At 41.3% G+C, this 61528-nt stretch overlaps 3 protein-coding genes and 1 pseudogene across 8 annotated transcripts; 2 read left to right on the forward strand and 2 right to left on the reverse strand.

The window, feature by feature from the left end:
* The first annotated feature begins 15909 nt into the window (after nucleotides 1–15909).
* CD3D (CD3 delta subunit of T-cell receptor complex) lies at nucleotides 15910–20927 on the forward strand. 3 transcript variants are annotated; one of them, XM_024570774.4, is made up of 5 exons: nucleotides 15923–16104; nucleotides 17403–17621; nucleotides 18035–18166; nucleotides 18463–18506; nucleotides 18701–20921. In XM_024570774.4, exons 1-5 carry the CDS (start codon nucleotides 16050–16052, stop codon nucleotides 18776–18778), a joined length of 528 nt encoding a protein of 175 aa, XP_024426542.1. In that variant the 5' UTR covers nucleotides 15923–16049; the 3' UTR covers nucleotides 18779–20921. The 3 variants fall into 3 exon arrangements, with proteins under 3 accessions (XP_045060066.1, XP_024426542.1, XP_045060065.1); XM_045204130.3 differs by having other exon boundaries at nucleotides 15933–16119; nucleotides 18701–20919; XM_045204131.3 differs by lacking the exon at nucleotides 18035–18166 and having other exon boundaries at nucleotides 15910–16104; nucleotides 18701–20927.
* Nucleotides 20928–25718: 4791 nt separating this feature from the next.
* CD3E (CD3 epsilon subunit of T-cell receptor complex) lies at nucleotides 25719–35884 on the reverse strand. Of its 2 annotated transcripts, XM_045204121.3 has the most exons (8): nucleotides 35728–35884; nucleotides 35498–35606; nucleotides 33319–33339; nucleotides 32192–32206; nucleotides 28957–29178; nucleotides 27942–28109; nucleotides 27367–27413; nucleotides 25720–26492 (listed from the first exon to the last, which is right to left on the reverse strand). In XM_045204121.3, the coding sequence occupies exons 2-8, from the start codon at nucleotides 35544–35546 to the stop codon at nucleotides 26436–26438; spliced, it is 579 nt and encodes a 192-aa protein (XP_045060056.1). In that variant the 5' UTR covers nucleotides 35547–35606; nucleotides 35728–35884; the 3' UTR covers nucleotides 25720–26435. The 2 variants fall into 2 exon arrangements, with proteins under 2 accessions (XP_053781233.1, XP_045060056.1); XM_053925258.2 differs by lacking the exons at nucleotides 32192–32206; nucleotides 33319–33339; nucleotides 35498–35606; nucleotides 35728–35884 and adding an exon at nucleotides 32072–32172 and having other exon boundaries at nucleotides 25719–26492.
* A 9859-nt stretch (nucleotides 35885–45743) lies between these two features.
* CD3G (CD3 gamma subunit of T-cell receptor complex) lies at nucleotides 45744–59559 on the forward strand. Of its 3 annotated transcripts, XM_045204124.3 has the most exons (7): nucleotides 45744–45890; nucleotides 52612–52635; nucleotides 53073–53291; nucleotides 53881–54012; nucleotides 54890–54933; nucleotides 55331–55410; nucleotides 56015–59559. In XM_045204124.3, the coding sequence occupies exons 1-6, from the start codon at nucleotides 45836–45838 to the stop codon at nucleotides 55394–55396; spliced, it is 540 nt and encodes a 179-aa protein (XP_045060059.1). In that variant the 5' UTR covers nucleotides 45744–45835; the 3' UTR covers nucleotides 55397–55410; nucleotides 56015–59559. The 3 variants fall into 3 exon arrangements, with proteins under 3 accessions (XP_045060059.1, XP_053781234.1, XP_053781236.1); XM_053925259.2 differs by lacking the exon at nucleotides 56015–59559 and having other exon boundaries at nucleotides 45746–45890; nucleotides 55331–55420; XM_053925261.2 differs by lacking the exons at nucleotides 45744–45890; nucleotides 56015–59559 and adding an exon at nucleotides 50678–51002 and having other exon boundaries at nucleotides 55331–55420.
* LOC128780908 (guanine nucleotide-binding protein G(I)/G(S)/G(O) subunit gamma-5 pseudogene) lies at nucleotides 58865–59088 on the reverse strand (annotated as a pseudogene).
* Nucleotides 59560–61528: the final 1969 nt, after the last annotated feature.

Consider the following 61528-nt stretch of genomic DNA (forward strand, 5'->3'; position numbering starts at 1 on the left):
TGAAATAAGCCAGGCAGCAAAAGACAAATACCATATGATCTCACATTGAAGTGGGACCTAATGAACAAAACAAAGAAATGAGCAAATAGAACCAGAGATGGAAATAAAGAACAAACTGAGAGTGACCAGAGGGGAGGCGGCGGGGTTAATGAGGGGAAGAATGGGAAGGGGCAAGTCAAGGAACATGTATAAAGGAACATGTATAACGGGGTAGGGATTGACTGTGAGAGTGGGGGTGAGACAAGTCATGGGAGAGCAACAGGGGAAAAATTGGGACAACTGTAATTGAACAACAATAAACAAAGGGTTAGATTGCTCATTGTCACCCCCATAAATTTAATAGAATTAAAAAATGGTTCAAAAAATTGTTTAAATAAAAATCAAAGAAAGAAAAAGAAACCCCACTCAAATGAGTATAATTTTACAAGACTTAAGAGCCATAAATTACATGGAACAGAACATTCACCCCACTGTCCCAAATCCTTATACTTTGGTGAACAGTATATCCAGGTATTCAGTATTGGACTTAAAAGATGCCTACTTTTCCATTCCAGTTTAGTGAGACTCTCAACTGTTGTTTCCTTTCGAATGGCAGGACCCAGAATCTCAGGTCATGATTCAGCACTGCTGGACAATCTTACTATAAGGGTTTGAGAACTCCTCCATGATTTATTGGGAGACCCTGAGCCAGGACTTTGAGGATCTAAAACTAGAAGGAGGAACTCATTTACAGAATGTATATGACCTCTTAATTACCAGAATATTATTTCAGCAATATTTAACTAATACTATAGCTACCTCAAACCATTTGGTATTTTGTGACTATAAAGTATCAGCACAGAAGACACAGATTTGCCAACAAGCAGTAAGATTTCTTGGGTTCCTGCTTGAGCCTGGCAAAGGGACACTTATTTGAAACAGAAAAGAAACCTAATAAACAAAACAAACAAGCAAGCAAAATATAACCAGAGACATTGAAGAACAATCTGACAGTAACCAGAGGGGAGGTGCATGGGGATAATGGGGGGAAGGAGGGATGGGTTTTCAGGAATAACTATAAAGGATACATGGACAAAACCAAGGAGGGGGCGTAGAGGGGTGGGAGGTGGGGATGGCTGGGGTGGGGGGAGTGGTGGGTTGTAAATACAGACAAATGTAATTGAACAAAAATAAAATAATTTTTAAAATAAATAAATAAGAAAGGAAACCTAATTCCAATGAGAATTCCCAATACCAGATTCACATAGCAGCACAATTTACAATAGCCAAGTACTGGAAGCAATCTAAGTGCCCATCAGTAAACAAGTGGATCAAAAAACTATGGTACATTTACACAATGGAATTCTACGCAGCAGAGAGAAAGAAGGAGCTCCTACCCTTTGCGGCAGTGTGGATGGAACTGGACAGCATTATGCTAAGTGAAATAAGCCAGGCGGTGAGGGACAAATACCATATGATCTCACCTTTAACTGGAACATAATCAACAGAAGAAAAAAGCAAACAAAATATAACCAGAGACATTGAAGTTAAGAACAATCTAACAATAGCCAGAGGGGAGCGGGGAGGGGACAGTGGGGAAAAGGGTTTTCAGGAACTACTATAAAGGACACATGGACAAAACCAAGGTGGAAGGTGGAAGCAAGGGAGAGTGGTGTGTTTGGCTGGGGTGCAGGGGAGGGGTCGAGAGAAAATGCAGACAACTGTAATTGAACAACAATAAAATATTTTTTTTAAAAAAAAGGATTCTCAAATGAGAGTTCCCAACACAGTTAACAGGATTTCTAGGAATGGCAGGCTACTGCTGCATTTGGATTCCAAACTTTGGGCTTATTGCTAAACACTGTATGAAGCTCTGAAAGGACCAGAATATAGCCCTTTAGAATGGATAAAGAGTGCACTCAGGCTTTTGAGTCCCTGAAGGCACACCTGGCTTCTGCACCAGAGTTGGGGCTTCCAAACCTACTAAAGCCTTTTCAATTATATGTTCATGAAAGCCAGAGCATTGCCCTAGGAGTCCTCACCCAAATGCTTAGTGACATTCCACAACCTATTGCACATTTGTCAAAGAAATTATCAATAGATCACACTGCCTAGGGGTGGCCAGCCTGTTTGAGAGCTGAGGCAGCCACCTGCAAGCTTTTACAGGAAGATGAAAGTTTCCTTGGGACAGCTTATCACCATTTATGCACCCCACCAATTGTTGAACCTGATAGAGCAAAAAGGAAATTTGCTGGAAGAACGGGCAGGTACCAGGCAATTCTCAACAATCCCAACATCTCTCTCAAAGCTCTAAGTAAGTTAAATCCTGCCTCCTCTCTCCTGGAGCCTAAACTTAGCCATGCTAATGCATGACTGTGCTGAAATAATTGATGAAGTTTATTATAGCAGAATTGATTTCCAGGACCATCCTCTAGAGGAGGAAAACTGACTATATGCAGATGGAAGCAGTTATATGGGCAAAGGAAACAGAAAGGCTGGATATGCAGTTGTGACTCCTGAAAGAATAGTAGAGGTCAAGGCCTTACTGCCAGAAACCTCTGCTCAGAAAGCTGAACTGAGTGCACTGACAAGAGCACTAGAATTGTCACCTGAAAAGACAGTGAATGTGTATACCAACTGGAGGTACGTTTTCCTAATTTTGCATGCACATGGTTCTATCTGGAAGGAAGGAGGACTATTAACCTCAAATGAAAAAGAAATTAAGCATGCAGCAGAAATTTTAAGATTATTAGAAGCTCTCTATGTACCTTTACAAGTGGCAGTTATGTCCTGAGTATCAAAAAGAGGTCACTGAAATGGCTAAAGGAAACAATCTAGCTGATTGACTAGCAAAAGAGGCTGCTAAAGGAAGATTTATAATGTGTTTGGTACCTGTTCTAGATGTGTCACAATCCAATCTTGAATATTTGACTGAAGACTTAGAGAAAGTTAGGCTGAGGTTTTGATGAAGAATGTCCCTATAGCAGATGGAGAAAGAATAAGAAAGGAGTTATACTCCTTCCTGAACATTTCATAGAGCCAGTCATGAAGCATTTGCACGAGACCACTCACTATGGAAAGAATTCATTAACCACCTATATTAAACTGTGCCTCACAGGTCACGGCATTTTTTAAGCCATATGAAAAGTAACAGCTATATGTGTTGTGTGCCATAAAAACAAACCCAAGACAGATACCCATCAAAAGAAAGAAGGTAAATAATACCAAGGACAATGCCCACTTGAGGACTGGCAAATAGACTTTACCAGATGCCAAGGGTCTGAGGTGGAAATATTTCAGTCTTTGCTGCTACCTTTTCAGGATGGGTAGAAACCTATCCTACTAGAACTGAGAAATCCTCAGAGGTAGTGAAAGATCTACTGAAGGAAATAATTACTCACTTTGGTCTACCCAGAAGCATCCAGAATGATAATGGACCTGCTTTTGCCTCACAAATTACACAGATTAGTAAATGTTTAGGAATCAAATGGAGACTCCACACAGCATGAAGACCTCAGGCTTCTGGGAAGGTAGAAAAGATGAACCATACCCTGAAGAAAAATATAGCCAAATTGTGTCAAGGAACTCATCTCCATTGGGATCAAATTTTACCTATTAATCTGCTCAGGATAAGGGTGGCACCTTGAAGTGGGATTCAATTGAGTCCTTATGAAATTGTGTATGGATTACCATTTCAGACTATGATGTATGTAGATCAAAAAAGTAAAAGTAAAGAACTATATACAGAGTTCTGGCCAAGATGGGGGCATAGGCAGAAATCCTTCGCTTACTTGCACAACCAAAAGAAGGATAACAACCAATTTAAATACAAAGAACAACCAGAACTGCCAGAAGAACATTTACATGGAACTCCAACAACCAAGAAGTGAAAGAAACATTCATCCAGATGGTAGGAAGGACAGAGTCAGATAGCCGGGCAGAGAGGACATGCAGCAAGGTGGTGGGTGGAGGACCAGGCAGGCAAGGCAGTGGCTGGCAGACTGGACAGGCAAGCCCACATTTGTGCACAGACAAGCCCACTGGAACAATAGGGGAGTGAGACAGACTGTGGAACCCATGGTTTTGGCACAGGAAACTAAAGACTCAAAACCCCAGGCTGTAAAAAAATCTGCAGGAGTTGTGGTGGCAGGAGAAACTCCCACTCTCACAGGAGAGTTCATTGGGGAGACCCACAGGAAATGTCCACAAACCCACTCACCTGTGAATCAGCACCTAAAAGGATATACAATCTGTTTGTGGGAAGCAAGGGAAGTGATACAAAGTGGGACAACAGTGGAGCAAGTGGCATTGTGCCCTCTCTAAACCCATCCCACAGATAGCCCCACAATGCAGCAAAAAGGGTTGCCCCACCCTGGTGAATACCTAAGGCTCCATCCCTCACCACGTAACAGGTGTACTGAGACAAATATGGCCCAAGTGAAAGAACAGATCAAAACCCCAGAAAAAGAACTAAGCAATGAGGAAATAGAAAACCTGTCTGATGCAGAGTCCAAAACACTGGTAATCAGGATGCTCACAGAAATGATTGAGTATAATCACAAAATGAAGGAAGAAATGAAGGCTACACAAAGTGAAATAAAGCAAAAAATATACAGGGAACCAACAGTGAATGGAAGGAAACCCAGGACTCAAATTAACAATTTGGAACAAAAGGAAGAAATAAGCATCCAGCCAGAACAGAATGAATAAACAAGAATGCAAAAAAATGAGGAGAGGGTTAGGAACCTCTGGGACAACTTTAAACGTTCCAACATCTGAATCATAGGGATGCCAGGAGAAAAGGAAGAGTAAGATATTGAAAACTTATTTGAACAAATAGTGAAGGAAAACTTCCCCAACTTGGGGAAAGAGAGTTCCAGGAAGTCAAGGAAGCCCAGAGAGTCCCAAAGAAATTGGACCCAAGGAGGAACACGCCAAGACACATCATAATTAAGTTACCTGAGATTAAAGATAAGGAGAGAATCTTAAAGCAGCAAGAGGAAAGGGGAGTGCTACCTACAAAGAAGTGCCCACAAGACTATCAGCTGATTTCTCAAAAGAAAGCTTACAGGCAAGAAGGGGCTGGAAAGAAGTATTTGAAGTCATGAATGCAAGGACCTGCATCCAAGATTACTCTATCCAGCAAAGTTATCATTTAGAATGGAAGGGCAGATAAAGTGCTTCCCAGATAAGGTCAAGTTAAAGGAGTCCACCATCACCAAGCCCTTATTATATGAAACGTTAAAGGGACTTACCTAAGAAATAGAAGACCAAAAACTATGAACAAGAAAAATATAACCAGAGACATTGAAATTAAGAACAATCTGACAGTAACCAGGGGGGAGGTGGGAGACGGTAATGGGGGGGAAGGGGGGAAGGGTTTTCAGGAACAACTATGAAGGACACATGGACAAAACCAAGGCAGGGTGGAAGCAGGGGAGGGAGGTCAGGATGGCTGGGGTGAGGGGGAGTGGTGGGGGATAAATGCAGGCAACTGTACTTGAACAACAATAAAATATATTTTTTAAACTATCAACAGTAAAATGACAACAAACTCACAACTATCAACATCTGAACCTAAAAAACAAAAACTAAGCAAACACTAGAACAGGAACCAAATCACAAAAATGGAGATCACATGAAGGGTTATCAGTGGGAAGAGGGAGGAGGGAATGGGGGGGGAAAGGTACAGGGAATAAGAAGTATAATAGGTAGCACAAAATAGACAGGGGGAGGTTAAGAATAGTATAGGAAATGGAGAAGCCAAAGAACTTATACAGAAAACCCATGGACATGAAGTGTGGAGGGCAGCAGGGAAAGAATGCTGGAAGATGAGAGGGGCAATCCAGGGAAGAGGGGGATAAAGGAGAGAAAACAACGGGGGAGGGAGGTGGGTTCGGCTGGGGTGGGCTGGAGGGAATGGGAGAAAAGGCAGAGAACTGTAATTGAATAACAATAAAAATTTAAAATAAAATAAAATACTTCAGTGTAAAATTTACAGATACTTTGACTGAGTTACAGAATATCCATACACCCTGAGAATATTGATACTGAAGAAAATTTCTGCTTTCTTTGGAAGTAAACTTTTGCTAACATTTTTTTCTTTTGTAGCTTGTTCAATGTTTGGAAAACTGTATTTGTTATAGACAACCCTGAAAAGTATTTCTCTCCCATTGCCTACTGCAAAGTACCTTCTTTTTAAAAATATAAGTATTTTTAATCAAAAAAATAATAAATTAAATTAAATTAAATTAAATTAAAATTAAAAAATATATTTTTAAAGGAGAGAAAAAATTGGGATAACTGTAATAGCATAATCAACAAAATATACTTTAAAAAAAACTATGTAGCCCAGAAATAAACTCAAGCCTTTACGGTCAATTAATATTTCACAAAGGAGGCAGGAGCATAAAATGGAGCAAAGACAGCCTCTTCAACAGATGGTGTTGGGAGATCTGGACAGCTACGTGCAAAAAAATGAAACTCGATCACCAACTTACGCCATACACAAAAATAAACTCAAGATGGATAAAAGACTTAAATATAAGTCATAACACCATAAAAGTCCTCGAGGAAAACATTGGCAGGAAAATCTCAGACATTCCACGCAGCAACATCCTCACAGACATGTCCCCTAAAGCAAGGGACATAAAGGAAAGAATAAACAAATGCGACCTCATCAAAATAAAAAGCTTCTGCAGGGCTAAAGAAAACAGCACCAAATTACAAAGAGAACCAACGGTATGGGAAAACATATTTGCTAATGATACCTCAGACAAGGGCCTGATCTCCAAAATATACAAAGAACTCACACGACTGCACTCCAGGAAGACAAACAACCCAATTAAAAAATGGGCAAAGGACTTGAACAGACACTTCTCCAAGGAAGACATACACAGAGGGCCCAGAGACATATGAAAAGATGCTCAGCATCAGTAGCCATCAGAGAGATGCAAATTAAAACCACAATGAGGTACCATCTCACACCAGTCAGAGTGGCCAACATAAACAAATCCACAAAGAAATGTTGGAGAGGATGCGGAGAAGAGGGAACCCTCGTGCATTGTTGGTGGGAATGCAGACTGGTGAGGCCACTGTGGAAAACAGTATGGAATTTCCTCAGAAAACTAAAAATGGAACTGCCCTTTGACCCAGCAATTCCACTGCTGGGATTATACCCTAAGAACCCTGAAACACCAATCCAAAAGAACCTGTGTACCCCAATGTTCATAGCAGCACAATTTACAATAGCCGAGTACTGGAAGCAACCGAAGTGCCCATCAGCAAACGAATGGATCCAAAAACTATGGGATATTTACACAATGGAATTCTACGCAGCAGAGAGAAAGGAGGAGCTTATACCCTTTGCAACAGCATGGATGGAACTGGAGAGCATTATGTTAAGTGAAATAAGCAAGGTGGTGAGGGACAAATACCATATGATCTCACCTTTAACTGGAACATAATAAATAGAAAAAAAAAAGGGAAACAAAATATAACCAGAGACATTGAAGTTAAAAACAATCTAACAATGGACAGGGGGGAACGGGGAGGGGACAGTGAGGAGAGGGGATTACAGGAACTACTATAAAGGACACATGGACAAAATCAAGGGGGAGGGTGGAAGTGGGGGAGGGAGGGGGGTTTGGCTGGGGTGGGGTGGAGGGATGGGGAGAAAAGTCACACAACTGTAATTGAATAACAATAAAAAATTAAAATTAAAAAAATAAAAAATAAAAAAAACTATGTACATTTAAGTCAGACCTTAGCTGTAATTAATGACCTAGCTTGTATTAGAGACCTCTGCTACACAGGCTCACTACACTCTTTTGAGTCTTCAGATAAGGTCCTACTCAAGACTTGGAAGATAGGATTCCCAGAAAGCCAACTAGGAGAAAAGTGGACTGGGCTTTGGGATATACTCCTCACCACCCCCAACCATGGTGAAATCTTGGAAAAACAGAAATAAAAACCTTGCATTCATCACACCAGAGTAAAGAAAGCACCACAAGAACAATGGACCACCAAACCACAAGAAGACCTGAAAGTTATCTTTTGAAAACAATGACATAATATTTTCCTTATTTTTTGTTTAATCCCATGTTGCAGATAACGTATTCCTTTCAAATGAGATGAAAATACCTGGGCACATTTAGCAGAAAAAATGTTCTAAATATCTCTTTCTGTATTGAAGGATGAACCTATCTCAAACAAACTTTCATTTCATGTCTTGTAAGTGTTTGTACTGCCCTGGAAAGCCTTCGAAATTATACTTTGTTTCTGCATATCAATAAGACCATCACCTGCTTCAATATTTATAATTGGGGACCTGTGGTAACTCTAAAGAACAGGGAAATATTTTCCTTAAAAGTCACTAATGTAGCCCTACGTCACTGAGGGCTACATTTCCTTAAAAGCCACTAAGCTGGAGAGTGTGCAACTTTTGTTAACTGTACTAAAAATTGTTTTGTGCTTTCAGCAGATGGGGAAATGAATTAATTGCAACACCACCACTAATGTGTCTTATCCTTTAGTCACATCGAATTGCCTGCAAGATGGTTTCTAATATGTAGAGGGACTTTATTTCAATGTTCCAGCAAATAGTTCTAGGGGACCATGCTCTCTGGGAAGACTGGTGGTGTTTATGCCTCAGAAGCCCCCCACCACTTGGGCTCGATGAGAACTCTTTCTTGTACCTGATTATAACATTGGTTTGCACTTTTTTAGCCCGCTGAATATATACCTTTGACTATATTTGTAATGTCAATCATGGTAGCCTCTTTGAATATAAAAGTACGTTAGCTTGTGCTGTGGTAAAATCTTTGAATGCCACCTCTCAAGCCATGAATGCCATTATTGAAGAACTAGAACAAATTAGAGAAGCAGTATTAGAAAATTGTGTGGCTATAGACTACCTCCTTTTAAGACGTAATCATGAATGTGAAGAATTAAAGGACTCTGCTGCTTCAACCTGTCTAATAATCCACGGCTCGTACAGCATAAAGGAAAGCAAGTAAATGAAATAGTGTTCAATATAAAGAGAGGGATTCTTTTGATGTGGATCCTGGCCAGCAGGATCCTGTGTTGTGGCAGCAACAAATACACACAGACTACAGAAATTCTGTGGAGAAAAAGGGACTGAGCGGCAGCTCTCTAAGTCAGAGAGAGGGCCCCCAAAAGACCCCCACTGAATAGGCTTTTATTATTTTTCTAGGCACATTACATCAAGGATGGTCCTCATTTACTATGTACAGGTTTGTTTTGGGTGGTTACCTTTTACAGAAAACAAAGCAGAGGATGTTGCTAATTATATCAAAGAGAAGGATGTTACAGCTCAAGGGGGAAAGTGGTTGAACTGGTTACACTCCATACTTGGAAGGTTTAGCTCAGATTTTAGGAAGTTAAAGATACTCAGTAAACATTTGCTGCCTCAATTGAGTATGGGGGAGTTTTAGGAAGAGCAAGTCTCATAGCAAGTCTAGGTACAATGCAGGCCTGATTCTCCACGGGAGAACCTGTCCGTGGGTGTGGGTCCTACCTGCTGACCTCGAACCCACTGGCTTTTCCAAGTGGGAGCTGGGCTAATTTCCCACAGGTGGAACAGTTTCCTATATCCTTTGTTGCTGATTTATCTAATCTAACCTCCTAGCTGCCTATTATTACTGGTCTTAGAGAGGCATGTGTTGTTTTTATTCTTTTTATCTTTTTCTGTATCATAGCTTCTTTTTGCACACAGTGTGTCCTTTATGTGGATCTGCAATTATGAGACTTTCTAATGCTAAGATACATGCTCAAATGCAAAATGATTACTTCCATATAAAACTAATCTCATAGAAATAAGATAGTTAAAACTAACTGGGAAATGATGGGGGAGCACAAGAGTAAAATTTTTTTAGCTTTAGTTATAGGTAATAGGTTTAGTGATTAATACACATAGAAAGCTCTTGCTCCAGGAACTAGGATGCAACCAATTCAACCTTTGCGTCCCAGGAGGACTGCAAATGATCAAAATAATATCTGAGCAATTGTACTCCAGGGAGAGAACATCAACTGACCAGGATGCAGATAAAGAACCGCTGGTCAGCAGATGAAAGGATGCTATGTTTTCATCACTGGTCTGAAACTTTTATCTGATTAACCTTTCCCCCAGATTCCAAACCCCTTACCTACCCTTTTCTTCTTCTTATAAAAAAGGTCAGCTTGAGATGAGATGTTAAGACCATTTTTAGTGTTTATAACCCACTGTCTTCTCAGCTCACTGGCATCTGAATAAAGCACCCATAAAGATTCAATCTTTGTCTCTACTTATTGGTTCTGGCAGTGACAGGCAGCACAAATGCCAACTTTTCTGGTTTCAGTTGTGCAGCCAATAGGGAGTGAAACTGGAACTTTTCTAACTCTTAAATGTAGTTCTCTTTTTACAAAATGACAGCTAATGTGAACCATCATACAGAGGACCCTCAAGGAAAAGGTTTTCATAATAACTGTTTTGTGCCTCAAAGTTCATGGGCCATTTTTAGGGCAGCCCATCTGTCTGAGAAATCAAAAGGGTAGAGGAATTTAAATGAGAAAAGGTGCCTCTCTCTCCAGAAAAGTGTGGGTAACAGGTTAAAGAAGCAGCGCTGGAACAGCAGTAGGAGGGAGATACAGAAAGATTACACATGCAGTTAAGAGGTAGGCCTAACCAGGAATCTAAACCTGAACAGAATGAATTGCCTTTATCCCTGATTAGCAATCTAGAAACTCTTTAGTGATTCATAAAATTCTTCAAGTTAAACCCTGGAATGGAGAGGTTACCACAAGAGGGAGGAAAGCGCAGCTTGACTAGAAAAAAACATCAAGAAGAAAAGAGAAAATTCTATCAAGAGAGAAGCAGATTACAGACATGAAGGAAAAGAAAAGAAAAAGAGAAAAACAACAGTGGGAGAAAAATATCAAGGTAATGTAGAAAAAAAGTAAACAACATCAAAAATCAGTTGTTACAACTGAGAAATCCAGGGCTATCCCAAATGAAGGATCATCAGTGTCCTAGCATGAATGTATTATTATGAGTGTTTCTGAAAATAGAGTATTTGGCTCTTTTCTCAGCATCTAGGTCGGAGATCAACCTAAAATCAAAATGCTTTGGGAACCTTTATAATAGTGACAGGATAAAAGAGAGCTTTTCTGGCATATAGGTCCAAAAAGTTCAGTTCTAGGACCCTGAAAGAAGGAGTTAAGGAAATGTGATCCTCTTTGTTGGCTTTCAACTTTTGGGGAAATGCAGCTCCAGAGGAAAGAGAGGTACAGTCTGAGATTTGAAATCTGCAGCAAATTGCAAAGTTTGGTGAGAAGTAAAGTTACCAAAAAGTTCACAGACACAGTGAAGCGCAGCAGGAGAAGAATCGGGGCAAGAAATGAACAAGGTGCCTGTTGTCAGAAGCAGAAGAATGTCTCCCTCAGGTAGGGAGCTACCCTGTGAGCAGGCTCCCAACTCTGCTCTGAGAGTCAACAGCTGCCCTGATTCCGTTCCTCAGAGGAGTTCAAGTTCCTTGCTTTGTGCCCAGCAATGCCCAATTCCTTCTAGTTAGCAGCAGTAATTTCAGCCACCCAGTTTCCTTCTCTGGGCTGGGAGGAAGAAGGCCAAGGGCTGGACTAAGTAGAGAAAACACTACATAAAAAGGACATTTGCACATAAGAGCCCCCAGATGCCAGTCAACAGGACTTTGATCAAAGCTGGAGACATCTAGGTAAGGCCTAAGTTATAATTAGTATCTAGGCAAATGAAAGAAAAGGAAGAGGAATTGTAGAGATTAAAAGGAAAAAAAAAGTGATGTTTTCAGAGACATCACTTTCTCTAAAGTTTTCCAGAGGAAAAAATCCTGATTGTCATTAAAATCTGTGGCATACAATGATACCTCGGAAAAGGTTTTGATCTCCAAAATATATAAAGAACTAACACAACTCCACTCCAGGAAGACAAACCACCCAATTAAAAAATGGGCAAAAGACTTGAACAGACACTTCTCCAAGGAGGACATTCAGAGGGCCCAGAGACATGAAAAGATGCTCAGCATCACTAGCCATCAGAGAGATGCAAACTAAAACCACAATGAAACACCACTTCAGACCCATCAGAATGGCCATCATAAACAAATCAAGAAACAAGTGTTGGAGACGACATGAAGAAAAGGGAACCCTAGTGCACTGTTGATGGGAATGGAGACCGGTGCACCCACTGTGGAAAACAATACAGAATTTCCTCAGAAAACTAAAATGGAACTGGCCTTTTGACTCGGCAATTACACTGCTGAGATTATATCCTAAGAACTCTGAAACACCAATCCAAAAGAACCTATGCACCCCAATGTTCATAGCAGCACAATTTACAATTTCCAGCCAAGTACTGGAAGCAACCTAAGTGCCCATCAGTAAACAAGTGGATCAAAAAACTATGATACAGGAGAACCAAGATGGCGGCGTAGGTGGACACACTGCGCCTCCTCGCACAACCAGAAGTGACGGAAAATCGAACAGCAAGGAAGTCCGACACCAAGTAAATAAAAAATAAACATTCATCCAGACCGGTAGGAGGGGTGGAGATGGGCACTGGGGTGGAGAGGACTCGCGTGGCTGTGGCGGAACCTAGAATGGCGGAGTGTGGGATGAACGGGGCAGGCAATCCCAGCACTAGCAGACCCTGCAGCTCCACATTCGCACACAGATAAACCGAGAGGGCTGGACTCTGAGTGGCGGAGAGCGGGGCAGGCAGAGCGCGGATAGCACACCGCAGCCCCACATTCGAACATAGATAAACCGGATGAACCGCAGGGAGCGAAGCAGACCACGCAACCCAGGGCTCCAGCGCGGGGGGGGGGGGGGGGGGGGGGGGGGAATAAAGCCTCAAACCTCTGATTGAAAGCGCCCGTGGGGATTGGGGCGGCAGTGGGAGAGACTCCCAGCCTCGCGGGAGAGGTCGTTGGAGAGACCCACAGGGGCCTGGAGTGTGCACAAGCCCACCCACATGGGAACCAGCACCAGAGGGGCCGAATTTGACTGTGGGTAGCGGAGTGAAAGATTGAAATCCGGAGGAGAGTGAGGCGGGCGCCATTGCTCCCTCTCAGCCCCTCCCCCACGTACAGCGTCACAGCGCAGCAACCAGCGTTACCCCACCCCGGTGAACACCTAAGGCTCCGCCCCTTAAAGTAACAGACTCGCCAAGACAAACAAACAAAAAAAATGGCCCAAATGACAGAACACTTCAAAGCTCCAGAAAAACTACAACTAAGCGACGAAGAGATAGCCAACCTATCGGATGCACAGTTCAAAGCACTGGTTATCAAGATGCTCACAGACTTGGTTGAATCTGTTCTAAAAACAGATGAAAAAATGAAGCCTATGCTAAGAGAAACAAAGGAAAATGTACAGGGAACCAATAGTGATGAGAAGGAAACTGGGACTCAAATCAATGGTGTGGACCAGAAGGAAGAAACAAACATCCAACCAGAAAAGAATGAAGAAACAAGAACTTGGAAAAATGAGGAGAGGCTTAGGAACCTCCAGGACACCTTGAAACGTTCCAACATCCGAATTATAGGGGTGCCAGAAGGAGAAGAGGAAGAAGAAAACATTGAAAACTTATTTGAACAAATAATGAAGGAGAACTTCCCTAATCTGGCAAAGGAAATAGACTTCCGGGAAGTCCAGGAAGCTCAGAGAGTCCCAAAGAAGCTGGACCCAAGGAGGAACACACCAAGGCACATCATCATTGCATTACCCAAGATTAAACGCAAGGACCTACATCCAAGATTACTGTATCCAGCAAAGCTATCATTTAGAATGGAAGGGAAGATAAAGTGCTTCTCAGATAAGGTCAAGTTAAAGAAGCTCATCATCACCAAGCCCTTATTATATGAAATGTTAAAGGGAGTTACCTGAGAAAAAGAAGATAAAAAATATGAACAGTAAAAATGACAGCAAACTCACAGTTATTGACGACCACACATAAAACAAAAATGAGAGCAAACTAGGCAAACAACTAGAACATGAGGGTTGTCAATAAGGGAGTGGGAGGGGGAGAGGGGGGTAAAGGTACAGAGAATAAGTAGCATAGATGATAGGTGGAAAATAGACAGGGGGAGGGTAAAAATAGTGTAGGAAATGTAGAAGCCAAAGAACTTATAAGTATGACCCATGGACATGAACTATGGGGGGGGAATGTGGGAGGGAGGGGGGTGGGTAGGATGGAGTGGAGTGGGGGGTGGAATGGGACAACTGTAATAGCATAATCAATAAATATATTTTTTAAAAAAGAAATGTTAAAGGGACCCCTTTAAGAAGAAGAAGAAAATAAGTAAATATTGCAAATAAAAAAATCTCACTGAAAAGGCAAACACATAATAAAAGCAGCGAATCAACCAACACTAAAGCTAATACAAAGGTTAAAAGGCAAAATTAGGAAGATAATGTGTAATTACAACAGTAAATTAAGAGATACACACAAACACACAAAAGAAACAATAATGGTAAAAACATAAATGTGGAGGAAGTGAGTAAAATGGTAGTGATTTTAGAATGTGTTTGAACTTCAGCAATCATCAACTTAAAATGGACTTCTATAAACAGCTTGGTATATCGGAAGCACGTGGAAACCACAAACCAAACAGAAATACAAGAAATAAAGAGAAAGGAATCCAAACACAATGCTACAGAGAGTCATCGACATACAAGAGAAGAAAGCAAGAGAGTAAGAAGGGAACAGAGAAGGACTATAAAAACAGTCAGAAAACGATTGATAAAAAGGCAGTAACTACAGATCATAAAAAAGAATAAAATCTTACCATTTACAACATGGTTGGTCCTAGAGGGTATTGTGCTGGGTGAAATGAGTCAGACAGAGGACAAATGCTGGATGATTTCACTTATGTAGAATCTTAAAAGCAGAATAAATAAATAAACAAAATAGAAACAAACTGATGGTTGCCAGATAGGAGGGGGGTTGGGGGGCTGGGTGAAAAAGGTGAAGGGATTAAGAAGTACAAATTGGTAGTTACAAAATAGTCATGGGGATGCAAAGTACAGCATAGGGAATATAGTCAATAATATTCTAATAACTATATATGGTGTTAGGTGGATGCAAGACTTACTGGGGAGGGGGGATCATTTTGTAAGTTATACAAATGTCTAACTACTATTTGTACACCTGAAACTATAATGTAAAGTATTACAATTATATTATATTATATAATTATTATAATCATATATTATACTAAATTATAATTATATAACATTATACTAAATATTATAATTACAATATTTTATAAATATATAATATAATGTAAACTTAATTACATTATAATATAATATCAAATGTTAATTGTAATTAAAAAATAAAATTAGGCAAAAGAACCCAAACCTTATCATGATAGTGAGGCAATTAGATTCTGAAAAATTCCATGACTGATCCCAGCCCATTGGGTAGACAGTAGTATTGGAGCTAGGATTCAAATCTCTGGCTGGGGGGGCTCTAAAGCCCAACCTCACACTGGTAAGTACTACTTAGTTTGTTGTCCCAGGCTGCTCAAGAAGGACATTGGCCAGGGTCCCAAGAATGACCAGTAGTGGGAGGAAATTAGCTGGTATGGGATAGGGCTCATAGCTTCTCCGAAGTTTTGAGAGGTGGAAGTTTTTAGGTGGTGAGTAAATGTAGTTTAATTGTTCACAGAAACTCTGAAGTTTCTGTTTTTCATCAGTTACTCAGAAAAGGACCATCCTAAATCTCCTTTTACTTTCCAGAACTCTAAGCAACCTTTTCCATATTCTCTGCTCTTCCTTTCACGCCACCTCTAAGCTTCCTGCTCCTGAAGAGCAGTTTGCACCTGCTTCCTTCCTACCCCACCCACAGCCTACCGTACCCTGACAGTCTTCCATTATCAATGGCAGAGAGCAGAGAAGTAGGAGTCTTCTGGTTCTTCCCCCACCCTTTCCTTTTTCCGGTATGTGAGTCAGTTGGGGGAGGGCAGCTCTCATGCTGGCTGATAGTGCTGTGGCCTGGGTCTATCTGTCTACTACATGACTTCTGTCAGAAGAAGATGGAACACAGCAGATTTCTGGCTAGTCTGATACTGGCTGCCCTTCTCTCCCAAGGCAAGGCTTCTCCAGGTGGGTGGAAGCATCTTGGAGAGGGGACCTGAGAGGGTCTTGCCCCTGGGAGTGAGGTCCACTTGAAAGTTCTTCTCAGTGCTAGCTTCAGTTCACTAGGCAGGGTTGTTAGGGTGGGCAGGGTTGGAATGTAGTGGCAGATAAAGGAAACAGTCTCTTGGCTTTGACAGATTCCAGTTAGGGATGCATTTTGGCTTCAGTATCTCTCTGAATGCCTTAGGCCAGAGATCCATAGGAGATGTTGCTGGTATGTGTGTGCCTGAGATTAGGGCTGACATTGGGACCACTGTTCTTTTAGGGTAGATAGCCTCTGGGATTCAGGACTCTTGGTCATTAGGTCATCATTACATCATTTCATGGAGCCATGCCCCAGGACTCAGGAGAATGCTTTAAGAGAAAAGCTACCTTTAGGTTGAGCATGAGGGAGGGCAGATTTGAGGTAGGAGAATGACCAGCTCATTTCTGTTTGCCTGGTTTTAAAACTGATAGTCCTGTGTCTCAGGAACCCCCTCAATTCCAGGCAAACTGGGATGAATGGTTACCCTAGGAGTCAGCTGCTTTGGGGCATTAAGCATTTGCATTGGGAACAGATTCGCAAGGAAGACATGAGTATCTGACATACTTGTGTCTCTCTGAGTATACACACATATATTCCTGACCTGCTACAGTGGCATTTCGGTTTTCTAGAGGATGCTGTTGTATCCAAACTGGTAACTGAGTATAAAGCTCAGGGAGAATATAGATTCCACAGTGCCTCTGTGGAATGTGGAGATGCTCTCCAACAAAGCAATTCAGTGGATCTTGAAAGATACCCTTAAACTCCTCACAAGACCTGATTTGTGTGGAGCCCCAAGAATAGATTTGATATAATTTTTTTCATAGTATAGGAAATGTAGAAACCAAAGAACTTATATGTACGACCCATGGACATGAACTAAAGTTGGGCAATGAGGGTGGGAGGGGGTGTGCAGGGTGGAGGGGAGCAAAGGGGGGAAATGGGACAACTGTAATAGCATAATCAATAAAATATATTAAAAAATTTTTCTATCCCCATCCCCTTAAGCAAGGGTAGAACAACTAAAAATGTTTACATGCTATTTTCCTTGGGTCTCCTTCTGGACCATTCACTGGGCTGGTAATTCATGCCAACTTCTTTCATACCCCCAACCATCATTGGCCCTTGGCAGTTGTTGGAAAGTGGACCTTCTTACGTATGAGCCTCAGAAGACCCTCTTTGGGGCAGACCAAAGAGGTGGCTACAATCGTGTTTTTCCCCCCCTCAGTGAGCCCTGGGCATAAAGTCGTGGAGGAACTTGAGGACAAAGTGATTTTGAATTGCAATGGCAGCATCACATGGCTAAGGGGAACGAAGGGGAAGTCGTTCTCAGACAATAAAATTCTGGACTTGGGAAAACGCATCCTGGACCCACGGGGATTGTATGAGTGCAATGTGACATCCGAAAAAGGCATCAAAACATCTACTGTGCAAGTATATTATCGAAGTATGTGCTTCCTAAACCTTTGGGTGGGAAAGGATGGGTCCTCTGGATTTGAGAACTTTCTAGCTGGTGGGAGCTATGGTGGACCAATCTATTCTCTAAGCCAACTGGGTTCACTCTTATAATGGTATGAGCAGATTTTGAGGCCCTCAGAGTTGGAGAGAGCTTAACTGATTTAGAAAGAGCAGTAGGAGCCTTGTTGGGAGAGGGTTTTGGCCTTGCCTTGTTGAATTTCCTGCAAAGCTGAGACTACTTCTTAGCTCTCCCTAGGGATTTGTTGGGATAAAGAGTAAGCCTTTCACCAAGGATCTTAAGTTCAGGGCTTGGCTTGAGAGGTCCTGGGGCTGCCCTGAGAGGAAGGGATGGTTTACTGATCTTGAAGATACTCCACCTCACCTCTTGTCTCCCTCCCTCAGTGTGCCAGAACTGTGTGGAGCTGGACTCAGCTACCCTGGCAGGCATTATTGTCACTGATGTCATTGCCACTCTACTCCTTGCTTTGGGAGTCTACTGCTTTGCTGGACATGAGACTGGAAGGCTCTCTAGGAGTAAGTGGAAGGGACAGAGCGTGTGTGTGTGTGTGTGTGTGTGTGTGTTTTGTGGGCTGGGTGTGAGTGCGCACCTACTAATGAACAGGGCTAGAGTGGGTTGTGTCTCATGTGGGACACACTCTTGACATCTCATAAGGGTTTTTACAACTGATTATTGAAAGAACTCATGCACCCATATTGCTCATGCAGACTTCTGAGAGTGTGACCAGCTGCAGTCTCACTGTAGTGTTCATGGGATCTCATTGTCTCATCCTCCTGTGACCTTTATAACTCTGTTTCCCTGGTTCTTCTAGCTGCTGACACTCAAGCTCTATTGAGGAATGACCAACTCTATCAGGTGAGTCCTGAGGAGAAAAAGATGAGAATGAAAGGAAGGAGTGAGTGGGGAAGGAGAACTTGGTACTAGGTGTAATATCCATGTATGGAGGGTCTTAGTGGGGAATTCACTGAGGGTAGGGTCTGGAAAGGCCAGGGACCTGCTGGGGGTCTTCCCTAGGAGAGTCCTGACTCTGCCCCCTTCTTATCTCTTAGCCCCTCAGAGATCGGAATGATGCTCAGTACAGTCGTCTTGGTGAAAACTGGCCTCGGAACAAGCGAACCCAAGACTGATGGCTTATAGGAACATAAGTTACCGACTGTACCATCTCTCCTTCTCAGCCAATAAAGATGTCTTCTCTCACTCAGCAGGTGCCTGGACTTTTCAAGGCTCTGGGGCAAGGTATAGGAGGTATTCTGATTTGGCAGGGCCCTTGCCTCTCTGCCCACTTGTGCTCTTCATCCATCACTTCTCTTCCTCTGCCCCACGTGGACAATGGGATGGGCAGTCTGTCACCACATCCTGGCTCACTGGTGTTTCTAATCTGGTGGATTCCCTGGGTGCAGAATGTGTCCCACCACACTCCCCCAGCTACTTGTTGCCTCCAGTTAGGCCCTATCACAGCCCTTTCTGAGTGTTGGCTTCCTCACCACAGTTGAGGGCGGTTGCGGTGTTCAGGGACCAGTCACACAGAACTTTCCATGACATCATGAGTGCAGGTGGCAGAGACATTAAGAGCCCTAGGACTCACTTCTTATCAATAGATGTGTGTATGAGAAAGTCCCCCTTCTGCTAAGGGGCTGGCTTTGGCTTTTTGACCTCAGTGAGGCCACTAGCTGTGAGGAGGTTTCAGCCTAGGCCCCTTAAGTACCATTTATCTACCTTTCCCCAGAACCTGCCCCATCCCTACTTTCTGCATGAGTGATAAACTAGCATCAGAAACCTTTCATCAATTAAAACACATCATTCCTCTCCCCTCAGGTGGAGAGCTGGAGTTTGAGACTGGGTTGGGGCTTAGGATATTTTCAGTAAATGTCCTCTTTAGCTGGTAGTCTAGTTTTGGTTCTGAAACTTTGGGAGTCCAAGGGACTTATTAAGAATATAGACACTTGGACCCCATTCCAGGTATGTAGTCCCTAGGTGATTCTGAAACAATCCCAATTCAGAGAACCTCTGGTTTAGAGGAAGAACTGAGGCCACTTACTGTCTTGTATCCTTTATGCCTGTTCTGTCTACCATAGGTGGGAACCCCTCCTTTTGTTCTTTGAGTTAGAGTAATTTAATGAACTTCAGGAACATTTAATGAGAGTGGGCATTTTCTAGACCAGGTTTTCCCCCAAAAGAAAAGAATGAACAACAATATAGCCAAAGATCTGAATAATTCTGCCCACTATCTTTTCCAGATATACACAGACGGTAATTTTGGTAGACCAAATTAAGTTTCACATTACAACACATGCTACTTTCATGGTTATGATTAATTCCTACCCTTTATATTCCTACTACTATAGTCCTCCTAACCCTAGATCCTACTTTCACCTTGGGCAACCCTTCCATTCATGTATTACACCAATGCTTGTGTCCTGTACACTTCTTTTTTTACCTTTATTCTTCATATGCTATTATGCCCCTGCATATCGCTCACTAGTTCTCAACATTGGCTGCATGTTGGAATCTCCTGGGGATTTTTAAATGCATTGGTGTCTGCCCTCTGAGAGTCCAATTTTATTGTTCTGGGGCATTAGGACTTAAGGTGATTTTAATGGGAAGCCAAGGTTGAGAAACACTGTCCTCCATCTGAGTACTTCTGGAAACTTGTGTCTCTTTTGACTCGATCTCTCTCTCTCCCATTCTGCCTTGTAAAAGCAAATTCACTGAGGTAAACTGACATGAATAAAACACATATATTCAAAGTGTAAAATTTGGTAAGTTTTGGCATTATGTACACACTTGTGAAACATCACCACAATCAAGATAATGAACATATTTAACATCTGGAACAGTTTCTTTGTGCCCCTTTGCATGAAATCCCTCCCTCCTTTCTCTCTTTACCCCACTACCCTCCAGGCAGCCACTGATCTGCTTTCTGTCATTACAGATTAGTTTTCATTTTTCTACAATTTACTTAAATGAAATAATATAATGTATTCCTGGTCTGGCTTCTTACACTCAGAATAATTATTTTGACATTCATTCACCTTGTTGCATCTATCAATAGTTCATTCCTTTTTGATTTTTCAGTAGTAGTCCATTGTGCAGATATACATGGTTGTTTATTCACATGTTGATAGTCTTTTGGGTTGTTTCTTGGTTTTGGCTATTATAAATAAAGTTGCTATGGACATTTATACATATGTAATTGTGTGAACATATGCTTTTATTTCTGTTGAGTAAACACTCAGAAGGGGAATAAAACTTTTAAAGAAAGTAGTTTCACTATTCTAGTTTCTTTGCACTCCCATATAAATTGGCTTCTCAATTCTTACTACAAAATGCATGCTGAGATTTTGATCAGGAATGCATTGAATGTATAGATCAATTTAGGGAGAATTAACATCTTAATGATATTTTTTAAAAAATTGATTTGAAAGAGAGAGGAATGGGGGGGAGAGAGAGAGAGAGAGAGGGAGAGAGAGGGAGAGAGAGAGAAAGAAACATCAGTTTTTGTTCCACTTATTTATGCATTCATTGGTTGATCCTTGTGTATGCCCTGACCCAGGATTGAACCCACAACCTTGGCCTATTGGGATGATGCTCCAGCCAACTGAGCTACCTGGCCCGGGCCAACATTTTAATGATATGGAGTCTTCTAGTCCATGAATATGTCTTTTTTCAGATTTGTTCTTAAGTATTTTATATTTTTTGATATTATTGTATGTGGTATTTTAAAAATACTTTTTTAAAGATTTTATTTATTTATTTATTTTTAGAGAGAGGGGAAGGAAGGGAGAAGGAGAAGGAGAGAAACAGCATTTTTGAGAACTACACTGATTAGTTGCCTCTCACATGCCCCCAAATGGGGACCTGGCCTGCAACCCAGGCATGTGGCCTGACAGGGAATCGAACTGGCGACCCTTTGGTTTGCAGGCCAGTACTCAATCCACTGAGTCACACAAACCAGGGCTGTATATGGTATTTTTAAAATCTCAACTTCCAATTGCTTATTGATAGTATATAGAAATGCAATTGCTTTTTGTATATTGATCTTGTACCCTGAATACTTCTTAAAGTATTCAGGGTACAAGATCAATATACAATTACTCATTGTAGTAGCTTTTTGTTTTTGTAGATCCCATTAGATATCCTACATAGATGATCATGTTATTTGTGAATAAAGACACCCTAACTTTTCCATTTCCAATCTGGATGTGTTTTACTTCAGTTTCTTGGCTTATTGCACTGACTAGAACCTCCAGTACAATGTCAGAAGTGGAAATAGGACATTCTTGACTTGTTTGTGATCTTAGAGGGAAAGTATTGTTTTTCGTTATTAAGTGTGATGTTGACTGTAGGTTTTTCTTAGGTGCCTTTTAATAAGCTGAGGACATTTCCTTCTCTTTCTAGTTTGTTGAGAATTTTTAGCAAAAATAGTTGGAAAGTATTGTCAAATGCTTCTTTTGCCTCCATTGAGATGTTTATATAGTTTTTCTTTCTTAGTAAAACCATATAAATTACACCAAATGTATTACATGGTAAATTACAATGGTGGCATGATCTGTTAAACCAGTCTTGCATTCCTGAAATAAACTGGTTTTTGTCGTTATAGTATTTCTTTTAATATATTATCAGATTAAATATGCTAAAACTTTGTGAGGAATTTTTGCATCTATTTATAAGGGATATTAGTCTACAGTTTATTTGTAACGTCTTTGGTTTTGATATCAGGGCATATTAGTCAGTGTTCCCCACAGATATAGAACTAATAGTATGCATATGTATATGCATCAGCAACTAGTGAAGGACAACATCATGGAAATTCCTTGTGAACATAAGTGTGTGTGTATGTATATGTGTGTGTGTATATACATATATATACATATATACATACATATACATATATATACATATGTGTGTGTGTGTGTGTATATGTGGGGAGAGAGAGAGAGAGACTGATTGATTTTAAGGAATTCGATCATGCATTTGTGAAGGCTGGCAATTCCAAAATCTGCCAGGTGGCCTGGCAGCTTAGGGACCCAGGGAATAGCTGATGTTTTAGCTTGAGTACAAAGGCATGCTAGAGAGAGAGTTTTCTTTAGAGACCTCCTTCTGTTTTTTCTTGAGGCCTTCAACTGATTGGATGAGACTCACCCACATTATAGAGAGTAGTCTGTTTTAATAAAAGTCTACTGATTTAAATGTTAATCTCAATGAAACAAAACACCTTCAGAACACTATCCAGATGTGTTTGACCAAATGTCTGGTTGCCATGGCTCAGCCAAGTTGACACATAAAATTAACCATTACAGAAGATAAGTTTGGTCTCCATAGTTTGAGTTGGAAATAGTCCCTTTTCAGTTTTCTGGAAGAATTTGTGTAGAATTGGCATTCTTTCTTAAATGCTTGCTAGCTTTCACAAATGCAGCCATCTTGGTCTGGAGTTTTTTTTGTGGAAAGCTTTTAACTATAAATTCAATTTATTTAATAGTTATAAAGCCATTTAGGTTATCTATTTCATATTTAGTGAATAGAGTGTCTTCTGTTTTGTCTTCAAATTCTACCTATCCTTCCCTTTAAGGCCCAGATCAAGAATCTCCTCATCCATGTTGCTTTCCCGACCACTTCAGCTCCCTCAGTTCCTCGTCAGAACACCTATAACACTGTCTGTAGCGCTCATGGGTGCATAATCACAGGTGTTCTTCTGTTGTTGTTTAACTTTCTGCATGCTCCCACACTGTTATATGACTGCCAGTTCCTGGAAGACTGAAACTGTTTATTTGTATCCCCTGAGCACTTAGCACAGTGCTGGTCTGCCACATGAGTGATTAGAAAAGTACTCATTGAAATAATACCTAAACAATTACATACAGAGCTCTTAAGTCAAGAAAATGGAGAACATTATTTATGATCACAGTTGGCCCTGGGGAACTGTTCATTGGAGTTGGATAATCCTGGCTTCTAATTCCAGCTCTGTTCTTCATTAGTCGTACATCTTTACAGGCAAATGACATTACCTCTCTGAGCCCCTGTATCTTCATCTGTAAAAGAAGGACAACAACATGTACCCTGTCAAGTTGTCATGATTAAATGAGGTAGTGCATGTAAAGTGCTCAGCATAATTTCTGGAGCATAGCAAACGCTCACTAAATGTTAACTTTTATTGCTTTTATCATGCTGAGCCACACCTCCCCTTGACCGGACATCATCAAATATACCTGGGACAAAACTACCACCCCTGGGCCAGCCTGATTAGTAGCTAGTGAAGGTCAACATCATGGAGACTCCCTGTGAGCATAAGCATTGAGTGCTTACAGGGAAAGAAGCAGTGTTTCAACAGGGATCATCAAATACAAACTGTAGCCACAAGCCCAAGGCTGAGTGTGTATAGTATGTGGAGGGCTGCTTTTTCAGTCCTGGTCACACACATGAATAGCTCTGTGGTCAGCAGGGAGGTTTCTGAGTGCAGATGGGAGAGAAGAGAGCCTGCTGGTTCCAGCTGGACTAAGACATATCCTCAGTGCTCTGGCTGCCTCTCTGTAAACTGAGCGTGTGTGCCTTAGAAGACTGAGGAAGAAGCCCTCCCACACTGTTGCTGTATCTCTGTTGCCTTGCTCCACCCGCAGCCCACATCCTGGCTACTAAACCGCAGCTGCTTCTGGCTGCAGGCTGCTGCCTCTTATAGCGGAGGGGGTGGTGCCTGCTTGATGGCACCTCCTTCCCCCATTTCCCCTAGCCCCAGCTCTGTAGCTCTTTCTTTCCTTCCTTTTTCTCCTTTTCTTCATATGACAAAGATTCTTCATTTATGAAAACTTCTACCAAAATTCTAATAGAAATTTAAGTGTTCATTTACAATAAAGTTAATCTTATAAAAACCAGTTTTTAGTGCATAATCAATAAAATACACTTAAAAAAGTTTTTATAAATGTTTTCTGGATTGCTTTTTATGATTAAAAATACTTTTTTTGACATCAAACTGATTGTATTAAAGACTTTATTGGTAAAATTCAACATTTTAATTTATTTATTTAAATTATTTTATTGTTGTTCAATTACAGTTGTCTGCATTCCCCCCCCCACTGCTCCCCCCCACCCCAGCCAAACCCCCCTCCCTCCCTTGCTTCCACTCTCCCCCTTGGTTTTGCTCATGTGTCCTTTATAGTAGTTCCTGAAAACCCTTTCCCTCATTATCTCCTCCTACCTCCCCTCCGGTTACTGTCAGATTGTTCTTACTTTCAGTGTCTCTGGTTATACGATCTCACCTTTAACGAGAACATAATCAACAAAAGAAAAAAGCAAGCAAAGTATTAAAGACTTTTTTCCTTCACATTTTGAAGTTGAAATAGAAGTGTGCCTAGTTCTCTTCATCAACTATGAAACCCATTTCTGAGACAGAAGGTGTGAATCACATCCTGATCAGTCCTGTCAAAGAAGGTGGTTATAGTAGCGTACATCACCCCAAATCATGATCATGCATGTTGCCGTCTAGTTGGTATTAAACTGTATATAGCTGTTTCTTCACATTCATTCAACATTGAGCCCCTACCGTGTGCCAGGCTCTGTTCTAGGCAGTAGGAATGCAGTTATGAAAATAAGACAGACACGATCTTTGACCTCAGAGATTTTTTTTTTTTAGATCTTACCAGGAACCAGCCCCTGGTAACCACTTTACCTGGATTAATTTATTTAACTTTTCCAGCATATCTGATTTTCAAATGAGGGAAGAGAGGCACTAAGAAGTTAAGTGATGTGCCCAAGGTCACCTGGCTGGTGGTGCAGCTTGTGGAAATCTATGTCCTGCCCCCCAGCCCCTTTGTACCTCCACTCTTCTCAGCAGCTGCCCTCATCTGCCTTTTAAGGCCTCCGTTTCTGTCTCATCCATTTTCTGAACTGACCACGTTGTCAGGGACACATCAATCTCAGCCACCCTTGATGTTTTTCTCTAAGAGAAGTTAATCAAATGACTAATTATTCTCTCTCTTTCTCTTTCAATTATTCCCTAATGCCCTTCTCTCTAAAGAGAGCTTCTGATAATGCCTTACCCGCTGTGAAAACAGGTAGTACGTGCCTTTGGGATCACAGCTGCAAATTTAGTCAATCAAAGGTGGGGAGGATCAGAGTTGTTTCAGGAAACAAGGCAGACTCTAAGGGCCTCCCAGAAAAGAGGGACAGCAATTCTTTTAGCCAAACACACTTTATTTCTTTTCTCTCCCCCCTGACAAGAAGCCTAGCACATTCATGGAGATGAAAATGACCACCCAGGGGCCTACAGTGCAGACAGGGGAGAGAAAACAAAGGGCTGGCTCTGGGCCAATGTTTGTGACTAGGTCAAGACCTCTGCCAACATTTACCCAGCAGCGCATTCCCACAGAGGGGTGACAGAGAGCTGGAACAATGGAAAGGTAGATGGAACGGTTAGGGTTGGGGGCAACTTTTAGGCAGGAAAAGGAGGGCACTGAAGGGAGAAGTAACATCCACCAGGGGAGAAAGGAATTGGGAGTGGTTGTGAGTAACAGAAATAAATATCCTGACAAGAGTGCAGGCCAGGTGTGAGGGGGTGAGTAGTGATGATATTTCAAAGAACAATGAAACAGCAATACCTTAGGACTAGGCCCCAGTAAGGAAGACTGGAAAGAGGGAGGGGACAAGGCTGCAGGTGTGCGTTAGTTCTACACTAGGCAGAGGGATAGTTTTTCTGTGGAATCCAAGACTTGCCCAGGAAATGGAGTAGCAGGGTGCCTGGGGAGGAAGAAGCCAAGCCTGGGCTAATGGGTGATGCAGTGTCCTCAGGAGCTGTCAGGTGCCTCTCTGATTCAGTCCAGAATACAGATCCCGCTGGCCTTTCCGGATGGGCTAGGGGTGAACAGAGGGGGTGGTCAGCAGGGTGGGAGGAAGTTCCTAAGACAGTGGGATTCCATCCATCTAGCTTTAGTGCAGTGGAAAGAACCTTGGACTAGGAGTCAGGAGGCAGGCTGGAACTCTAACTTGGCATTGACTGGTAATAGACTGGTGACCTCCTTCTGTGAGTCTCAGCTTCCCTACATTAAAAATGGGAATCTAAAGACCCACTTTTCAGGGCTTTTGTCAGAATTAAATAAAGTCACTCATGGGAAAGTGAATACTATGTGCTTGGCTGGTGCTCCATAAATATGTGTTGACTGTGTTCAAGTATGATATTCAAAATATTTAACAATTATAGTGTACACAGCGCAACCAATCAGAAAAATCCTGATGGTTTTCTGCTATGCCAGACATTACCTCTTTAGTTGTCATATCAGGAGGCAGTTCAGTGGGGAATGGCTGTGATGTCTGGCAGTATGTGTTGGGGACAGGGAAGCTTGGGGCTTTTTATCAGTGAAGTATTTTAATAATTCAACAACTGGTATGACTGTACCAGTGCATGCTGGTGGCACATCAGTCCTGAGTTGACCACGTTAGAATTTACATATGTGTTATTTCCCATGGCTATATCCCAGCTAATGAATAAGTAAGCTGGAGAAAGAGGAATGTTGTCTCCGCCCCCACCACCCAGCTGCTTTGTGGTGGTGGAGGCTGGGCAGTCTTGAGATAGCCCAGTTTTACCATGAAGGAGACAGAGGTGGGCACATAGTGTACTGTTCTAGAGCCCTGATCAGGGGCTTTAGGTGTCTGGCAGGCTAGATGAGCCGGCCCTCCTGTCCCTTTCTCCCATAGAAAGACCCTATCTCCCCACTCTATCCCGTATTACCTCATAGTCTGGATTGGGAACAGGTGGTGGCCTCTCCTTGTTTTGTCCTGCAGAAGAGAGGCGGGGAAAGATGTGTAGTTTACATGTGGGAAAGCCAATCTTGTGGCACTGAGACCCAGATTGAGGATGGCAAACCTGTTCGTTTTCTCCTCGAAGTCTCCCTTTTCCATTTCAGCCACCTTTTCTCATTTCTTTCTTTTATCCTATTGCTAATGCCCCCGCCTACTGTTCTTATCATTCTGTGGCTTTTCTCAGCTCAAAGTTGTTCTACTTTTTCCTTTCTCATAGAGGAAGGGAAAGGAAAAGGCAGAAACTAATGTCCCAAAGTCTCTCTCACCATAGGCTGGGGTAGAATCTGATTATTCCAGAACACTAACAGGCATTTGAGGAAGCCCATCCTGTTACTGAACATTTTTGCCCTTTTCTAAGGTGGGAAGGGGAAAAGTAATCTGAGATGTGAAACCCTCTGTTGAGATTGTGGCAACATAGTGAATGTTCCATAGAAGCCATCTTGACTTGCTGTCCATCCGGCCCCAGGCTGGGGATCTTCTCCCACCCAACTCCATGTTTCTTACCACCTGGCCTGCTGCCAGCACCTACTCCTCTGGTCACAGGTTTGGCCTTGGTCTTTCTATTCTTACTCCAGTAATACACCAGCAGTAGCAAGCCCAGGGTAATGCAGATATCGACTATGATGATTGCAGCTACTGCTGCCAGATCCACTTCCATGCAGTTCTCACACACTGGAGGGCAGTGGGAGAGGGAGAGGGGGTGTGGGAGAAGAGGAAAAATCACCGAGAAAGAAAGACACAAGGACATTGGAGATGAGAAATGAACAAATGAAGGTGATTCTCTCTTCAGTACTCACATGTTGGCAATAGCCCGAGTAGAGCCCTCCCTTTCAATGTGTTTATGACTATAAGCAAAGTGTGACTGTTATAGGTAGAAGCTCTGGTGTCAGACAGTCTTGGTTTAAAATCTAGCTGTATTACTCACTAGCTGTGAGAATTGTGAAATGTGTTTTCAGCCCTCAAAGACTCTGTTCCTGCATCTATAAAATGGGAATAAAATAGTACTTAACTCATATAGGTTGTTGAGAGGATCACATGAAAAAAAATCTCTGGAAGTCTTTGGTATAGTGCTTGAAACTTAATAAACACTCAATAAATGTTAGCTATCATTAGGATTTATTATTATACCTTAGCTTATGACATTTTATTATAGTAGTTTTGAGTCTCTTTTGAAAATCCTTCTGAAGGATGTATCTCTGGGTAAAGCATCTGATGAACTCATATCAGTATGCTATAATATTGGAGTGCTATAATGCAAATGACCCAATCTTGTCTCTTGGGAAGTTGTTTTAGATGAAGTGCTGACTGAGCTTACCTAGACAGTCCCATATTGGTATTTAGTCAATATTTCAGAAAACACTGATGCTGTGTGGCCCCAGAGAGTCCCAGTATTGAGTGTAGGAGAGGCATAAAGATGCCAGGGGACTGCAAGTCAGGTTAGGGGAAATAATTGAGAAGCCCTTTTGAAATGGTTTTTCCTAAAGAGTCTTGTAGTGCTTGCATTGGAGACCTATCTTACCTTTTGCTTTTAGGTAGAGATAATTGTGATACTTCTCCGAGGTGCTTGTACTCTGGCAGGCATAATAACCGCTGTCTTTCATTTCTGAAAAATCTTCTAGTATTAGGTCATCCCCTTGTTCAGTCTTTGGTTCACCATTGTGTTCCCAACTTATTGTTTCAGATACAAGATTCTTAGGGCACGTCAGCACTACCGTAGTTCCAGAGATGGAGACTTTATATGCTGAGGAATGGGATAGAAGAGAATGGAAATTGGAAGAAACCACTAAGATTTCAAGAAAGGAAATTAGTAAGAACCAACCAAATACAAAAAGTCATCTGTCTTTTAGGTCTCAAGTTTTCTTGTCAATGGGAACTCTGCTGGCTAAAGGGTGGGAGTGAAGTTACACAGAGCAGGACTACAGAACCTTTTGAGAGTGACTTTAAAGTGTAGGCATGGACATGGGGACTGGGGAAAGGGAGAATGGAAGTAAAGAAGGACCTATTAAAATCCCTATTTGCAGTGTTTCTAAACTATAATTTGGGGAGGACCTCTGTTCTTGAGATTATCTCTCTCAATCAATTTTTGAGAGCGATAATCTCAAGAACAGAGAATCCTCAGATAGGAAATACCTAGAAGAATGATAAACTTACTTTTTAGGGTACGTGGAAATTGACTTGAAAATGAAAAAAAGGAAAGAGTATAAGGAAATAACCTTGGTTTAAGCTTAAATTGTAGGTAAAATTTTTCAAGTAGGATGGCCACTATTCCCAAGGATTCCTGAAGAGGTAAGCTTACAAGATAACAACTCAGATACATCAAATTGAGAATATACCAGCATGTTTTTTTGCTCTAGATCCACTAAAGCTCAAAAAGTCTTTAAATCCTAAAGCTGAAAAAAGTTCTATAAGTCTTCAAGCTTATCCTCTTGCATTAGTAAGAACCATATTCCAGATAGATATGGAAAGGCCTTCTCAGGGATAAAGGCCTTCATATTTTTGTATCACTGATTCTTGGGCTTACCTATTTTTCATTATTCAGAAGTTATTTCTTAAAACTAACAGCATCCCTCATAATAGAGATCAAACATCTTTCTTCTTATTCTGTTCCATGTTTATGTTATTGCCCTTAAATTATGTGAAGCACTATATACTTTTTAAGGGAATGGCTCTTCCAACAAAAAAGTGGCTTTTTTAAAAATATTGCTCAGTATAATCATCTCTCAATTATTTTTGATGGAGGGAGGAACTATTGGTGTGGACAACTGAAATCCATGGTAGAATTTGGGGATCCAGCCACATTCCCCATAGCAGGTAATTTTGCCCCAGGCATGTGGGCAAAATTACCATGCGTCCTCATTTCCTGGAAGACTTGTAGTTGGGACACTGAGCAGCACCAGGCTATGTTTCAGTCTGAATATGACAGCTGGAAAGGAGGAGGGGTGGCGGTACTCAGGGATAGCCTTCTCTCTTTTGGGGGTGTTTTTCTACAGTATGCTATTGGGGACAGATCGCTAAACTGAGTCAGAAGTCCTGTGTTTGAACTCCAGATCTGCCTTAGATTGTATGACCAAGGGCAGGTCATTTAACTTTTCTAAACCTCAGTTTCTTAACTGGAAAATGGAGATAAAACATCTGCCTCACAAGGTATTTGTGGGAATTAAATGGATTATGAAGGTAAAAATGGATGGGGCATAGCAGATGCTTAAGAAAAACATTAGTTATTTCCTTCCTTTCCTTCATAAGGTTCTGCTACAATGGAGAATAGAACTGAGTTCTGACCCAGTTGCTCAAGTAGCTCTTTGGCTGAGATCATATGGAATGTAAACAAGTCATTCTCCAGGTTTATCCATCTGCTAATAATTGGGACTTGAGTATAATGACAATTTATAGTCAATATTATTTTGACTTAGAAATAATTTTTCAGCACTGATATTTTTAGAAATGTTTATTAACTAGAAATCATAAATAAAAGAATTTAAAAGTAAATAGGCATTTCACTCTGCTTGGTGTGTTTGATGGAAAAGGAAATGTAAAGAAAATTGTTCACAACTTTTATTGGCACAAATTTAATAGCAGAGCTTAGACCTCTACATGCTTATACAAGGGCCTAGAATTTTATGCTTAGAAATAGGATGTATGCTCACAAAGATTTTACACATACCCAGAGACAGTGTTTTATAATGCTTGAGAATGTGAGCTTCAGTATCAGCTAAGTCTACATTTACATTTATCTCTGTGATTGGACTGTTTACTTTCTAAACTTGGTTTTCTTATCTGTAGAATAAAGGTGTTAGCAGAGGACATTCAGGTAAAATATTTATAGCAATACCTAGAACATACGTGCTCAATAAACTTTAATGCTTATTATCTAGTCTGCATGCTTCCCATGTAATAACTAAAATTCACTAACTGCCTTCAATATGTCACATAATATTCTAGGTGAATTTTTCATTCAATCCTTATAACAATCCAAGTTATGTAGCATTATTATTTTCATTTTACACATGATGACTCTGTGGAACAGAGAAGTTAAATAAATTATTCAAAGAAACTCAGCAAGTATTCAGATATGAAGTCAGCCAGAATTCAGATATGGCAGTATAACTTCAGAGTTAGACTCTTAACCTTGTATTACACAGCCTTAACTCCTCTGCCTAAAATACTCTTCTTCCCTAAAATACAAGCTCATTTTTAAAAACTTGGCTCAAGAATCACCTCCTCTGGGGAGCTTTACTCAACTACTCTCTGTAGAGTTGACCACTCCTCTTTTTATATTTTGTTTTACTCTGTCTCTAACCACATCATAGCATGTGATACACTATCCTACCAATTTTTTATCTCTCACACAAGACCACTGGCTTCTTGAGGAGAGGGAATTAATGATTCATTCATGTGTATAATCACTTATTCACTAAAAAATATTCATTGAGCACCTGTTCTGTGGCAGGCACTGGGCCAGGTAAATAAGATACCATCTCTGCCTTAAATGAACTCATGATTTACACAAAAACCTGTGGTGGCCTTAACCCTTACCCACATGTATCTTCTTCCTGGAACATATACTGAGGGATAACTATCATGCTCAGCTATGATTAAACGTGACAGCAGCAAACAAACATAGACACTTCACATACATGTTCTAATGAAAGATGATTGTGCGTTTCCTCTAATCATTCTGGTTCTCAGTGTTTATTACAGTTATTGTCCTCCATGACTGTTTGAAAAGAAGTTGTATAGGGCAAAAATTCTCTTACCATTATCTTCATTCTCTGAAAAGAAAATAATAAGAAACCATTAGCAATACTTCTATCAGTGACTAAGGTCAGATCCTGCTCCCATGGGTTAAGATTCTTTCCTCAAACTTTAAATAACAATGGCTCTTTAAGTTCCCTAATGGCTGTATATGAAAAGCTGTTTTGGGCCCTACATCCTACATTAAACAGCTGATTGCTATTTATAAAAATGAATTCTAAATAATCATTTCACTGATTATTATATATTTCATATGATTATTTTACATAATAATCATATATACACACACACCAAATGTATATATACACCATATTACATGTAAATTTTATCTCAATAAAGTTGGGAAACACAGATCTAGTATATGTGCCGCCAAAGCAAGCACTAAAACAGATCTATATTGAACATAAATCAAGTACTAAACAAAAATCAACTCTTAATGGCAATAGCATGCAGAAGAGATGAGCTATTCTGAAATATATCAGTGCTTTTTGATATATCCCATTTGTCAAGAATGGATGACAAATATGCTGCATGGCAAAAAAAGGGGGGATCCTAAGGACACTACAAATTAGGAAGTGCACTAGGATGTAGATTGGCACCATGACTATCATTACACACAAAAAATAAGAAGGCTTCCAATATTGGGGCACTCTTTTTGACTATACTGCTATGATTGAGAAATTAAGTCCAGGCCATGCACACTCGTATGCATGCACACACATGAGCACGTAGTATGCACACATCCAGTGTTTTTGGACATGAGTTTCTGAATGTGCACTCAAATGCTGCATCCCATGCATTCATTCAACCCACATACCCTCTACAAAATCTCACATCAAATACCAAGTGCAAGCAAATGAAACTGTTGGCATTTTCAACTTAATAGTCTCAATTTTTTTCTTTTTGAATAGTTAAAACTCATTATTTCCTATGATCTCTACTGTTTCTCTATTCTTGGCTATAGCCAAAACTATCTCTAAACTTATAAAGAAAAGGTAAAGGAGAAAATGGTAGAAAGCCCTTTTATTGATCTCTGTGGAAGCTCTGTGGGAGGTTTACAGAAAGCTCCCCTCATAAATATGAAGAATTCTGGGCTGATTTCATAAAAAGGAAACAAAGTGTATCTCACCTTCTTGCCCGCAAGCACCAACTAGAAAATAAATAATAAGAAAAAAAGAGTTAGTAAACCTGTGAGTGCCTGAAATTCCAAGCAGAAAAAGTGCTGTGGTCTTGTCTGATCACTTCTGAATGCCTAAAGTCCTGCCCAAACACTGCTGGATCAGTCATTCCAGTACCACAAATTCCTGCTCAATTTGGGATGAAACAGAGCAAGAAAGCATCTAGTATTAAACAAGAAAACACAATATTTGACAAACAGAAGTTAGAAAAAGCTGGGGCTGCTTTTTGGGTGACTGGAAAAATAGCAACAAAATTTTGCAGCCACATCTTCATTTTGAAATTTGGTCTCTACGAAAGAAACACAAGCTCTTGGTTGGGTACAGGCACTGAGATTCTTGTTCCATCTCTGGCTCCTGCTTGTCTGATGTTTCAGTTTTTCCATTTGTTTTGCACTTAAGACAGATGAAAATATATGAAACTCTAATTACTCATCAGCTACAGCCTGTGCATTGAAGAGCCTGGTCACATTTCCACTGGGCCCTTCAGATCCCCTCACTCAGCAATAACTGGGATTCAGAACAAGTTTCCCTTGTTTGGCCTGAATGTTTTCTGTGTACCTGGACCTCTCTTTTAACCAATAGCCTCTACACTGTGTGAGAGACTGCAGCCCTCTGCCCCTCTCCAATACCCAGAGCATACTGGGCACATTCTCATAATCATGGTGCCAAATCTTTAGAACTTGGGTCTTTGATATTCATTCTTTCTCTCTCTCTCTCCCTCCCTCCCTCTCTGCAAAGCATAATTGATACTATAGGCCTCTAAGAAAATGCCTGACTACTTCCTGCAGGAGTTGCACCCTGCCCCTTGACAATCCAAACGTGTTCTTTGGACAAGTAGCAGACTAATAAGCCTGACAGCTTATAGAAATGCAGAATCACAACCCCTAATTCAGACCCACTGTAGCAGAAGCTGCAGTTTAACAAGATCCCCAGGTGATTTGTGTGTACATGCAAGCTTAAGAAACTCAAGATGGAGCAGGAAGAGGAGACATCATGGCTATGGCTTTAATAGGAGCCCCAGCTGGGAAGCATTTCCTAGGACTCTGAAACAAAACCATTGCAAGCCATGCTGCCTCCTGTAGTGCAGTTATAAAGAGCACAGGACTTGTAGACAGGTAGTCCTAATTTCCAAGATCAGTTTTAGCACTTACTGTGTGACTGTAAACAAGTTATTTAACTTCTTTGCGTATCAGTTTCTTTATAAAATAGGAGAAGCAATGTTTATCTCACAAGATGGAGGTAAGGATTAAATTCATTACTACATGTAAAGATTTTTTTTTACAGTTATCTGGAACTCAATAAATGGCAATCTTTTAAAGAAATTTTATTTATCCTATATGAGATATTGGAAACGCTCTTGGTGATCAATTGCTCCACCTTGCTTCAAAAGAAACTAAACTAATTGGACATCTTGATTAACTGAAAAGAACTGAAAATTATGAAGTGTTTTATTGTCCTACACACAAAGCTTGCTACATCCTGTGTAGAGTTTGGGTTCAACTCTATAGTCTCCTCACAACAAGGAGCAATGGTTGACTCTTCTAATTTCTTTTGTATTCCTTTTTAAAATCCTCACTCAAGGATATGCCCATTGATTTTGGGGGCAGAGAGGGTCGGGGGGGGAGAGAGAGAGAGAGAGCAAGAGAAACTCAGAGAGAGAAACTCAATCGGTTGCTTCTTGCATGTGCCCCAACCAGGGATTGAATCTGCAGCCTAGGTATGTGCCCTGCTGCCCTCACCAGGAATTGAACCCAAAGCTTTTGGTGTAGGGGATGGCACTCCAACCAACTGGACGCTGTGGCCAGAACTCTTTTGTATTAGTTTTTAAGGGCCGGGTAGTTCACTGACAGAAAGAGCTCATTCTTGAAGGCAGAGAGATCACTTTGTTTTCTGGAGATATGATCATCCCAACTGCTGTTCTTTGGCTGTCCCCTGAAAGGTCTCTGAGGCCTCTGGGGCATGCTTTTCCATTAGCCTTCAGCCCTAGTTCCCTATGCTAGCCTTGCATAAACAGCTCTTTACATCTTCTAGTCCATGATGCCCTTGGTTCCACTGGGCAACACCAGCTTAGGCTGTGAGCCTTGCCATGGTCTGGAGAAACACCACTCATTTTCATTCCATCTTACTCACCTGACAGGAGGCAGAGTCCCAGAACTCTCCAGAGATTCCCCAACTGCATCTTTTTCTCACTGGACTCTAACTTTACCTAAGATGGCGGAGGCCAGTTGGCTTATTACTTCTGAAAAAGAAACCAAAGGACTTTTTCAAAACCCCTGCTGAAGATGAGGACCCTGTGGCCTTTGCTTCCATTGTCCAGAAGACTTGGATGAAAAAGGGGGCTTTGTAAGAGGGAGACTCACCATTTTCCGAAGCAGGCACCTAGGGCTGGGAGGGGAGGCGGATTTCTGAACCCCACACAGGAAGTGTGGAGGGGCCTCTGGGCCTGCAGAGTTCAACGTCACTTGGAAACGTTTGAGGCAGAGGCAGCCACCTGTGTTGGCTGGGGAGAGTTGGGCCCCATATATTTTCATAGGACAACCAGAGGACTGGCAGAGCCTGAAGGTACGGTGAGAAATACATGCAGTTTAGCTGCTGGGGCCTTGCACAATGCACCTCCACATTGTGGGCCGCTTTCTCATATACTCCCCACCAACACAAGCTGTGACAGGAAAAGAGAGGAGTACTTTGTGGTGCGGGCATGGAGCAGCAGGGTAAAGTTATCTTATTAACAAAAGCTGTTGGCTTAAAAATACATGTTAGCTTAAAACCATGAGATACCATTTTTTTGCCTATAATATTTATAAAAATATTTTAAAACACAATTTTCAATGTTGGAAAGGGTAAAGAGTGATAGTCTCAAAATCTGCTGACTTGAATGTAAACTGATACAGCCTATCTTGATTTTTTAAGAATGTTTTAATCAAGTACTTATTTTATGCCAGGCACTATGCTGAGGGCTTTACCAATACATGTCATTTAATCCTCAAAACAACCCTTTAAGGTCTGTATTACTTTTATCCCCATTTATAATTGAGCAAACTGAGGCTCAGACAAGTTATCTAACTTGTTGCAGAGCTGGAATCGTAGAAAACATTTTGGCAAAATTCACTTATTTAGTAAATATTTAATATCTACGATGCTGTAGTATATGCTGGGTGCTAATGATATGGCAGTAACATGATAGATAGTCCTTGTGGAGGATGAAAAGAAATGTGGACATTAAACAGATTATTTCAAGAGATTGATACTGAGAAGGAGGACGTATAGGTCTTGCCAGAGTTATAAAAGGGAACTAATATAGTGCAGGGGGTAGGGAAGATGTCCCTGAGACAGTGACATCTAAGCTGAAATGTGATGGATGACTAGGAATGAACCAGGGGGAGGGGAAAAACAAATAAAATATTTCAGACAGTGAGAGCAGCGTGTTTGAAGTTTGGAGATGAGAAAGAGAGGTCCATTCAAGAAACTGGATGTCCAGGATGGCAGGTAACAGAGAGTGAGGAGGAATGGCAAGAAATGGGACAGGAAACTCAGCTGGGGCCAGATGGGGTTAAAGATTCTTAATTAAGGATTAATCTAAGGGCAGTGGGAAGCAATTGAAGGGTTCAAAATAGGGAAGTGACAGTATCAAATTCTCTAAAATTGTAAATGAAAACAATTATGGAAATAATACATGGACATGTTAAAAACAACGAAACACAGAAGGGTACGGAACAATAGTCCCCTGCCCAACCTCACCTCAGCCCTATTCCTCTCCCTAAAGAAAATCACTTTTAACTTTGTAAACTGTTTTTTTTTTTTTTTCTGGTTACCTTCTTATCTCTAAATATGCATTCTCTATCATTCAGGTTTTCTAGGTTTGATATATGTGTGCAGCTGGCTCACTGAGGGAGTGCAGGAACTGTACCTGTAAGGAAAAGAAACAGAACTGGGCAGAAGGAGAAAGTAAAGTACAATAAGGTAGCAAGGGAGACCTCAGCCAATCCCTTGAAGAGTTCTCAGGCTGGGGTCAATTTCTGTGAGAGGGCTCAGCTGTGATCCTCTGGGGACGATCCCCTCAGCTGAGTGAACAGTCCTCAAAGGGTGACCTGGACCCTGGCTGGTGTGACTCAGTGGACTGAGTACCAGCCTTCGAATCAAAGGGTCACTGGTTGGATTCCCAGTTTAGGGCACATGACTGGGTTGTGGACCAGGTCCCCAGTAGGGGGCACACCAGAGGCAACCACACATTGATGTTTCTCTCCCTCTCTTTCCCCCTCCTTTTCCCTCTCTAAAATAAATAAATAAAGTCTTTAAAATAAAAGGACGACTTGCATGGCCCCACACAGCACACACATTTCACCCCTTGCACTGCTTAGATCTACTTGATATATAATAATTTCATTCCATCCTTAAACAGCCTTTTTTGGACTCTGGTTGATCTCTTTTCCTGAAGAAGCTTAGAAAAGGAAAGTTAGTGTGACAAATTATGGCAGCTGTTCTGGTGGCCCCATCTAATAGTCATCATCTTCCTTTGTTATCTATTCTGGATTGCTTTCAGCCTCTGCTAGCACTTCCACTAACCTAAGGGAATACATAGCTTGAAAAGGCTGAGTCCCTGGTTGGCATGGTCTTTTCAGTCTGTAAACCCCTGAGTTCTAATGTATTATCCCTGCTCCCTGACTCCTCCTGATAATAAGGAGAGATTCACTCTGCTGGGCAAGTGAATTTTTGTTTGTTTGACTACTGGTCTGTTGGCAGCAGTATGCAGCAGGTGTAACTTAGTTTAATAGGACTCTTGCTGTGCACCATGGTGGAAGCATTCTTACCCTTGGAAGCCATGGCCTCTAGAAACTCAGAGTCTAGAGTCAATGGGACAGAAAGCACAAATTTCCTAAATGGTTCACTGGGAGTAATGGTAACCATGGATATTTTTACTTCCAACCCTTAGTTCCTGGATGCATGTATTCTACCTCTTGGGGACACAGTACCATATTGCAGTCATTAATTTAAGATGTATGCCTCATTCTAAAGAATAGTGCCCTAGCCTTCAGGGTGTCATCTCTAAGTTGATACTTAGCTGCATCTTCAAAAGGCTGGCTCTTCCATCGACCGATCAGGGGGCAGTTTCAGGATGGTGTAATATATGATAGGACCAGTGGATCCCCCAGTTATATGCCCATATATACTTTTGTTATAAAGTGGGTCCCTTGATCTGTTGATCCAATGCTATTGGATCAGACAATACGTGAACTCTTAAGTAGTAGGGCTAACTGAGACACGGCAGGCAAGGAAATCAAATCTATACCCAGAATATGTATCAATTTCTATTAAATGAATTGAGCCCTTTCCAAGTTTGTTTTGGAAGGGTTCCAATTTAATCAACTTGCCAAGAAGTGGCTGGTTGGTTTCCTCCAGGGATGGTCCCAAATCGGATGGTCAGCAGGGACTCTGTTTGGGCAGCAGCAGTAGTTAGATCATCCTTGGTGAGTAGGAGCCCACACTGATGTACCCACTAATGCCACCATAGCTACTACATTCACAACCCCATTGTCCTTGTATGGGGATGACTGAGGACAGAGGTTAATTGACATTAGCTGGCCAACTCATTTTCTTCTATTTTGTGTTGTAGTGCCTCTTCCATGATGGATGTTCTCTGGTGGGTGTTAACATGTGACACAAAGATCTTCACATTTTATAATGATTCCCACAGGTCCATACACATGCCTCTTTTCCATATTTCCTTGCTCCCGATCTTCTTTAAAAAAGATTTTATTTATTTATTTTTAGAGAGAGGGGAAATGAAGGAGAAAGAGAGGGAGAGAAACATCAATGTGTGGTTGCCTCTCACGTGCCCGTTTTGGGGACCTGGCCCACAACCCAGGCATGTGCCCTGACTGGGAATCGAACCAGCAACCCTTTGATTTGCAGGCTGGCACTCAATTCACTGAGCCACACCAGCCAGGGTGCCCACATTCTTCTAATCTTACTCCTTCTAGGCCCCTGACCAATAAATTAAACCATTCACCACTGCCCATGAATCTCTATATTTTTATACCAGGTTACTTCCCTTTCCACATGAAGTGGATAACCAGGTACAATGCCAGAAGCTTTGCCCCATGGGAGGATTTCCCCTCACTGCAGTCTTTTAAAGCCACATCTACATGAGCCTGCAGCGTGGCAGCATCCCATTTTGTCTTGCATCTGTATACTGAGCTAATATCTGTCAACAAAGCTCAGGCTTTATTCTTGGCTGTAACCTAGTCCTTGGGGAGGCCTGTAATGCAGCTGTCGGTTGGACTGGGGGTGAAGTGTTGGTGCAGCAGTGGTAGATGACATGGGAGTATGACCCAGGTATTCCTGAAGCTTGTTTCCTTTGGTACTGCTCATGCCTGATCCAGATTTTATTCCTTCTATCTTATGGTGGATTATTGCTGCCTCTACCAAACTTTCTGACTTGGATCTGACAGTGCCTACCTTGGAGCATGCAGTTTTGGTTTAGTGGACAATTGATGTTCATAGTCAGTCACTCAACTCCATCAGTACTCCATGTTACTCTGGTAGCATGCCAGGAGCTGCTTTTTGAGTGGTTTATAATTCTCTGCTGCAGATGGAATGTCAGAAACCTCAGTGTCAACATTATGATTTTCTTACTAGAACTTGCCATAAACTCCAAAAGATAGTTTTTTCCTACCACAGATACTTCTAATTATCATCAGATGTACTATAATATAGCCCAAGTTGCTGAGCTCCTAGCACGGCAACCTGAAGAGCTGCAGAGCTGTTTCCTGCTGTGAGCTCCACTCAAAGCTAGGAGAGTTCCATGTCACATGGTAAATAAACCAAGTGTGGAATATGCATCTTAAAAACATAATAGACACATAAGTTACTTTATTTCTTCCTTAATGGTGAGGGCAGTGAAAGGTCCAATAACATGTCCTTTACTTTGGAAAAGATGGCATGGCTTGTCCAAGACCATGGACTCCTAAAAAGGTCACTTATGTGGCAGGTCCATGAATCTTTTATTTTTATGTGATAAAAAAATTTTACATTATTTTTTTTTATTTTATTGATTATGCTATTACAGTTGTCCTGATTTTTTCCCATTTGCTACCCTCCACCAAGCACTCCCCCCCACACACATTTCCTCAGGCATTCCCCACACTTCTGTTCATGTCCATGGATCATGCATATTAGTTCTTTGGCTACTCCATTTCCTATACTGTACTTTACATCCCCATGACTATTCTGTAACTACCTATTTGTACTTCTCAATCCCCTGACCTCTTCAACCATTCCCCAAAACCCCCTCCCATGTGGCAAAATCAAAATGATCTCCATATCCATGATTCTGTCTCTCTTCTTGTTTGCTTAGTTTGTTTTTTAGATTCAATTTTTGATAGATATGCATGTTTGCCATTTTCTGTTCATAGTTTTGATCTTCTGTTTCTTAAATAAGTTCCTTCAACATTTAATATAATAATGGTTTGGTGATGATGAACTCCTTCAGTTTTGTCTTGTCTGAGACACTTTTAATCTGCCTTTAGCTTCTAAATGATAGCTTTGCTGGGTAGAGCAATATTGCCTATAGGTCCCTGATTTCAATGACTTTGAATATTTCTTGCCAATCAGTTCTAGCCTGCAAAATTTCTTTTGAGAAATCAGCTGACAGTCTTTTTTAAAAAATATATTTATTGATTATGCTATTACAGTTGTCCCATTCCCCCCCCAACTCCACTCCATCCTGCCCACCCCCTCCCTCCCACATTCCCTCCCTATAGTTCATGTCCATGGGTCATACTTATAAGTTCTTTGGCTTCTACATTTCCTACACTATTTTTACCCTCCCCCTGTCTATTTTCCACCTATCATCTATGCTACTTATTCTCTGTACCTTTCCCCCCCTCTCCCCCTCCCACTCCCCTATTGACAACCCTCCATGTGATCTCCATCTCTATGGTTCTGTTCGTATTCTAGTTGTTTGCCTAGTTTACTCTTGTTTTTGTTTTAGGTGTGGTCATTAATAACTGTGAGTTTGCTGTCATTTTTACTGTTCATATTTTTTATCTTCTTTTTCTTAGGTAACTCCCTTTAACATTTCATATAATAAGGGCTTGGTGATGATGAACTTCTTTAACTTGACCTTATCTGAGAAGCACTTTATCTTCCCTTCCATTCTAAGTGATAGCTTTGCTGGATACAGTAATCTTGGATGTAGGTTCTTGCATTTAATCTTGGGTAATGTAATTATGATGTGCCTTGGCGTGTTCCTCCTTGGGTCCAGCTTCTTTGGGACTCTCTGAGCTTCCTGGACTTCCTGGAAGTCTATTTCCTTTGCCAGATTAGGGAAGTTCTCCTTCATTATTTGTTCAAATAAGTTTTCAATTTTTTGTTCTTCCTCTTCTCCTTCTGGCACCCCTATAATTCGGATGTTGGAACGTTTCAAGATGTCCTGGAGGTTCCTAAGCCTCTCCTCATTTTTCCGAATTCTTGTTTCTTCCTTCTTTTCTGGTTGGATGTTTGTTTCTTCCTTCTGGTCCACACCATTGATTTGAGTCCCAGTTTCCTTTCGCATCACTATTTGTTCCCTGTACATTTTCCTTTGTTTCTCTTAGCATAGGCTTCATTTTTTCATCTACTTTTAGAACAGATTCAACCAATTCTGTGAGCATCTTGATAACCAGTGCTTTGAACTGTGCATCTGATAGGTTGGCTATCTCTTCCTCGCTTAGTTGTAGTTTTTCTGGAGCTTTGAAGTGTTCTGTCATTTGGGCCATTTTTTTTTTGTTTGTTTGTCTTGGCGAGTCTGTTACTTTAAGGGGCAGAGCCTTAGGTGTTCACCGGGGTGGGGTAACGCTGGTTGCTGCACTGTGACGCTGCGCTGTGACGCTGTACGTGGGGGAGGGGCTGAGAGGGAACAATGGCACCCGCCTCACTCTCCTCCGGATTTCAATCTTTCACTCCGCTACCCACAGTCAAATTCGGCCCCTCTGGTGCTGGTTCCCATGTGGGTGGGCTTGTGCACACTCCAGGACCCTGTGGGTCTCTCCAACGACCTCTCCCGCGAGGCTGGGAGTCTCTCCCACTGCTGCCCCAATCCCCCCATGGGCGCTTTCAATCAGAGGTTTGAGGCTTTATTCCCCCCTCCCCCCCCCCCCCATGCTGGAGCCCTGGGTTGCGTGGTCTGCTTCTCTCCCCCGCGGTTCATCTGGTTTATCTGTGCGGGAATGTGGGCCCCCCCCCCCCTGGGTGCTACCCGCCACTCTGCCTGCCCCGCTCTCCGCCACTCTGAGTCCGGCCCTCTCGGTTTATCTGTGCGTGAATGTAGGGTCGCAGGGTCTGCTAGTGGTCAGACTGCCTGCCCGGTTCATCCCACACTCCGCCAGTCTTGGTCCCGCCACAGCCATGTGAGTCCTCTCCGCCCAGGTGCCCGTCTCCGCCCCTCCTACCAGTCTGGATTAATGTTTATTTTTTATTTCCTTGGTGTCGGACTTCCTTGCCGTTCGATTTTCTGTCAGTTCTGGTTGTGCGAGGAGGCGCAGTGTGTCTACCTACGCCGCCATCTTGGTTCTCCGGTACATATTTATTGCCATTTTATTGTCCATAGTTTTGATCTCCTTTTCCTTAATAAGTCCCTTTAACATTTCCTATAAGAATGGTTTGGTAATGATGAACTCCTTCAGTTTTTTCTTGTCTGAGGTACTTTTTATCTCCCCTTAGATTCTAAGTGATAGCCATGCTGAGTAGAGCAATCTTGTATGTAGGTCCCTGCTTTTCATAACTTGGAACATTTCTTGGCAATCTGTTATAGCCTGAAAAGCTTCTTTTGAGAAATCAGCTGATAGTCTTATGGTTGCTTGTAGGTAACTAACTTCTATTCTCTTGCTGCTTTTAAGATTCCCTCTTTTACCTTTAACCTTTGGCATTTTAATTATTATGTGTCTTGGAATGGGCCTCTTGGCATCCATTTTGTTTGGGACTCTCTGTGCTTTGTGAGCTTGGATGTCTATATCCTTCACCAGGTTAGGGAAGTTTATCGTCATTATTTTTTGAAATAGGTTTTCTTTCTTTTTTTGTCTGATTTTTAAAAATTTTATTGTTATTCAATTACAGTCGTATGCCTTTTCTCCCCATCCCTCCCCCACCCCCACCCTTCCCCTTGATTTTGTCCATGTGTCCTTTATAGTAGTTCCTGTAATCCTCTTTCCCCACTGTCCCCTCCCCACTCCCTTCTGGCTATTGTTAGATTGTTCTTAACTGCAATGTCTCTGGCAATATTTGCAACAGCATGGATGGAACTGGAAAGCATTATGCTAAGTGAAATAAGCCAGACGGTGAGAGACAAATACCATATGATCTCACCTTTAACTGGAACATAATCAACAGAAGAAAAAAGCAAACAAAATATAACCAGAGACATTGAAGTTAAGAACAATCTAACAATAGCCAGAGGGGAGTGGGTAGGGAACAGTGGGGAGAGGGGTTTACTGGAACTACTACAAAGGACACATAGACAAAATCAAGGGGGAGGGTGAAGGCAGGGGAGGGAGGTGGGTTCAGCTGGGGTGGAGTGGAGGGATGGGGAGAAAATTCAGACAACTGTAATTGAATAACAATAAAATTTTTTTAAAAAGATTATCTCCTTATCTTTCATCTTGGGTAATGTAATTATGATGTACTTTGGTGTGTTCCTACTTGGGTCCAACTTCTTTAGGACTCTCTGAGCTTCCTGGACTTCCTGGAAGTCTATTTCTTTTGCCAGATTAGGGAAGTTCTCCTTCATTATTTGTTCAAATAAGTTTTCGATTTCTTGCTCTTCCTCTTCTCCTTCTGGCATCTCTGATTCAGATGTTAGAACATTTCAAGTTGTCCCAGAGGTTCCAAAGCCTCTCATCGTTTTTCTTGAATTCTCGTTTCCTCATTCTGTTCCAGTTGGATGTTTCCTTCTTCCTTTTGCCCCAAATCATTGATTTGAGTCTTGGTTTTCTTCCCTCCGCTGTTGGTTCCTGTACATTTTGCTTTATTTCTCTTTGTATAGCCTTCATTTCTTCCTTTATTTTGTGACTATACTCAGTCATTTCCATGAGTATCCTGATTACTAGTGTTTTGAACTCTGCATCTGATAGGTTTGGCTCTCTCCTTGTTGCTTTGGTTTTTTTCTGGAGCTTTGATCTGTTCTTTCATTTGGGCCACATTTCTTTGTCTCAGAGCAGTTGTTACACAGTAAGGGGAGGAGCCTTAAGTATTCACCAGGGCAGGTCCACCCACTTCACTGCATTGTGACACTGTATGTGGGGGAGGGGTCAGATAGCGAACAATGCGGCTTCCTTGGCTCTTGTCCTGCTTTCAGTCACTTCCCTGACTTCCTTCAAGCAGATTGTGCCCTTTCAGGTACTGGTTCCCAGGTGGATGGATTTGTGTATGGTCTAGGATCCAATGGGCCCCTCCAACAGACTCTCCTGTGAGGCTGGGAGTTTCTCCCACCACCGCAACCTCCACAGATTTTTACAGCCAGAGGTTTTGAGGCTTTATTTTCCTACACTGGAATCCTGGGTTTTGCAGTCCGTCTCGCTCCCCAGTTGTTCCTCCAGCTTATCTGCACATAAACGTGGGATATCCTGGTCTGCCAGCCACCACCTCATCCTCCCCAGTCTGCTAGCTGCCACCTTCTCACATGTGCTCGCCACCCAGCTTCCCATCTCCACCCCTCCTATCCATCCAGATAAATGTGTCTTCTTTAATTCCTTGGTTGCCGGTCTTCCATACAGTTTCATTTTCTAGCAGTTCTGGTTGTTTTTTGTTTTTAAATTTGTTGTTATCCTTTTTTTGGTTGTTCAAGGAAGCAAAGCATATCTACTTACACCTCCATCTTATTTCCGCTTCCATATCTCTGGCCTGTCTTGATGGAAATGTCCTACCTATTTCCTTCCAGGTAGGCACTTCTTTGATGTTCTCATCTCAAAAAGATAGTAAAAAAATTCCTGAATGAACACCTGGACTGAGGTGGCTTTCTTCTCAGAGCTCCATCCCTGAGCACCTGAGCAGTCTTACCTAAATTTAGTAGTTCTAGCAACAACTAGCAACAAGCACCGACTGGCTGAAATATTGTCAACAAGTGGTGGCAGAGACATTTATCTCCCTCATGAAGAAAGGGACCCATGTCATTTACAACCCAGCATCCAAGGCTGTTCTCTGTTCAAGCCAGAGGCTCTGACATGGGAATCCAGCACTCTCTCCCTCTCCCTCCTTACCACCTCCCACCCTTCGGTCCTTAACGGAAAAGCAAGAGACATCTGCACCTGCAGCCCTGCTGAGGCTCCAGCTGCCCACACTTGAAGCCGAGGGTGGAGACTCTGGGTTCTTGCCTTCCTGCAGAGGCCCCAGCCTTAAGAATGCTGGGTGGAGCCAGGCTAGCTACTGTGCAGGCTGACTGGCTGGTGATAGAGGCTGTTCAGTGCTTCTATCAGTGAGAAAAGAACAGAGGCTGACATGGAGCAGGGGATGCATTTGGCTGGCCTCATCCTGGCTATCTCTCTTCTTCAAGGTAAGAGCCCACTTAGGGCATCTGGCAGCCTGGAGAAAGACTCAGAGTAAGAGGCAACCAGGGGACAAGAATATTGGGATTGCTGACTTTGAGCCTACCTCAGCTGTTACCTTAGAGTTCAGAGAAGGCAGGGCAAAAATGAAGCCTCTTACTAATCTCTCTTAGAGAGAAGCAGTGTCCCATGGGAGAGATGAGGTCCTTATTTCCTGAGAAACCAAATCAGAGAACTTAGCTGGCTAGAGAGAGAACCTGGATGTCGCCATCTTAGGTTTGAATGTAGCCCAAAAGGACACGGGCCAGGAACCTGAAAGAAAAAGGTATGTGGTTGTTTTTGTTTTGTTTTGTTTTTACCTGAGAGCTGGGGTTGGGAGTAGATCTGTGAAACATTCATTCAGTTGGTCAGTCCATCACTGGTCAACAAGTACAGTGAGGTCCTATTATGTAATAAGCTAGGAAGGTAAAAAGCTAAATAAAAAAGAAATCTCCCCTATGAGAAGTCATAAACTTCTGCCCTAAAGAAATCATAAACTACTTAGAGAAATAAGTTTCGGTGTTTCCAGATTGAGTGTAAGGTGCAATATAAGATGCCTGTATGAATATTCAGTTGTAAATATCCATCTAGAAATGAATGAACTGAGCCAATAGTTACATTCGGAACTAGAGATTGTTCTCCACTCCATGGGGGAAGCTAACACCATGAAAGTTGTTGAAATTGCAGAAGTATTATGTTAGATATGAGGAAGAGGTGCTGAGGGTGGAACTGTAAAGATACCAACCTTTAAGGGGTAGCTAGAGAAAGAATATCCCTGGAAAGAGAGAAGGGAATGATCAAAGAGCTGGAATAATCAGATGAGTCTGATATTATGGAAACAAAGGAAGTAGAGAGCTTCCAAAGGAGAAATTCACTGAAAGTACAATATATTAAGAAGTAATCCACTAATATAAGAACATATTTAAAAGTTTAAGTTTGTGGGACTTGGCAAAATAAAGTTCATGGATGATTTAGAACAGTTTCCTTGGGATAGTGTGATTAGAATCCAAATGGAAATGAGTAGAAGGGGAAGGAAAGGTGATAAAGAGAAGCAAGTGTAGACTATTTTTTAAAGAAGTTTGGGTGAGAATGGAGGAGTGTTATAGTGGTAAATAGGGGGAGGGGAGTACAGTCTAAGAAGAAATTTTTTTAGTGTAAAAGAAATTTGAAGCCCTGGCTGGTATGGCTCAGAGGATTGAGCACAGGCCTGTAAACCAAAGGGTTGCTGGTTCGATTCCGAATCAGGGCACATGCCTGGGTAGCGGGCCAGGCCCCGAGTAGGGGACGTGTGAAAAGCAACCACACATTGATGTTTCTCTTCCTCTCTTTCACCCTCCCTTCCACTCTGTCTAAAAATAAAATAAATAAAATCTTTAAGAAAAAAAAAAAGAAATTTGAGCACATTTCTAAAGGAGAAGATAGTGACTAGAGTGAGGTCCTGGGGTTTATATTGAAAGGACAGAGTCAAGAGTAGGGTCAAGAGCACAGAAGGGAAGGCAACCTTACCCTGTGAGACTAGAAGAAAAGAAGTACAGATGACTTTGGCCGTAGAAAGTCTCATAGATGGAAAGGAAGGTGAAAGAGAAAGGGCCATTGCAGCATCTATGTTCTCAACAAACTAAGAGGGAGGTAATTCCACCTGTCAAAGCTGAGCTGGGTGATGGTTGAGTAGAAGACTTAAAAGAGGTCAGTGTGTAGAACTGTTTCTGAAGGAGTGGAAGCAAACAACACAGGTTTAGGGGCAATGCAGAAAACTGTGTGAGCAGGTTTTTCTGTAGAGCAGAAACCTGAGCTCAGCCACCAATGAGCTGTGTGAACTTAGGCAATGCCTCCTCCCGCTGGGATCAGTTCTCTCAGCAGGCAACTTAAGAAATTTGGCTACATGAGTTCTCAAGTCCCAAAAGGCAGCAGAACTCATATAAGCAAGATTAAAAGATGTCAGCCCTGGCTGGTGTGGCTCAGTGGACTGAGTGCCGGCCTGCAAACCAAAGAGTCGCCGGTTCAATTCCTAGTCAGGGCACATACCTGGGTTGTGGGCCAGGTCCCTGATGGGGAGCGCACAAGAGGCAACCACACATTGATGTTTCTTTCCCTCTTTTTCTCCCTCCATTCCCCTCTCATTAAAAATAAATAAACAAAATCTTTTTTAAAAAAAAGATTAAAAGATGTCAGCAATCACTTGGACCCTCTTTCCTATGGAGGCTGAGTTAAAATGAGAGGCCTCTTTGTCCTTCCCGTGGTGAGCAGGTGGTCAGGGAGAAGAGCTAGTGAGAAATTTGCTTAGCTGTGTGTCTTGGGGAGGAGACTTAGGTATTTGCCAGGGTGGGGCAACCCTTGTTGCTGTGTTATAGCACTGTATATGGGGGAGGAGTCTGAGAGGGAACAATGCTGTTTCCTTGGCTCTCAACCAGCTTTCAGTCACTTTATCCACTACCCACAAGCAAATTAGACCTTTCTGGTGCTGACTCCTGGGTGGGTGGGTGGGCTTGTGTATGTTCTAGGACCCTGTGGGTCTCTCAAATGAACTCTACTCTGAGGCTGGGAGTTTCTCCTACCTCCTCAACCCCCACTAATTTTTGAGGCTTTCTTTTCCCATGCTGGGACTCTGGGTTGTAAGGTCTGTCTTGCTCCCCAGTTATTCCTCCCTGTTTATCCACACTCAAATGTGGGACCACCTGGTCCTCCAGCTGCAGCCATGTTACATGTCATCTCTGCCCTGGCTGCCTGTCTCTTCCCTTCCTAACAGTCTGGATGAATGTTTCTTCTTTAACTCCTTGGTTGTTGGACTTCCATACTGTTCAGTTTTCTGGCAGTTCTGGTCATTATTGGTTTTTATTATTTTGGGGGATTTTATTTATTTTTTTAGAAAGAGGGGAAGGGAAGGAGAAAGAGAGGGAGAGAAACATTAATGTATGGTTGCCTCTCACGTGCCCACAACTCAGGCATGTACCCTGACCAGGAATTGAACCAGAAACCCTTTGGTTCACAGGCTCACGCTCAATCCACTGAGCTACACCAGCCAGGGTTTATTTGTTTTTAAATTTGTTGTTGTCCTACTTTTGGTTGTATGAGGAGGCAAAGTGTATCTACCTATGCCTCCATCTTGGCCGGAAGTACCCCTGCCTCACTTTAAGTGCCAGGAAAAAATTCAGGGGTCTCCAGAACACCCACACTTCTGATGAACTGGATACAAACCTAGAGGGTTCCCATGACCCCCTCAAGTCTGTTAATTTGATGGAACAACTCAGGAAAGCACTATACACACTATCATAGTTTATTACAAAAAAATAAAATAAAATCAGACTTCTGGCCAAGATGGATGTGTAGGTAGATACACTTTGCCTCCTCACACAACCAAAAGAAGGACAACAACAAAGTTAAAATAAAAAAATAACCAGAACGGCCAGAAAATTGAACCATAAGGAAGTCCAACCAAGGAGTTAAAGAAGAAACATTCATCAGACAAGTAGGAGGGGTGGGGGTGGCAAGGACTCACAGTGGGCAGCAGCGGGAAGACTGGGGTAGGCAAGGTGGCAGCTAGCATAGCAGGCTGTCCCACATTTGCATGTGGATAAACCGGGAGGAACAACTAGGGAGGGAGACAGACTCTGTAACCCAGGGTTCCAGTGCAGGGAAATAAGGCCTCAAAACCTCTGACTGAAAAAAACCTGTGGAAGTTCAGGCAGCAGGAGAAATTCCCAGCCTCACAGGAGAGTTTATTGGAGAGACCCACAGGGTCCTAGAATGTACACAAAACTACCCACCCAGGAATTAGCACCAGAAGGGCCAAATTTGCTTGTGGGTAGTGGAGGAAGTGACTGAAAGCCCACTGAGAGCTGAGCAAGCAGCATTGTTCCCTCTCAGACCCCTCCCCCACATACAGTGCCACAATGCAGCAACAAGGGTTGCCCCACCCTGGCAAATACCTAAGGCTCTGCCCCTTACTATGTAACAGGCCTGCAGAGACAAAAAAAAAAAAAATACAGTCCAAATGGAGGAACAGAACAAAGCTCCAGAAAAATACAACTAAATGGTGAAGAGATAGCCAACCTATCAGATGCAGAGTTCAAAACACTAGAACCCTGAAACACCAATCCAAAAGAACCTGTGCACCCCAATGTTCATAGCAGCACAATTGACAATAGCCAAGTACTGGAAGCAACCTAAGTGCCCATCAGTAAACAAGTGGATCAAAAAACTATGGTACATTTACACAATGGAATTCTACGCAGCAGAGAGAAAGAAGGAGCTCCTACCCTTTGCAGCAGTGTGGATGGAACTGGACAGCATTATGCTAAGTGAAATAAGCCAGGCGGTGAGGGACAAATACCATATGATCTCACCTTTAACTGGAATATAATCAACAAAAGAAAAAAGCAAACAAAATATAACCAGAGACATTGAAATTAAGAACATTGTAACAATAGCCAGAGGGGAGTGGGGAGGGGATAGTGGGGAGAGGAGTCTATAGGAGCTACTATAAAGGACACAAGGACAAAATCAAGGGGCAGGGTAGAGGTGGGGGAGGGAGGTGGGACTGGCTGGGGTGGGGTGGAGGGATGGGGAGTAAATACAGACAATTGTAAATGAATAAAAATAATTAATTAAAAATAAAATAAAATAAAACACTAGTAATTGGGATGCTGACAGAAATGATTGAGTATAGTCGCAAAATGGAGGAAAAAGTGAAGGCTATGCAAAGTGAAATAAAGAAAAATATACAGGGAACAAACAGTGAGGGGAAGGAACCTGTGACTCAAATTAATGATGTGGAATAAAAGGAAGAAGTAAACATTCTACAAGAACAGAATGAAGAAACAAGAATTTCAAAAATTGAGAGGCTTATGAAACCCTGGGACCACTTTAAATGTTCCAACATCCAAATTTTAGGGCTTCCAGAAGGAGAAGAGGAAGAGCAAAAAATTGAAAACTTATTTGAACAAATAATGAAGGAAAACTTCCCCAATCTGGTAAAGGAAATAGACTTCCAAGAAGTCCAGGAAGCTCAGAGAGTCCTAAAGAAGTTGGACCCAAGGAGGACACACCAAGGCACATCATAATTACATTACCCAGGATGAAAGGTAAGGTGATAATCTTAAAAGCAGCGAGAGAAAAGGAGACAGTTACCTACAGAGGATTTCCCAAAAGTAAGTCAGCTGACTTCTCAAAAGAAACCTTATAGGCAAGAAGGGGCTGGAAAGAAGTATTCAAAGTCATGGAAGGCAAGAACCTACACCCAAGATTACTCCGTCCAGCAAAGCTATCATTTAGAATGGAAGGGCAGATAAAGTGCTTCCCAGATAAGGTAATGTTAAAGGAGTTCATCATCACCAAACCCCGATTCTGTGTAATGTTAAAGGGACTTACCTAAGAAAAAGAAGATGATCAAAAAACTATGTACAGTAAAATGATAAGAAACTCACAACTATCAACAACTGAACCTAAAAAAACAAAAACAAAAATGAACTAAGCAAACAACTAGAACAGGAACAGATTCACAGAAATAGAGGTCACGTGGAGGGTTATCAGTGGGGAAGGGGAGGGGGAGAATGGGGGAAAAGGTACAGGGAATAAGAAGCACAAATGGTAAGTACATAATAGACAGGGGGAGATTAATAATATTATGGGAAATGGAGAAGCCAAAGAACTTATATGTACGACTCATGGATGTGAACTAAGGTGGGGGAATGATCATGGAAGGGGGGGTGCAGGGTGAAGGTGAGTAAAGGGGAGAAAAATTGGCATTGATTATGCTATTACAACTATTACAGTTGTAATAGTATAATCCATAAAATATATTTTAAAATGAAAAAATAAAAACTATGAGAGTTTAAATAAATAAATAATAAAATGATATCAGCCCTGACTGGTGTGGCTCAGTGGACTGAGTACCAGCCTACAAACCAAAGGGTCATAGGTTCTATTCCCAGTCAAGGCAAATGCCTGGGTTGCAGGCCATGTCCTTAGTAGGGGGTGCATGAGAGCCAACCACACATCAGTGTTTCTCTCCCTCTCTTTCTCCTTCTCTTCCGCTCTCTCTTAGAATGAATAAATTAATAATCTTAAAAAAAAGACAACTCACAGAATGGGAGAACATATTTAAAAAATAAAAATAAAATTAGCAGTAGCCAAATGAAGACACACATAGCTTGGGGTCTGTGCCTCTCCCTCTGAAATTAGAATATATCACCTTCCTGGCACATTGATGTGTTCACCAATGAAGAATCTCCATTGAGTTTCATTACATAGGCACGGTTAATTGAATCATTGGCCATGTGACTAAATCAGTCTCCAGAGGCCCCCCCCTCCCAGAGCACAAAGTCCCAATTCTCTAATCACGAGGTTGATCTTGACCAGCCCCCATCCCGAAACATCTCATTAGTATACACACATATATGGTTGTAGGGCCCACTAAGAATAACAAAGGCACTCCTGAAATTGCAAGGGTTTAGAAACTCCCTCCCAGGAATTCATGACAGAAACCAGACAAATTCTTTATCACACAACACCCTGAATTTAATTTGGTGATTTACGTTAACAATTCAGGGACATAGGTCTAGATACTGTTATTCCTATGGATTATGACCTCTCTCCCTCCTGGCCTCAAATGACCATGTAAATGATACCTTAGGGCATCTGAATAACTCCATGCCCAGCTGATGATCCTCCGTCTCTCTTCTGTCTCTACAGGTACTATCGCCCAGTGGAAACAAGGTAGGGAAATGGCTTCTTTCTATGCTCAAAATCTGAGGAAATTATGGAAATATGGCTTCCTACAACAGTGGTTCTGGGATAATGTGTAATAAATAGCAAATCTCTCCACTGTCAACCAAATCAGTGGCCAGTCATGACCATAAATTAACTGTCTAATTCTTGGAGGAGAAATAGCATGCTAGCAGCTAGGAACTACTGAAAATGTTACCCATGAACCAACAGCATTGATATAACCTGGAAGCATGTTAGAAATACAGAATCTCAGCCCCTCCACAGAACTACTAAATTAGAACCTGAAATTCTAACTAGATCCCCATGTGATTCATGGACACATTGAAGTTGGAGAACCACTGCTGTAATGATTTTCTTCTGATACCCTGGTTAGAGAGAATTTTGGAGGCAAGATCCTTAACAGACCATGGCTTTTCCCCTTTCAGGAGAACCAATAGTAGCAGTGGATGAAAATCAAGAAGATGGTTCAGTACTTCTGACTTGTAACTTGGAAAATCAAAATATAAAATGGTTTAAAGATGGGAAGGAAATAATGACAAATGGAAATACATGGAAACTGGGAAGCAGTTTGAAGGACCCTCGAGGGACATATTTGTGTCAAGGATCAAAGAACAATTCTGCAACACTCCAAGTGTATTATAGAAGTATGTGATCCTCTCTGGTTTGTTTGTTGCGAAATTAAACTGTACTTGCTGTTGGTGATTTCCTGTCCAGAGTGAGTGATAAATTAGATGTTAAACAGCCAATTCTCTTAATCTCAGCTTGCCTCTTTTTGATTATATAACAAGACAGGTTCCCCAGCTTCTTGGTAAAGCACAGCCAGTCCTGAAAGCCTGGTTTACCTTTGGGTAAGCCTCCTGTATTGAAGCAGTCAGCAGTTTATATAAACTGAGATAGGGTGGGTAGGGGAAACAGATTACAGGGTGAACAGCAGTGAGATGTAGAAGGTAGTTGAACATGGAGAAGAGGATCTAATCTTTCTTCTGTTTCACATAGTTCCTGGTAATAAGACTACATGGGCTTCCCCAGGACTCCTGGAGGAGAGAGGAACATCAAGAAGCATTGCATTCTTAGTCCAAGGATCTTCCCAGACAATTCCCTTGCTGTACAACCCACAGAGGGAGAAGCCTGTTGCCCTAGCTAGACAAAGGCATTATTGCTGGTGGCAGGAGGAAAATATTCAGAAAGGCAACTTTCACACCCTGAAGTAAGCTTGTCCCTCCCTTTCCTCAGTGTGTCAGAACTGCATTGAGCTAAATGCATCCACCGTGTCTGGTTTTGTCTTCGCCGAAATCATCAGCATTTTTTTCCTTGCTGTTGGGGTGTACTTCATTGCTGGACAGGATGGAGTTCGCCAATCAAGAGGTAAAAGATGTTCTTGATGAGATATGAGACCCCCTGCAACTCTCAGCTTTCTTCCTACCAAAAGAGTTCCAAGAGAAGGGACCGAGTTGGCACGTATTGCTAATGTGCATGGTTGGGTGAGGCTCTCTCTGTAGTCAGGAGAAAAGGATACTTGGTGTTTTCACAGCATAGCTACCTGACCCAAGATCCAACTCCCTCTGATTTGTCCTCTGTGTATAAAAAAACAACTCTGAAGTAAAACATACATACAGAAAAGTGCGTGAATCACAAGAATACAGCTCAAAAAAAAAAATTTAGCCCTCAGTGGTGTGGCTTAGTGGATTCAGTAAGCCTACAAACCAAAGGGTGCTCAGTTCGATTCCCAGTCAGGGCACATGCCTGGGTTGTGGACCAGGTCCTTGGCTGGGGGTGCGTGAGAGGCTACCACACATTGATGTTTCTCTCCCCCTCTTTCTCCCTCCCTTTCCCTCTCTCTAAAAATAAAATAAATAAAATCTTTTTTAAAAAAGCTAAACAAACAAGCACACCCCTTAACCCAGCACCCAGTTTAAGAAGAATATTACCAACACCTTAGACCCCTGTGCCCCTTGTGGTCATTTTCAGACTCTACCTATCCCTAAAGTGAGCACTATCCTGACTTCTAACATTGATTAATCTTGCCTGTTTGTGTTCCTTCTGTAACATAGACTCATACAGTAAGTACTCTTGTGTGCGGCTTCTTTTACTCAACAATATACTTGTGACAACCATCTCTATTCTTGTATGTTGGTGTATTTCACTAATTCTTATTGCTATTTAGTACTCCGTTGTGTGAATATAATCAAATTTATTATCCATTCTACCTTGTGTGTATGTGTTTTGTTTATATTTTGTGCAGCTTCAGACAAGCAGACTCTGTTATCCAATGACCAGCTCTACCAGGTAAGGGATTGGGGAATGACAGCCACATTGCTACAATTAGTGGTGATTTAAAACTTTTGGAATGGGGGCAAGGGGCAAGTTATCTGGAAGATACTGTATAGATAAGAAACTGCTTAAAACATAGCAGATGATGGCATATTTGTCACTTTGGGTAGAATGAATGAAATAAGGAGAAGGGTTGAGCAGGGTTGAGGTCAGGATCCAGTGAAAAAAATTAAAGAACACACTGAGAAGGAAAGTATATACAGACCCTCCATCTTCTTGTCTTCTGTCTGCCCCCAAGGCCACTAAGCACCCACTTCAAAGCCTTGCACATAAAAAACACTCAATATATATGCATCAAATTAATTCCTAAAGGATGGGGGAAATGATCTCATAACTGTGCTGTCCTTTTTAGCCCCTCAAGGATCGGGAAGACGACCAGTACAGCCACCTTCAAGGAAAACAGCTGAGGAAAAACTGAACTCCGCTCTCAGAGTAGGCGTGTCCTTCCACACCATTTGTAAGACAGTGCCTTTGCATTACCTGCCCTACCAACTGCTGCCAATTTTATTTTCTTTCCCCAAGCAGCTATAAAGACCGGGTAGGGGTGGGAGGTGATTGCGGAGGCCCGTTTCTGAAAACACAAGGGCCATTGCTACTTTTCTTGACATAAGAAAATATGAAAGCTGTGTGTACCTTTAAATTCTTTCAGAACAGGAATGCTGAATATTGATCTTAACTCTATATAAGTGTTTCTCAATATCCACACTGTTAACATTTTGGTCTAGATAATTCTGTGTGGTGGGGATACTGTCCTGTGCCCTGTGCATTATGGGGGTTTTTAGCAGCCTTCCTGGCCTCTATTCACCAAATGTCAGCAATACCCCTGTTTTGAAAACTACAAATATCTCCAGATATTTCAAGTGCCCCTCAAGGGCAAAACTGCCCTTACTTAAAAATCACTGATCTATATTAACTTTTCAACGAACCAATCAAACAATCTGAAGTTCTGGTTCGATCAGTCAAAAGTTTCAATCAGGAAAACAGCGCCCAAGCATTATTTGGTTTTCTGAACCAATTGTATTTTGTTTTAATCCAGGTATTCTACTTTGTATCCAGTTCTCAGAAACAAAGCAATACATTTTGGAGCATTCCTAGAAGAGGTACTTTCAGCTCTAATACTAGACTCAGAGTTTCAGAGTCAACAAATGGAGAAGAAAGGCCATCAGAACAAATTTTGGATTTTTGCAAAAATAAAATAAAAGTAAAGTAAAAACATGTATGGTATTTCAGGAGTAGCACCTATTGGGAAGTGATTTTTTCTGTAAAAGATAAATGATAAGGTAAATGACCTCCACTATTTGAATATAATCTTTTTAAGTTTTTGCTTTTACTTACTTTTTGTATAGGTTATAATTTGCATGGGTCAAATATGCAATGAAACATCTCCCTCCACTTCCATCTCCAGCCACCCAGTTGCCTTCTCCAGAGGCAAACAACATGCTGGCTTTTATATATCTTTACACCATGTATAATGTATTATATAACAGAGATATTGTAGACATACATAAGCAAATTCTTAAGAACACATTTTCTCCCTATTTTCACAGAAATCATAGGATACAATACATCTTACACTTTTCACGTAAGTGATTATTTTATATCAGCATATAGACAAGCTTATTTTTTTAAGATTTTATTTACTTATCTTTAGAGAGAGGGGAAAGGAAGGAGAAAGACAGGGAGAGAAACAGCAGTGTGTGGTTGCCTCTCATGCATCCCCAACTGGGGACCTGGCCCACAACCCAGGCAGGCGCTCTGACTGGGAATCGAACCAGTGACTCTTTGGTTTGCGGGCCAGCACTCAATCCACTGAGCCACACCAGCCTGGGCAGAAGCTTCTTCTTCTTCTTCTTCTTCTTCTTTTTTTAAAATGTGCCCACATTTACAGATACAATACAATTTATTTAACCAATCCTCTACTGATGGACATTTAAGCTGGTTCCAATCTGTTGCTCTTAGAATGAATGCTGCAATGACTAACAGTGTATAAGTGTCATTTTAAAAAATAATTGTATTGAGGTATAATTTGCTATAAAATTCATTCATTTTAAGTGTTTTCATCTGTTCTTAGTAATTTTTAGTAAATTTATCCAGTTGCACAACCATCACCATAATGGAGCTTTAGAATATTTCCATCACTCTCTTTTAAAATCCCCTGTGCTCTTTGTAGTCAATCCTTATTCCCACCCTTAGCCTCAGGCGACTATTAATCTCTTTTCTGTTTCTTTAAATTTGCCTTTTCTGTTGGAGTATCCAGTACACCACAGGTTGTGGATTTGATTACTGGTCAGGGCATATAACTGTGTTGCAGGTTCGATCCCTGGTTGAGGTACATATAGGAGGCAAACGATCAATGTTTCTCTCTTTCTCTCTCTCCCCCTCCCCCCTCTCTCTCTAAAATCAATAAACATAATCTCAAATGAGGATAAAATAAATAAAAATAAATTTGTCTTTTCTGGATATTTCATATAAATGGGATCATACAAAATGCTGGTCTGGACATTATTATGCAAGTCTTTGTGTGGACACATTTTTTTGTTTATCCTCAAACAAAAGGGTTGATAAATAGAAGTGAAATATTGTCAGGCTATATGGAAAGTTTATGATTAACTCTTTAAGAAACTTCCTGTTTTCCGAACTGTCCCATTTTATATTCCCACCAGCAATGAATGAGGTTTCCTGTTTCCACATATTCTCACCAATATTTGTTACTCTTGTGTTTTTTAGTATAGTCATTCTAGTGAGTATAAAATAGTATCTTATTGTGACTTTAACTTCAATTTTATGTGCTTATTAGCCATTTTTATATCTTTAATGAGATATTTATTTAAATATTTTCTTCTTATTAAATTTATTGGGGTGACACTGGTCAACAAAATTATACATGTTTTGAGTGCACAATTCCACAATATATCACCTGTACACTGTATTGAGTGTTCACCACCCCAAGTCAAGTCTCCGCCCATCACCATTTATCCCTCTACACCCTCCTCCTGGCAATCACCACACTGTTGTCTGTGTCCATGAGTTTTTTCTCTCTTTCTTTTTGCTCAATCCCTCCACCACCACCCACCCCAGATAGCTTTCAGCCTGCTCTCTATCTATGAGTCTGTCTCTATTTTGCTTGCTGGTTTATTTTGGTCATTAAATTCCACATATGAATGAAATCATATGGCATTTTTATTTCTCTGACTGGCCTATTTCACTTAGCATGATGCTCTCCAGGTCCATCCATGTTGTCACAAAAGATACGATTTCCTTCCTCTTATGGCCATGTAGTATTCCATTGTGTAATGTACCGTAGTTGTTTTATCCATTCATCTACTGATGGGCACTTGGGCTTCTTTGAAATCTTAGCTATTGTAAATAACACTGCAATAAACATAAGGGAGCATATCTATTTTCAAATTAGTGTTTCAGGTTTCTTCAGATAAATTCTCAAAAGTGGAATCACTGAGTCATAAGGCGGATCCATTTTTAATTTATTGAGGTATCCTCATACAACTTTCCACAGTGGCTGCATCAGTCTGCATTCCCACCAACAGTGCACTAAGACTCCCTTTTCTCCACATCCTCACCAACACTTGTTTGTTAATTTATTGATGATAGCCATTCTGATAGGTTTGGGGTGATATCTCATTGTGGTTTTAATTTGAATTTCTCTGATTATTAGTGATGTTGAGCATCTTTTAATATGTATATTGGCCATCAGTATGTCCTATTTGGAGAAGTGTCTATTCAGGTCCTGTTCATTTCAGAGAAGTAGATGTTAAGCACCGAAAAAAGCAGAAGTTAGTATAGTGGGGCACGTGTGCTTTTTGTACAGGCTTCAAATTTAGCTCTCTTTGAATATTCATCAGTTCATGAAAAGTGGTTTAGAATACATTCAAAGATTCATTTCACTACAAAATGAACAGATTTTGGGGGGTCTGAAGGGATTCCTACTCGAAGATACCCCAGTAAGTAGGGGGATCATGTTAGGCATTCTGCAGACAGAATTATTTCAGATCTTCTGCTGTGTGGGAAACTTTCACAGCATTGAGCCCACCCTCCAGTTGGAGCTGTTTGAACCACTTTCTTCATAGTGTTGACACTGGAGGAACCAGACATGGTGTACATGAGAGCCAGGCAGATACATTAGTAGTGGGTCAGTTGTGGATCTGCAGAGCCAGACAGTGAGGCCCCAAACTTTTTTTAATTGGGTTCTTGTCTTACTTTTTGTTGTTGTTTGTTGATTATAGGAGTTCTTACATATTTGAATACAAGTTCTGTAGCAGATATATAATTTGCAAATATATCTACAGTCTGTGGCTTGTCTTTTCATTTTCTTAATGGTGTCTTTTCAAATGCAAAGTTTTTAATTTTGATGAAATCCTTTTATCCATTTTTTTAAATGGATTGTGCTTTTGGTGTCATATCTAAGAAATATTTGCCAAACCCAAGGTCACAAATATTTGTCCTGTTTCTTTTTATATTTTTGAAGTTTTATAGTTTTATTTCTAATAATCACTGTCATTTTGAACATACTTAAGACTATTTGTAACGAATACAAATAAATGTGATTATTGATCAAATGAATTTGCATTTGTAATTCTATGAAAGTTGGCAAATTGTACTTAATAGAGGTTGGACCAATATATACTCCCAAAAACAAAAATGAGAGTACCTCTTACTCCATACACATTATAACACTGTATTATTAAACTTTTTGAACTTTGCCAATCTGTTAAAAGTGGCATCTCAACATTGTTTTATCCTCACGTGAGGACTTTTACTTTCATTGCTTTAGAGAGAGAGGGAGAGAGAGAAACATCAATGTGAGAGAGAAACATCTCTTGGTTGCTTCCCATACACATCCTGACCAGGGATTGAACCTGCAACCTAGGCATGTGCCCTCATGGAGAATCAAACCCGCAAACTTTCAGTTATGGGATGAGGCTCCAACTAACTGAGCCACACTGGCCAGGGTTCTCAGTGTAGTTTCAATTTGCATCTTTCTTATTAAAAATGAGAGTGAACCACTTATTTTTCCTTCTAGGAAATACAGGCTTATATCATTTTATCTTTTCCTTATTGACTTGCAAAAGCCCTTTTCATATTTGGGAAATTAGATTAAAGAATTTAGTTTGTGCCCTGGCCAGGTGGCTCAGTTGATTGGAGCATTGTCCCCTACAACAAAAGGTTGAGGGTTCGATCCCCAGTCAGGGCACATGCCTGGGTTTGCGGGTTCAGTCCCTGGTCAGAGTATATATGGGGGGGCAACTGATCCACTGATGTTTCTCTATCTCTCTCTCACTCTCACTCTCTTCCCCCTCTCTTTTCTTCTCTAAGATCAATAAATATATACTCAGGTAAGGATTTTAAAAAGAAAGAAAGAAATTGGAAACTGACCCATGAACATGGACAACAGAGAATCTTAAAATCAGCAAAAGAAAAGCAGTTAGTTACCTACAAAGCAGCTCCCATAATGCTGTCGGCTGATTTCTCAACAGAAACTGCAGACCACAAGGGATTGTCACGAAATATTCAAAATGATGAAAAGCAAGAACCAACAACCAAAATTATTCTACCCAGTGGAGCTATCATTTAGAATCAAAGGACAGATAAAGTGCTTCCCATCCAGGAGAACACTAAAGGAGTCCATCACCACCAAACCAGTATTACATGAAATGGTAAAGGGTCCTCTTTAAGAAGTAGAAGAAAAAAAGATTAAATATGAATAATAAAATGGCAATAATTATATATCTATCAACAATTACTTTAAATGCAGGTGTATTAAATGCTCCAATCTAAAGACATACAGTGGCTGAATGGATAACAAAACAAGACCTTTATAATATGCTGTCTACAAGAGAGTGTCTTCAGATCAAAAGACACAAACAAACTAAAAGTGAATGGATGGAAAAAGGCATTTCATGAAAATGGAAATAAACAAAAGCTAGGACAGCCATACCTATACTAACAAAATAAACTATAAAACGAAGGCTAAATAACAAGAGACAAAAAAGGACCCAGCAATTCCACTTCTGGTATTAATCCAAAGAAATCCAAAACACTAAATCAAAAAGATATATGCCATATTTTTCCCTGTATAATGCATGCCCACATTTTTGTGCACATTATACACAGGATTATTATACCAATTATTATGCCCATGGTATGTGATCATTATACTCATGTATAAAATGCATCCTTATTTTTCCTTCAAAAATGTGGGCAAAAAAGTGCACATTATACAATGGCAAAAGACAGTACTTCCATTATGTTTATTGCAGCATTCTTTACAATAGCCAAGATATATAACCAACCTAAGTGTCCATCAACAGACAAATGGATAAAGAAGTGGTGCCTATATACAATGGAATATGTTTTGGCCATAAAAAAATAAAACCTTGCCATCTGCAACCACATCGATGCATCTAGATAGTATTTTGCTGAGTGAATTCAACTAATGCCAGATGATTTCATTTACATGTGGAATCTTAAAAAACACACAAATAAATGAACAAGCAGAAGAGAAACAAACTCATAGATACAGAGAATACTTTGA

This window comes from Desmodus rotundus, chromosome 5, assembly GCF_022682495.2.
Source record: "Desmodus rotundus isolate HL8 chromosome 5, HLdesRot8A.1, whole genome shotgun sequence".
Classification (NCBI taxonomy): Eukaryota; Metazoa; Chordata; class Mammalia; order Chiroptera; family Phyllostomidae; genus Desmodus; species Desmodus rotundus.

Bases quoted from the DNA above. Each gene is read 5' to 3' on its own strand.
- CD3D (XM_045204130.3), top strand. From the start codon at position 16,050: ATGGAACACAGCAGATTTCTGGCTAGTCTGATACTGGCTGCCCTTCTC. The intron at 16,120-17,402 runs GTGGGTGGAAGC...TCCCCCCCTCAG, and splicing joins CCAAGGCAAGGCTTCTCCAG to TGAGCCCTGGGCATAAAGTC. The intron at 17,622-18,034 runs GTATGTGCTTCC...TCCCTCCCTCAG, and splicing joins TGTGCAAGTATATTATCGAA to TGTGCCAGAACTGTGTGGAG.
- CD3E (XM_045204121.3), bottom strand. From the start codon at position 35,546: ATGCAGTTGGGGAATCTCTGGAGAGTTCTGGGACTCTGCCTCCTGTCA. The intron at 27,414-27,941 runs GTAAGAAACATG...TCTCTTCTGCAG, and splicing joins TGCTGGCAGCAGGCCAGGTG to GACAAAACAAGGAGAGGCCA. The intron at 26,493-27,366 runs GTAATACGGGAT...GTTCACCCCTAG, and splicing joins TTCCCAATCCAGACTATGAG to CCCATCCGGAAAGGCCAGCG.
- CD3G (XM_045204124.3), top strand. From the start codon at position 45,836: ATGGAGCAGGGGATGCATTTGGCTGGCCTCATCCTGGCTATCTCTCTT. The intron at 52,636-53,072 runs GTAGGGAAATGG...TTCCCCTTTCAG, and splicing joins TATCGCCCAGTGGAAACAAG to GAGAACCAATAGTAGCAGTG. The intron at 54,934-55,330 runs GTAAGGGATTGG...TGTCCTTTTTAG, and splicing joins CCAATGACCAGCTCTACCAG to CCCCTCAAGGATCGGGAAGA.